Source organism: Dermacentor silvarum, chromosome 4 (assembly GCF_013339745.2).
Source record: "Dermacentor silvarum isolate Dsil-2018 chromosome 4, BIME_Dsil_1.4, whole genome shotgun sequence".
Lineage (NCBI taxonomy): Eukaryota > Metazoa > Arthropoda > Arachnida > Ixodida > Ixodidae > Dermacentor > Dermacentor silvarum.
In genome coordinates, this window is record NC_051157.2 from 148,794,016 (window position 1) to 148,866,104 (window position 72,089).

Sequence of the window (72,089 nt, forward strand, 5' to 3'; positions counted from 1 at the left end):
CCGACGCTTCCCGCCGGCCTTCTTCAGCCTACCGATGTCCCAGTAGAGCCGTTCTTCCGCGTCGGCCTCGATTTGCTCGGACCCTTCCCTACATCAGCATCAGGGAACAAATGGGTCGCTGTCGCGACAGACTATGCTACGCGTTACGCTATTACGCGCGCACTTCCAACCAGCTGTGCCACCGGTATTGCCGACTTCCTCCTTCACGATGTTATTCTGCATCACGGAGCGCCTCGTCAAACTGCTCACCGATCACGGTCCTTACTTCTTGTCGCGTGTCATCGATGACCTTCTACGCTCATGTTCCACGAAACGCAAAGTCACCACCGCCTACCACCCTCAGACGAATGGCCTCACCGAACGTCTGAATCGCACTATAACCGACATGCTGTCTATGTACGTTTCCGCCGACCACCGCGACTGGGATGCTACATTACCCTTTGTCACATTTGCCTATAATTCGTCACGCCACGATACGGCAGGTTGTTTACCGTTTTACCTTCTTTTTGGCCGGGAACCGACACTACCTATGGATACTGTACTATCAGCCGCCCCACAACAACCATCGGAGTACGCACAGGATGCCATCGAAAGGGCGCATGCTGCGCGTCATATCACGCGTGACCGCCTTCAGATGTCGCAGGTGTCACAGAAGAACCGTTACGATTGCCGTCACAAGGATGTATGTTACGCTCCTGGATCCTTAGTGCTCCTCTGGTCGCCAACTCGACACGTTGGTCTCTCCGCGAAGCTGCTACCACGCTACCATGGTCCTTATCGCGTTCTGCGCCAAGTTACCGACGTGACTTATGAGATTGCACCGGCACAACCAATGTTATCTTCTCCGCCGATCAAGACTGACGTAGTTCATGTTGCCCGGCTGCGTATTTCTATTTGCGCCCCCGTACAGCACTCGACCGCTGGCGCCGCGCTGCACCGCTCGCGCGTACCACGTTTCTAGCCGCCGCCGTTGGAATGGAGGAGGCGTTGACGGAGAACACGCTGGGTTGGGGGTGACTAGCCTGCTGTTAGGAGATCGGTGGTATTCCTAAATAAACGCATCACTGTTTTGATGATCCAAATATAATCTCACTATCAGGGAGGGAGCAGTCTACCTGACTGGAGCAGTATTTTTTTATTTGGGGTGTTGCTACGCTGCGCTCCGCAACACCCCAACGACCGCCGCTTCGCGTCGGCGCCCGGCACCACGGCTTCCGCCGTGGCGCCGGGGTTCAAACGACCGCGCTGGCAAACAGAGAGGAAAACAAAAAGAAAAGTGTGATATTAAAAAAAGGAAAAAGAAAAAAACACACCAAGGCAGGATTCGAACCCGCGTACACACAATTCTGAAGCGAGCGCCGTAACCACTCGGCCATACAGCCACACTTCCAAAGTCGGCAAGCATGCGATTCATATGATTGCGTTCGAGTGCCCTCGGCGAAAGCAACCACCTAAAAACGCGGTACGCGCGAGCGGCGCAGCGTGGCGCCAGCGGTCGAGCGCGGTACGGGGGCGCAAATAGTAATACGCTGCCCGGCTGAAGCCGTATCACCCGTCCGCTGATGCTGCACTCTGACCTGCCCGGATGGTGCGCGTGTTTTCGCCCGGGGGGTAATGACGCGAGACAGAAGAAGACCGGCACCGAAGCAGAGGTCAGCATTAGACCGGCACGGAGGAAGAGGAAGTAGAGGTTGCTCCTCGCCATCTTGGCTGGTTGCCTGTGCTACTCGCCTATTTTGTAAATACTTGTAAATGTACGTTTTCGCGCAACAATATTTTTGTGCAGTTACTGCGGCAGTATGACCGCATCCGAAAGCAAATGCAGTAATATGCCTAATTAGCTTATATTTATGTTTGGCACGGTTACTCTACGATGCTTTAAAGGCACGTGACGCGTAAATAATACGGCGGGCTATGTGGCTAGAATATTCCACTGCAAAAAATATTTGCGAACAGTAGAGCTTTGTTGTTAGTAAATATATTGTCACGGGGATTCACAAGTGCACTGGAGAGACAATATATACAGGCTGCTGCTACCAGGGAATGGCCGACAGCATCTCACGAGGCTTGTCCCGTCTTCTTCCTCTTCGCCTAGCACAGTGGTCCTTTAATGGCAGGCTCATACACAATGCCTAGTAACATAACCCCCGGCGGACTGAGCGCCGTCACGGCGCCTTCTAAAGGTAGTCTGCACTGCTGGTGTAGTAGGGTTTTAGCCGCGACACATGGACAACATCAGCAGCAGACGTAAAAGAAGAAGACGGGCGATGTTGGAGCGGAGTGATGCGGTAGTCAACGTCGTTGAGCTTGCGGAGAACTTTGTAGGGTCCTGTGTAGCGAGGGAGGAGCTTCTCGCACAGGCCTTGGAGTCGAGACGGCGTCCAGAGTAGGACCAGAGATTCAGGAGGGTACTCCACTTCGCGGTGCCGGCTATCATAGCGCTCTTTTTGGGAGGCCTGCGACGCACATGGCCTAGTGTGAGCAACCTGGCTCGAGAGACGACGTCCTGAGCATATGCGGTTGGTACGGATGAATCAGCAGGAAGGAGCGTCTCGAAGGGCAACGCAGGGTTGCGGCCGTACAGGAGAAAGAACGGCGAATAGCCGGCAGTGTCATGTCGGGACGAGTTGTAGGCAAAAGTAACGTATGGTAGGGCGGCGTCCCAATCGCGGTGATCAGTAGAGAGGTACATGGACAGCATATCCGTGAGAGTTCGGTTGAGCCGCTCGGTAAGACCGTTGGTCTGTGGATGGTAGGCTGTCGTAAGGCGATGTTCAGTAGAGCAGCTACGCAGAATTTCGTCAATGACCTTTGCAAGGAAACAGCGTCCACGATCCGTAAGAAGCTGACGCGGAGCCCCGTGTCGAAGAATGACATCATTGAGCAGAAAGTCTGCACCGTCGGTATGCGCAGCTACTGGGCATGGCGCGCGTGATGGCATATCTGGTGGCGTAGTCAGTTGTGACGGCAATTCATTTGTTGCCTGATACGGACGTAGGGAAAGGTCCTATCAAGTCAAAGCCGATGCGGAAGAAGGGCTCCGGTGGAATGTCGACAGGTTGAAGCAGGCCAGCCTGATGAAGAGCAGGACGTTTGCGTCGTTGACAGCGCTCGCAGGCAGCAGCGTATCGGCGCACCGAACGATATAAGCTAGGCCAAAAGAACCGCTGTCGCCCGCGGGCGTAGGTGTGTGAAACGCCCAGGTGGCCGGCAGTCACGGCATCATGCAGATGTTGAAGAATGGTGGTGCGCAGGTGTCGGGGAATAACTAGCAAGAGTTCTGGCCCGTCAGGTTTCATGTTGCGATGGTAAAGGACGTCATCGTGTAGGACATACTGGCGTAGAGCAGGGGGTCGGAACAGGCAGAAGAAAGTCGCTGAATGGTGAGCTTGAGGGCTGCATCCCGACGATGTTCGTTGCCGATGTCGCGTAAATCAGAGATGGCCAGTACACAGGAATCTTCCTCGTGGTCAGCGGCGCTAGCAGGGTCCACCGGATGGCGCGAAAGACAATCGGCATCGTGATGTAGCCTGCCCGATTTATAAATTACCTCAAAGGTATATTCCTGAAGTCTCAGAGCCCAGCGACCAAGGCGACCAGTTGGATCCTTGGGCGAAGACAGCCAACAAAGAGCGTGGTGGTCGGTAAGAACCGTGAATGTGCGGCCGTACAAATACGGGCGAAATTTTGCGACAGCCCAAACCAATGCAAGGCACTCGCGCTCTGTGATCGAATAGTTCCGTTCAGATGGGAAGAGCAGGCGGCTGGCGTATGCAATAACACGTGTGTGGCCATGCTGGTGCTGAGCGAGGACGGCGCCGATTCCATGCCCACTAGCATCTGTGCGAACCTCAGTAGGCGTGGATGGGTCAAAGTCAAATATAGGCGGTGAAGTGAGCAAGTTGGTCAGCGCCGAGAATGCAGTCGCTGAGAAGGTCAGTGAGGGGTCGTGCTTTTATATGCGAAATTGCGTATAAAACGGCGGAAGTACGAGCATAATCCAACAAAACTCCGAGCAGCTGTAGTAGACGAGGGCACAGGGAAGTTCTTGACAGCGCTAACCTTGGCAGGGTCAGGTCGGACACCTGTAGCACTTACAAGATGCCCAAGCACACTGATTTGTTGTATGCCAAAAGTACACTTTTTGGAGTTTGGCTGGAGTCCTGCTCGACGAAAGACAGCTAGAATTGTCGCCAAACGGGTAAGGTGACTTTCAAACGTTGGGGAAAACACAATGACGTCGTCTAGGTAAAAGAGGCAGATAGACCATTTGTAGCCACAATGGAGAGAGTCCATCATGCGTTCAAACGTTGAAGGGGCGTTGCACAGTCCAAAGGGCATAACTTTGAACTGATAGAGGTCATCCAGTGTGATAAAGGCAGTTTTTTCTCGATCCGAGTCATCAACAGAAATCTGCCACTAACCCGAGCAGAGGTCTATGGATGAGAAGTACTTCGCACCGTGAAGACAGTCCAGGGCGTCATCGATCCGTGGCAGCGGATATGCGTCTTTGCGCGTTATTTTGTTTAAGTCACGATAGTTGACGCAAAATCTCCAGCTGTCATCCTTCTTTTTGACCAATACGACAGGTGACGCCCACGGACTTGAGGAAGCCTCTATGACGTCTTTGGAGAGCATTTTGTCGACTTCTCGTTGTATGACCTGGCGTTCGGAATGGGACACACGATAGGGTCGCCGTCTTATAGGAATAGCATCTCCGTTATGTATTCGATGGCTTACTAGAGATGTTTGACCGAGAAGGCGGTCATCGAAGTCGAAGATAGCCCTATAGGTCGCTAGGAGGTGTTGGAGTTCCGCGGCTTGACAAGTCGGAAGATCAGGGGCAATCATCGTGGTAATTTCGTCGGGGAGTGGACTTGCCGGACCGCTTGCGAGAAAGGACAAACAAGTGTCGGCGTCTAGTGCCGCGTCGTCACATTCATCAAGCGCAGACACGTTGGCCACTGAGATGCCTTGCGGGAGAGCTTGGGTCGAGTTGCTGAAGCTTAGAAGTGGGAGCTGGACGTGGTTGTCGACCACGGTCACGACGGGTGTGCGGCACAGCAGTATTTCTGGTCAACAGTACTTCAACTAGTGGAGACACTATGTAGTCACCGTCTAGAACTAGTGATGCCGTCGTCATGGCAACACACGTGGCGGCTTGTGGTGACAACCGAACATAATCGACAGAGCATAAGCGGTGTGACGGTAAATCCGGAACATCTGCCAGCTGAGGAAGCTCGAGTTCAAGGACGCCGGTTGCACAGTCAATGAGAGCTTCATGGGCCGACAAAAATCGAGTCCGAGAATGACGTCGTTGGGGCAATGCTCGAGAACAGTAAACAAAACAGATATATGGTGACCGGCGATGGTGATGCGAGCTGTGCACATTCCGATTACTGCGGGACTTCTTCCATCAGCGACGCGAATAATACCGGTAGCGGCGGGGGTAAGTACTTTCTTGAGGCGGCGATGAAGGTGAGAACTCATCACGGATATTTGTGCCCCAGTATCGACGAGTGCGGGAACAGTTAAGCCGTCAACGTCAACGTCGATCAAGTTTCGTCGCGTCGGCAATACGAGGAGAGGATTTGAGATGGAAGTCGAAGATGCAGCGTCACCTCTAAGAGCTGCATCCGTTAATTTCCCTGTTGAAGGTTGAGCGGCGATGTCGGACGTCGTCGTAGAGGCGAAGGAGACGACGGCCGACGCGCTAGCGCCGAAGGGGACTGGTGACCTCGGGGCGACGGGGAACGGCTGTGCGGCGTAGGGGTGGCATCGACGTTGTACGGCTCAGAAGGCTGGAAGCGGCGGTAGCTGTCAGTGTTGTATGGCTGGTATGGCTGAGCGGGCTGAAAACGGCGGTAGTTGTCAGTGCGGCTAGCAGTGTCATCCCGGGTTAACGACGTCACCCAACGGTTGTTGCAATGGCGCGCGACGTGACCGATATGGCGGCAGTGGAAGCAAATCGGCCGATCATCTGCCGTCCGCCATTCAGCGGGATTACGAGAGCGCGGATAAAACCGTTGTTTCTGGGGCGGTGATCTCGGGCGAGGCGGTGACCTAGGGCGAAAGTCAGTTGTCCGAGACTGAGCAACGGTGCAGAGAGCGAAACCCAAGTTGCCAAGTTCCTCCCGCACAATGGACTGGACCAGGGGAACGGCCGGCACGTGAAAATCGCCGTGGCCGTTGTTGGGGAAGAGCAGGAGCAATTGCTTCGATTTCCCGACGAATGATTCGTGTAATTTGCGATGGTGGCGACGACTGCAGACGAGAGGCCTGTCCGTCTTGGCATGATGACGTCGGGGCTGGTGTTCGGTAGCCGAGCGAATGACCTCGCAATACGCCGACTTTTGGCCTGCTCAAAACGCCGGCATTCTTCAATAATTGCATCGACGGTCGCACAATTTCGGCACAGTAATAGGTTGAACGCATCGTCCGCGATTCCCTTTAGTACGTCACTAACCTTGTCCGACTCCGTCATGTCCATGTCCACTTTACGGCAAAGAGCCAAGACGTCCTGAATGTAGGATATGTATGGTTCCGTGGACGTCTGAGCGCGGATAGATAGCTCTTGCGTAGCGGCCGCCTTTCGACCCATAGGCTTCCCAAACAAGGCACTAAGTTTTGTTTTGAAAGTGTCCCAACTTCCAATCTCTGCCTCATGGTTATCGAACCATACCTTTGCCGTTCCTTTGAGGTAAAACAGCACGTTCGCCAGCATCATCGTCCGGTCCCAACGATTGACCTCACTGATGCGTTCATAATTGGCAATCCAATCTTCGACGTCAACTTCATCCGTACCGCAGAACGTTCCCGGGTCTTTAGGATGCGTAACGACGATAGTTGACGTTGTGATCGGCGCTGGTGCAGGTGTCGCACTGGCCGGCGCAGGCGACGTGATCGTGGTCTTGTCTGTCATAATGATGACCCCGACTCGACGACCACTGCGGAGCTCCGTTGTACAGCGCTTCTTCCGGTACCCCGCACTTCCACCAAATTGTCACGGGGATTCACGAGTACACTGGAGAGACAATATATATACAGGCTGCTGCTACCAGAGAATGGCTGACAGCATCTCACGAGGCTTGTCCCGTCTTCTTCCTCTTCGCCTAGCACAGGGGTCCTTTAATGGCAGGCTCATACACAATGCCTCGTAACAATATGAACTATAGCTTCGCCCTCAAACTATGACTCGGAATTTCTCCAGGCACAGATTAGCCTTCAGTCCTTTCATTTGATCGGGAAAACATTATGTCCGATCGAGACGACAGTGACATGATAATTGAGATCCGTTTTAGATGCGAAGCATCTTATGCTCGGGGCTATGCCACTCCCTCCCTCCGCCGTGCGGCGTCCACTTCCGGTTCCACTTCCGGTTCTGGAAGTCAACTTCCGGTTCCGGAAGTTAACTTCCGGAGAGCGCTTCCGGCGTTTTGCCCGAATGATCCCCAGGTGCTTCGCCCACTCATCATCATTCACTTCGTCCTCTCATTCTCCTCCCACAACGCCGCAATGAGTGCCACGGACAGCGCCAGCGTCAACGCCAGTGTCAGCGCCATGGACAGCGCCGCGGAGAAGAGGGCTCGAGCCGCTGCCACGAAACGGCAGCGGCGACATGCCGATCTGAAAACTAATGGGAACTTAAGTCGACCCCGTGGATGCTTCGCTTACTACTCAGGGTTCCCCTACGGGAAGATGGTGTAATTTTTTTATTTATATTTTTTTTTCCTTTGAGACAGCGATAGAAAGGGCGCGAAGATTATCTAGGGCGACGCGGCGAGGTCCGCATGCGCATTGAGCACAAAAGCTCCTCTTTGTTGCTCGCCCCGGTAGCTCGGTAGCTATATTCTGCTGTGCTGCTGAGCTCGAGGTCACTGGTTCGATTCCGTTCGCGACGGCCGCATTTTGATGAGGGCGAAACGCAAAAACGCTCGAGTGCTTAAATTTAGGTGAGCGACAAAGTACCCAAGGTTGTCAAAATTATTCCGGAGCCACACACTACGGCGTGCCTCACAATCATATCGTGGTTCCGGCGTGTAAAAAGCCCAGAAATAATGCGACTTTGAACTTTTTTTACATTTGTTTTCATTAATTCTTTTACCATTGTTGTTGACCGGTACTGCTTGTGCCTTAGTAAACCAGGTGTTTTCCGAGCACCTGTCCTCGCTCGTTCATATTGTGTTACCGTTTTTTTTTTTTGGCGCTGTATATACGTCATAATACTGAAACAAACTAGCTCTGCTATTTCTCTTAGCAAAGCACAGAGCTAGTCGCGTTGCTTAGAAACAGAGCGAGTGACTTCGGAGCAGTGTCAAACGCACTTGCTTGAACTATCCCCGCAGGCGTTACCTCTATATTACATCGGCCACGAATCGTGCTCTCAAATAAAGGATCGACCGTATTGTGCGCTCTTATATCTCGTCACCAACTACTGGTTGAATGCAGCTAAGGCTTGCGCAAGCTGTATTCGCCGCGACCTGAAGCGAGGTTGAACGCACGTCTCATGTTTTCATTGTACAATGTGCTACACAAAGCACCGATTCCCCCGCGCTTTCTAGGCACATTGCTGCAATTTTATTGTGAAGAAGAAAAGAAAGGTAGCGAAGAGAGATTGCTTAGAGCTCCTAGACCTTGTAATCGTTGCTGATATTGAGGACAGACGCCAAATTTAATCGAGATGGTATCATTTCCTGTGTTATGCGTATTCTGCCTTGTGTCAGGCATTATCGGTGAGTGCAAGCTATGTATTTGAAGGTGAAAAGGCCACGAACATTATCTTGCATGAGTGGTGAAAGCTGCGCAGAGATGTGACGATTCTAACCCAGTTATTTCTCTAAACTAATCCGCTTCCTCATTGGTCAAATTGGCCTTCTAGCTTGTTTTGACCTGAATTGGACAGTTCTGAGTTGTAAGTGGTGTAAAAGTAATATAATTGAACGAACGGAATCGTCACATTATACTGTTCCTAAATGCCGCGTTTGCTTGAGTGTGCAATACTTTATTCTTGTGGATCATGCAGGACATATGTGTGTTTGCCGTGCTAAAGGAAACATCTGACAGCATTTAGTAAGCGCTAGTGAAAGCATTTGATATATGGTCTACATTGTCTAATACTTTATTTAGCAAATAACACAGCATAAAACACTTTTTTGTGTGTTTGTTTACTTTTTTTTGTCTACATAAAATTTTTGTTCTCAATGCATAGAGAGCCATACCTTAACACGGATGGATATTTCACGCTTCTAAACGTAATATGTTAGTCATTTGCAACTTCTCTGCTTGATCAAAGCTGGATGTCCAGCATGCTGCAGCCGAGTATACCATTTGATATCAGTATTGCTAGAATTTTTTTCCCTCGCACTTGAGAGATTTTTACTAAAAACAAACTACGGCAATGCAAAAGAAAATATCATTTGCTGCGCTGAGACTACAATACCGCTTGAAGTCAATTCCTGCTTTCGATAGGGGCGTAGGAAGTTTCACCTATGGTGAGCCTCAACGTTCATTGTAGAGAGTGACTTAAATAGAGCAACATTGTAGAGAATCGTTCAGTAAGAAGCACGCAAGCACCGTCATAGAGGTGGCAGCACACACGACAGAGACAACGACTCATGACGGGAATATCTGCAGCGACGGATCGATAACATGATGGAAATCGCATTGATGAACATGGCGTGAGCAAAACGGCAGCAGGAATAGCAGTGCGACAGTGACCGCGTGACAAAGGGCGAAAGCTTCTCGATGACGACGACGATAGCGCTGACTACTGAGCGATGGCTCATTGGTAGTGGACTCGTAACATTACACTAGATACATTCACTAGATACATTCCACAAAAAAGGAGCGAGTCGATTCACACAGGACGCTGAAAAGTCACATGCCTGCGTGGCAAACGCAGCTCTCTCACAGCGAAAGCTGGAAGAGCGGCTCTATAGAAACTCCATTTTCAGCATCACGCACTTGAGGGTCTTCGCGGCGAAGTCTCTTTGCATTGTTTTCAAGAGAATGAAATGAACTGTGCGTCCAGCGTCGACGGCCAGCTGCGACTTCTGCTGCTCTCTGCACAGTGATTTGCTGAGCCCGATGTTGCCTGGCTGCAGCCACGCGCGTAGCTCTATGATTAGCTTCTTCAACAGTGGTTCGTACCTTGCGAGGAGGCGCCGTAACGTGCACCGAAGAGTTAACGCAGGTATCGAGACTACGCCGCGCATATGTAACATCCCTTGACACGATGCACGATACGGTGCTACTGCTACATGTCGGGACACCAGGTGGAATGCAACGCAACTGCAATGCAAAGTTTGCACGTATCGACGCTACGCGGCGAGCATCTCACATCGCGTTTAGAATAACTGTATAGGCTTCCTTTATGGAGCCAGAGTGGCGCCACTGTGTTCTGCGTGCCGCTCGCGCCGCCTGCAGCGATTTTAGCGCCGCTATTCGTCGAGCGCCATCATGTAGTCAAATCGGGCTGCACTGGATGCGAAGAAGCCAACACCTTACAGGGGACGTCAACACTCGACACGAACCGGCCGACCAAGCGCAATTGACAGCGGCACTGATTTAATGCAAAAGCATTATTTGCCCCATGAAGCGGGAAATCCGGCGAGCATCCGGCGTTAGCATCCGATGGTACTAAAGCCCACGTGAAGAAGTGATGACGTCACGTTCCCGGCGCTGGACCTGCTGCGGCTCGTACGGCCAAATCTCACGGTAAACAGCAACGGCTACGGACGGACGCTGTGGCCCACACCCCCAAAAATTGACTCTCCCCAATTCGAAAATTGAGTTGACTCACGTTCAAAACCGACTTCGCCCACTACCAAAATTGACTTGGCCCACCCCCAATACTTTATGGCACACACCCAAGAAATTTACTTGGCCCAATTTGAAAATTCAGTTGACCGACGTTCAAAACCAACCTGGCCTCCTCCCAAAATTTACTTGGCCCCCACCCACAATTTCGGTGGCCCAACTCCCATATTAACTTTGGGTAATTGAAGACTTCAGTTTACCCACATTCAAGGCCAATCTGGCCCACTCCCAAAGTTGACTTGAGCTACCTCCAAAATTGGGGTTGCCCACCCCCAAAATCGACTTTGCCCAATTCGAGCACATGACCAGTTGAATGTATCGCGCGGAAGATTCAGAATGGTTTCGCATTCCATGCACGTAAGGAGACTTAAATGCATCTGTAACTTTTGTTCCTGTTGTTTGTTCCTCGATGCTGCTGGCTGAAATATCGTACGTAGTTCCCAGCTTTTATTCTTTTTCTTTTTTTTCTTCACGATTAAATTGCGGAATCAATATTACCGACGCGCTGGCAGTTCTTGCAATATGACGGCATGCAAGAAAAGAGCTTTTTTGTCTTAATACGGCGCAGTAGAAGTTGCACAATTCAGTGCACCCATGAGAACTTTACTAAGACAATAAACACGTAGCACATCTAGGGCCTGTCAGCGCGCGTGTTTGCTACATTGAGACCCATAACGCGGCTAAATTTGCCCTTGACTTGTAAAATGTGACAACGATATACTGGAATTGCTAGAATCAACATATAGTGGTGTTGGAGGCGGAGGGGGGGGGGGGGGGGGGGTTAATGCAAACAATATAGGAGTCCATGCAATTCCTCGCGTCATTCACCAGAATCGTAATTAGTGTTCATGCGTGAAACACAAGAAATGTGAGACGTGGAAGCCATATTTCTTAAAAACGAGCATTCACGTTTTCAGCTGTCACAAGCCGTGATCAGGCGCATGCCTGTTAAGAATTATAAGTAAACTATGCAAGCTTAGCATTAAATTTGACGCTTTGCGCAGAAATTAGAAAGACTCCCAGACGCTGCCACAGTGCGCCGGCATATGTGCTCGTCAGACGCTGCATATTCAGTAATCATTAAATAATTAGGCCCAGCCCAACTCGAGAAAATACCAGGGATCAGACATGCCTTGTACGCATACGACATCACGATATGGACGGTCGGAAGGTCCATAGGAGAACAACAAGAGGCATTACAGGAGGCAGTAATCGTCGTAGCAAGCTATGCGGAGACATGCAGACTGCAATGCGCGCCGGAGAAGTCGGAGCTCCTCATAATCGAGAAGTGCTCACGAGGACTATCAAAAGCCCCAGCACCAACCATCCACCTGCGAATAGGTCCTAGAAAAATTACCAAGGTACACAGACTTCGCATCCTTTGCTTACACTTACAAAAGGAGGGGGGTGGAGGATATGCCATACAGAAGCTACAACACACGACCACGCAGATCTTGCGCATGATTCAACAAATTACCAGCAGGAAGAGGGGACTCAAGGAATAGGACCTTGTCCGACTAGTACAGGCTCTGATTCTTAGCCGCATTGCGTATTCGGCACCATATCTAAATTTCAGTAACGCGGAAGTGGAGGTACTTGACCGGCTGATACGCAAGACGTATAAGCAAGCGCTCGGACTCCTACCCGGAACGGCTACTTTTCGCTTCGAGTAGACAGGGGTGTACAACAACGCACGGGAAACCATAGAGGCCCACCTGGTAAGCCAGAAGGAAAGACTACTACGCACAATAGCGGGACTCTGCATCTTGGAGCGTCTTGGATATTCCGTACGGAAGACCAGCGCACTGACCAAAATCTCAACACGAATACAGGAAGCGATGCACGTCTCACCGATTCCCAGGAGCATGCACCCGAACTTCCACATCGGACGGAGGCAAGCCCGAGCGCAGGCGCTCGCGAGAAAGTATGGAAACCACCCCAATGTCTTGTACGTAGACGCGGCCAGCACCGCAAGAAGCACCGCATTCGTCACCAGCGTAGTCGACAATCACGGGATTGAAATAAATACGTCGTCGGTTTCCAGAGTGAGCGCTGCGGAGGCAGAGGAACTAGCGATAGCGTTAGCCATCACGACGAGACCGCACTGGGATTGCTTCATAGCTCGGACGGACTCTCAGACGGCATGCAGAAATTGTTCCAGGGCTAAAATTTCCAGGGCCACACATCGCATTCTGAATGGAGTGCACCAGCTGCCACCATACATACAAATCGTGTGGACTCCGGGGCATGAGTCCTTACGCGGAAATCAGCAGGCACACGCCTACGCCCGAGCGCATGCACACCGGGAGCCGCTAGATGACCGCGCCGAGCAGTTCCAACCAGAGCCCATACCATTAAACTACACGGACATCCTACAGCACTATCGCCTTTCACGAAGAACACTACCCCCACCGCATAATGCTCAGACGCCAGAGGAAGCCGTAATATGCCGAAAACTCCAAACAAACACATATCCACATTTGAGTCTTTACAACGCCATACACCCTGCGCTGTATTCTTATAAATGTCCACACTGCGATCAATGTGCAACGCTTTACCACATGGTATGGGCTTGCGCAAACATACCACCGCTCACACCCATAACACACCCCACCACACGGCAATGGCAGGCAGCGCTGTCCAGCTCCGACTCGACGGACCAGCTCAACCTGGTCAATCGAGCGAGAAGGGCAGCTAAGGCCGCTGGACTCCTGGACTGAGGGGACCACCCACTGCAGAGCGGAGGAGCTACCTACGCTCGCGTGCTCTTTTGATTAAAGTTTATTCTCTCTCTCTCTCTCTCTCTCGCTTCCGAAAGACTGAAGCCAGGGCTACGGAAGATGAAACTAAGCGTCGCAGAAGAGAACATCTTGGCAATCTCAATCTGCACTGGCATGTAAAAAAATTATGCGTGGCTTTGCTATCACGAACACCGGAGACCAGCGGAGATGGGAGAATCCCAGCAAAAGTTAGACTAAGTTTGTGGTTTGCCACTATTTTAATAGGCTACTTCCCCAGCTCCGCTGGTTTCTGGTGTTTGTGATAGCAGAGCCACGCATTATTTTTTTTATCTCATTCCTGGAGATAGCTGTGATGAACACCGGCGGTGGCGGATAAGATCGCCAACCGGAACGGCTATTGCATAGAGCCCATAACAGCTTACGCTGTAAAAGATAATAGACAGTTTTAGTTTCACGTACGTAGAAGCGCTACATACGTGAAGATCTTGCGGGATTGAAATGCGCATGCGCAGAGCGTAGGGAGCCCCGTCGCGTCTTACGTACGTACGCTAAATCGACGCCTTTGCGTTGCGCGCCCCACGTACATGACCGGCTCTGCGAGCTGCTCACGCGATATATCGAAACAGCCGAGAGCTGTTTCAAGATCGCATCCGACTGTGCCGACGGTGCGTGTGGTTAGTGTGGCAGCGCAACAGTACTCCGTAGTGTTGTGCTGCGTGTTTGCGCTTTTCGAAGTCCACAAATAAACAGATAATTAATTATGATCACAAGAAAGCTGGGAGGCATTTTCCAGCTCAGGACCAGGCAGAGGACGCTACACAAGTTAGCACGGAGGTGCAAGAATCGCGCAATGGCTCCGATTTCGGCTCGTCTTGAACGAACTTGGCTGAAATAGCGTTCATGTGTGCCAGCAGAGGGCGCAAGTAGACATACGGAAACAACGATCTGTACGTTTTCAAGGCCTCCTACAACCGACTGTTGCGTACGCGAAACTATTAGCGTCCCACGCATGCGGAGCGTAGCGCACGTAGAGCTCTCACGTTTGCGTGCGCAAAGCTCCTGCATACGTGAAACTAAAACTCTCTAATAACACTTCCGACCAGTACAATGAAAACTTAGTGAGCAGGCGCGAGGTCATCGCTGTAAAATCGAACTCCCCAGAATTAGTACACAACTCAAATGCTCTCGCAGTTGCTTTCGGACATAGCTGCCGATGAATTAGCCGTATGCAACAAGTAAAATCTAGAATAAAAAATTCGAAGCACACTTTGGACCTTAAGAAGGACGGTAAGCCTCATTTTCGACGACATCGACACGGCGCTCAGTGAGGCCACAACGGCTCAACTGCACCTCATGAGCAGCCGTGTCGATATCGTCGAAAATGAGGCTTACCGTCCTTCTGATAAGTGCCCTATACATAATCAGCTCAGCCTCCTTGTAGCTGGCGGCTGTCGCTGGATGGATGAGGGCCGTCGGTAGCGTTGACTCCGCTCTTCCCGGTGAATCCATGCATGGGCTTGTCGTCAGTCAGTCCTGGGGGCTGTTCGGTCGTTGATTAATACAGCTCCCGGGTTTCGGCACCATTTTGTAGAAACCCGCAAAGGACCACACAGGATGAGCGGTCGATGAGCAAACATCGCGTTTTTATGGAACAACAATCACAATGACGATGATGATAGCAGGTGAGCGAGGAAGAAGTTTTTACAGAAGCTGTAGCTTTTGGGCTCCTATATAAATCCATGGGAAAGTCGAAATCCTACGGGAAAGGAGAAATCCTTTTTCTCCGCAACCACTGCACCATTTTGATGAGGTCTATCGCATTCAAAAGAATAGTTTAAAGTCTTCAGACTGTAACAAGCGACTGTTTTATATTGGCCATCAATTTTTATACAAATTCTTCAAACTTGCAAAATTTTGAAAATCAAATTAGGAAGCTTGTTTACAACTCTGTAACTCGGCAACAAAAACGATATCACAATTCTATTAACTGCACCTAATAATGCATCTAAAGCGCACAAAATTGACTTATACCGCTCTGAAACATACCACTAAATTGTGAGAACGAATTTAGCGATACCTTCGTAAACATTCTAATCGTTTTAATTAATCTGGAAACTCATATATCTGATTTGTCCGCTTCGATCTAACGAATGCAGTGTCACGAAGTGTGATATGTCTCTGTGCTGAGATAGGGATTCGTAAACCTTGTGCTTCAATGTATTTTGACACTTAGCAATTTTCTACAGCTTTTTTAAAGGTTTCAAGCCCTAAATATGCTTCCTACAGTCACTAGAATATACCGTTTTCTCTTAAATGCCACAAATTTCTGTGCCGTTAGCCCAGCCGTTGTGTCATAAAATGTCGCAGTTTCGGCCGAAAGGAAAAGCGTCGATTGCAATAATAAATTATTGGAGGGATATAAGAAGTAAGGATAGTGGTTTTATCGACCGTGTAAACTTGCAAACATTCGCTTACTATCAGCAAGCATGGTATCACGCGCGCTAGTCAAATATGGACCACGCCTCACTCGATGACAACGGACACTCACCGTCAGAACGCTGGCGTGAGCAAGAGCGGGTGCAGCAACGATCAAATAGCCCTTTGCGCTGCCTCTCGCTTCAACGCGTACTAAGCGGCGACAACACAGCGCACACAAAACTATGGGCCCTCGAGACGCCTAGGCACCGTACTCACCGCAGATCGCTTTCAAACTAGGGCGTAAGTGGCCCCGCTCCGCCGCACCACACGCAGCCACCCGCGCAGTAAAACGACCCCCTCCCTCTCCCCCTGCTGCCTTGCGTGTGATGGAGGGCGGCGCACTTGCTCGGCGCTTTCCCCCTTGCGCGCGCGAGATCAAGCCACTATCCTTCACGGCTCACCCTCACAGGCATACACTCGGACCCACTGCATACGGCGCGGGACCGCAATGTTATCGCACTTGGAATTATACGAAATATCATGGCGACGACGATGACAACGACGAAAATGCGCCTAGAGTGGCCATATAATTGCGGTCGCTATAAAAGCAGTTGTGTGTTCAACATGTATTATATGGATTCGGAGTTGGCCCCGAGCTAAAGTTTCATCAAGAAACACATACTAGCTTTCGCTCTGATAATTGTGATTCTAACAGACCGTTTTTGCAGTTGGGACATATTTACTTACAGCGACCGCTCATTCTTTGCTTTCGCAGCTCACAATGCGTCCTCCAGCTGCAAGTCTAGCGGCTATGAATGCAAGCTGAAGCTTTTCTGCCCGAAGCAAGACAGGGTACATCTAAAAGGCTGTTGGTTTTGGAGTACGTGCTGCAAAACAAGTAAGTCTGCATTGCTATTTCGTTTGAACAAATTTTATAGTGTCAACGCTAAATATATCCTTACAATATTTTTGAGTAGGCATTGACATATTTTGATTAATGTTGATTATCTTATTGAAACTGCATTGTGAATTTCTTGAGATATCATTGGGTGATGTGTTAAGAGCTCTTGAATATTGGCCACTGAAGTTCATTGGAACACTATTGCGCAAGAAATGCTGAATGATTGTTGAGTTACGGTTGAAAGTAAATTGTGCTTAGACATTTTGTTCAGTAATTTTTGTTTAATCGCTCTTGGGTTACCACTGATGCAGCATTGCAATAGTGTTTTGATAGTTCTGCACATTGAATGTACATTGTGCCACACTTAAGATAGCATTGAGATTTCATAACTCGCCACTGAAGTATGATTGATATTTTGTTGAGCTAGTGCAGTATTGTTCATTTAATTTTGACATTGCTTTGTTATTCGCACTAGCACGCCCCGGTTCCTGCTGCTGATAGCAACCTTTCCTAACACGAACAAAATCAAAGGAGAGACTTACCTGTTTCAGCTGCCTTTCTTTACACTAGAGATGCGTGCACATGAAACATTATTACGGTATATAATGCACAACTGCACGGAATCTAAATATATAGGCTAGTACCTACAGCACTCTTAACAGTGTAAATACATCTGAAATACTACACATTCGAACTCAAACTTCTCTTGTGGTCTTCTCTTGTGACTTAAGTTTATGACTAGAAGACAAAGTGACTGGTAACAAGTAACTTTGAACATATTAACCCTTGAATCTGGCTTGCATGTGCACAAAAAAGACCCCTGAATACCTTACAGGAAAATGTTTCACACACCACTACATCACATATTGATTTACGGCTGTCTGTGAAAAGACAAAATAACAAATGAACGAAAAACACATGAATCATGTATTCTTACGAGCTAGGTTTGCCTTCTTCCAAGGTAAACTTCTTGAGCTATTGTGTTCTAAGAGCAGTTTACCTCACTGGCACAATTCAAGAACTGCAGAGCACTTCTTTGGACCTTTTTCGCCCTACCCAGCAACTAAGTGGTACCTCGTTCAATAAAGAGCTAATGGAAAGCGAGGTCATACTCTCAATTATATATTAAAGTTACAAAAATATTTATTTAGCACAGACAAATAGTAGTGACAGACAGCTAACACAATCACCAACTGCGAAATAAATGGTCACCTGCACTTGCAGCATCAAAGAGCCCAGAACTACTCATTATAAAGCACGAGAAAAGGTTCCAATTACTGGACAGCCAGATTCGTTAGCTAGTGAAAAACGCAAATAAATGCACATACAAAACACCATTTACCTCACTTGCGCAGGTAAAATATAGATTAAATTCCATCAGCGTTTCGCTGCATAAAATATATATAACTTGCATAAATATTGACACAAAGCAGTAACTGAAAGACAGGTAGCAACAGCACCCGTGTTAAAAAAAATCAAATGAAAGTGAGATACATGCATACTTAAACTCACGAAAAAGCTTCTCTCCAAGATATAAACTACAAAGATGTACAGCAATGTTAAAAACAAACAATGTCAGAACCTATATCATTCTTGAAGAAATAAACAGTGCAAATAGCTTCATGCATCACACTTTTATGGACAATTCAGCAATTTGGTATACTTACATACTTGACAAACAACAGCTCAAACAGAGACGAGAGCGATGAAATAAGGTAGGGACACATACGAACACTGACTCAACTACAAGTTTATTCGTGAAGACAAAGATATTAAGCACACTGGCCAACTTAACAAAGAAATAGCCGTGCATGCGCGGCAGAAACAGCCGGGTGCGACAAGAAAAAGTGTAACTAAAGACATATCCTGTAGAATAAACATGTGGGTCAAAAACAAACAAAAGAAACATGTGTCCTATAAGCGATACCACCTAACGAGAAATGCTCTTTTATAAACAGCAACTCTTTCCCACTAAGGGCAACACATAGCTTGCTTATGCATTTGTCTTCTTCGCGATCAATAAATGTGGCTTACATAATTCCTCTAGTGTTCTGGTCGCTGTGACGAAACAATCATTTTTTCTGCCCCTTACTGCAGAAAAAAACAGTTTTGTTTTATCATAAAGACCAGAACGCCAGAGTAATTATGGAAGCGTTATTTAATAATCACGAGGGAAACAAATGCATAAGCAAGTCACCTGTTGCCCTAAGAGGGAAAGAGTTGCGGTTCTTAAAAGAGCATTTCTCGTTAAGTTGTATCCTGGCTTTATCCTGTCCTGGGTTTCTGCGTACTTAACGCGTAGAAAACAGTACGTAGTGATTGATGGGCAGTAGTCCAATTCTCTTTCAGTAACCTCTCACGTGCCTCAAGACAGCGTGCTTGGCCCACTACTATCTCTTATTTATTGTAACGACGTAGTTGATGTAATAGAGGCCTCTGCCAATATTCGTCTGTTTGCAGACGACTGTATCATTTTAATTATATTAATACAGGTAATGATCAAGGCCGGTATCTTGTAGCGATTCCTTTCCAGTAATAATGCTTTTCGCGCTTATCGCGCTTTGTCAGTGGTCGCAGCGATGGTCCTCTCACGTTATCAACGAGATCAGCCGGCCGTGAGCGGTGGATGATAAGACTAGTATAGAATAAGTCATAATGCATCACTACAAAATCGCGGCCCAATCATTTAGCGTCAAACAACATTCTTGAGTGGAGCAACAAGTGGGAGATGAAACTCAGGTCTGGTCAATCTGTGCTTCTACGTGTAACAAACAAAAAATCTACCCCTGAAGTTTTCTGATTCTATTGGCCGAGACCGCTTGGCCAAATTGAGCGAGTACAAGTATCTTGGAATTACAATTACTAACAACCTAAATTGGAATAGCGACATTGCTGCTACCGCCTCTTCTGCGTTTAGAAAGCTATGTCTACTTCGCCATAAGCTTAAACATGCATCCCATGAAGTGACATCATTAGCCTATACCACTTTTATTCGACCCAAATTATGAATATTCTTGCGTTATTTGGGACCTGTTTACGAATATCAGCATTTACGCCCTTGAAAGCATACAGAGAAAAGCCATACGTTTTATTTTTTCCAAATACGGCCGAAAGGAGTCTATAACCGAATTATTGCGGACAAATGGTTTTCACACCCTTCAAACGAGGCGAAAAATAATACGCCTGAAGTTCCTTTACTCCTTCATAAACCGTAAATTTTCTTTAGATCCTAGTCCATACATAACTCTTTCTGCATCCAGGAAAACCCGTCATTCCCACCCCCTCGCTCTCTCCCCTTACGTTGCCAGGACAAACCTCTTTAAATTTTCTCTCTTTCCTCGAACTATAGAAGAATGGAACCTCATCCCTTTCCAAAATCTGAACTCAACTGAATCAATTCAAACTCATATTATTAGTATTTCCTAAATAACATTGCTGTTTTTTGCTATTTTGTTTAACTTCCTAAGTTTTATATTTTGCAAGTCTGCCTATTGTACGCGTATTTTTTATGTGTTACCTTGCCCCTCCTGCTTGGGCCACGCGGCCTGCAGTATGACGTAAGTAAATAAAAATAAATAAATAAATCCCTTCAGGAGAAGTCTTTCAGTTTTCGTTTTTGACGCACATGATTATTCCACATAACATGGCTTTTCTTCCAAGTTTTCTTTTTTTTCTTCTCACACCTGGCTGTTTCTGCCACGCATGCATGGCTTCTTTGTCAAGTTTACCAGTGTGCTTAATACCTCTGTCTTAAAGAATAAACTTTGAGTTGAATCAGCGCTCGTGTGTGTTCCTACCTATTTCATCGCCCTCGTCTGTTTACTCTGCTGATTCAAGTGTGCATGTATCACTTGGATAGGCTGATAAGCATTCTCAAAAGAAAACGAAAATACCTCCACTTAAAAGGTAACCCATTCTATACCGCTAAAAGGCAGAGCAAGTCGAAAGTAAGCCTTCACAGCGTCCATGCGGCAGCTGTTACACCACAGAGCAGCCGAAAAATAGTTTAAAATCCCACTTGACGGAGAGTGCCAACAGAGATGTTAGCTCCCTGGTGAATCAGCCGGATGTCAATGGATGTCTCATGCAAGAAACAATGTCAAGCTGGTCTTGACATACGACATGTTAGCACCCGGGTATTTGCTGCATGTGTTACCTGTGAGAAGGGAATGCGGGCACTAAGTGCGATTATACAGATTAAGAATGTGCCACATACTACGCATAACTGCGCACCAAATAGTAGTACACACTATACATGGCAAGTAAAAATTTGCGACTCCTTACAAGGGCTGTCGCGAAAAGAAATGGGTTGCTACAGTAAATGCTATCAAAGATACGCACAACGATCTTTATGTTTCACAGCGGTGAAAAATATTACCGGCTCTCTCTCAAAACCAAAGACCATGCGATAGTACACAGCCGATACCAAACAGTTATCCGAATCTGCGTAGAAGTCCAGCAGCAGAGAAGACCTCAAAGTACGCCGAGAGCGATGCGCGCGTGAGCGTGCTTGTACGACGAGTGAGAACCAGCACCGCTTCTTTGAAGCTTAGTATCCGCTGCCTCGTGGCTGTCATCATTCCGCGCGGTTTGTGTGCAGCGCGTCAGGTACACGTCATTGTGCGCGTTGCGCGGTATCGTCTGTGCAGTGAGCTGTCTGCATGCACGCGCAATTCCTCGACACGTAAACGGTGCTAGAGCGCGGCGCGTGGCTTGAGGAGCCGACGCGCCCACTGGCGCTCCTTTCATTTCTGCAAGCAACGCACATTCGAATCGGTCCAGCTCAAAGAGGCAGCAGAGAACGGCGGTGCGGTTATCGACTACTAAAAGCGTACAGTATACGCGTTCAACGGCAATACGATGCGCCAGATGAAGATGATACTGTGCTAGGGTTGGCGGCGATAGGTTATAAGACGAGCCCGGCGGCGGTTGTTCTTTTCCGACGTCGCCACCACGCCTCTGTTCGTTTGTGATGAGTATCCGTGTAGCGTATCCGCGCCGAAGCAGGACTTATCGGTAGGCCCTTCTCCACACATCCCGAAAAGGCTAAATATCTTTTCTTTCTTTATTGTTTTCATGCATCGGAATTTGCCAATATCTGGAACGAAGATCGGGGCGGGAGAAATACTCTACACCATGTATAAAATGAAGCGCGTTGTCAATGTGAGGCACAGGGCACAGGTCCTTGCGAGTTGCCTTATTGAGCGATCGGTAGTCAACGCCGAAGCCTACGGCACCATATTTTTCCCAGACCAAAACAACGGGGGCGACCGAGGGCTAGCTGATGGGCGGTTAACCTTTCGTTGCAGCATGTCAGCGACATTTTCTTCTACTCAAGGAATCTTCATGCGTTTTTCAACAAAGCAAGTAACTGTTGCTGCTGCGAAGGTGTCAGGTCACAGTTGATATGACTGCTGAAAAGGTGGGGGAAGACTCAGAATGACCAGCAGAAGGTGTATTCAAATAGGCAGGTTGAAGGGGGACCACAAATACTGGATTTAGAGCGCAAACGCAAGCCATTGTAGTGTCTTGCGGAAGAGAATTTTTTTGGTGTTGCATTGGCAGCTGAGATGGGAGAAGATCCATTGTGAAATTGCACTACACTAGACGCTATACCTTTCGTAAGGCAGCTGAGAGAAGGGGACACTAAAACGTCACCATGGTCGATGTCGTTGGACCTAAGGGCAACTATTCGCTCGCATTCTAGAGGTAGTTCTGTATCTTCCACAGTGAGCAGAAGCGGCTTGTAATTCTCATTGCCAAGCAAATAGTTGGTGAGAACGCAAGGGCAGCACAGCAAACTGTGTGTACTTGCGGTACCTTTAATTAATACGCGCACATTGCAGAGCGTTGAAGGTTTATAGTTTTCCCTTGAGCTGCAACTAGTGTCGGTCCATCGTAATCCGCTGTAACACAAAACACTATGAATAACAAAGCCGCACCAGTGTGCACTAACGCTTCGACCGGCATGCCTTCAACGACCACGGACGTCAGATTGGAAGGGTGCTCTGTAGGAAATTTAGTCCCTTCGGTGAATGTAGTTTTTCCTGCGAAAATTGCATTGCTTAGTTTCCGGGACGACAGTCAGATTAGAGTGAGATAGGCCGAAGTGATGACATGGAGCGGCGCGAAAGGGCGGAAGTGAGCGGCATCATGTGGAACAGTAGCCATTTTCTGTCTTGGTTATGCGGGTGGTGATGTGAAACGGTGCTGAGGGGCGGCGTAATGCCGAGCTTGGTAAGATGCCCAATCAGAGAACTTATTGCATTCACACCCGTGACGCTCGTCTTGCTGGCGCCTGCTGCAGAAACTTGATATATGGCCGCGATAGCGACAGCAATAGCACACAGGCCACGGTGGATGCCAGTGCGGCTAGTATATTGAGGCTTTGTGCGCCGGGAGATAGTGCGTTCAGATGAGATGATGATGTCTGGGACGGCATCGCGTGCACGTTGGGTGTAGGCACGGCAGCTACGCGTACAATAGACGAGGGTGAGGGGGCAGGAAGGTTCGCATGCGCAGAACAGGGGCGCTATAACGGAATGCTATTCAAAACTTTTCTATTCCAATTCTGCAATCAGCCCACCACGACTGGTCAAAGCATTTTCGGGCCACTCCCAACTTCGCCTGTCTGTCACGCGACGTCCCGAAAACTGCGATAGCTCCCCATCTGATATAACGTGTACGCACTGATTATGCACGATTAAACCGCACAAAAGAAAAATAATTATTCCTTATTCGACGCCTTTTCGTCATTAGCCCTCTTCTATTGGCCCAATGTTCTCGGGCTGCGCCCACTTCACCTGTCTGCCACGCGATCTCACAAAACGGTGAGAAATCACCCCGTCAAAGTGACCTGTACGCGAAAAAAAAATGCATTAAGATGCCGAACAAAACTGAAAATTTTTCTAAATAGCCAGAGACTGCCCCGTTCCAAAAATAATAGAAGACGGTTGCCCGCCGATCGCTCAGGCCCTCGCTACTCGCACCTGCCGGTGAGCATATATTTATTTGCGCATGATAAACCTTTTTGCGTGGCAGTAAAACGTTATCGAGCCCTTTCGGCAAGTATATGACATCGCTCTGCCAACTCTTACTTGCTGAGGATCCGTTTATCGGCTTTCTTATCCTTCCGTCGCACGCCGCCGCGCTTTTTGACCAGCCACCGCAAGCTAAGTAAGGCGAAGCGGACCAATCGGAGAAATCCGCACCACCCTCTTGATGCGGTTATCTATTTTCACTGTGCTGGCTCGGCCCCATTGAAACCCTCTCCACTAGTGGTGGTTCCTCGCCTCTTGTCAGCCAATTAGATAACAAACACTTCTCAGTGCAGGCAATGTTATTCGTTTTGAAAGCGTACAAATTTGACCTCCTATAAACGAGGAGAGTGTTTGATTGGGTTGTTCAGACAACGCTGCGGGTCACCGCCCGATGCTTGCGTCGGTGGTTACGTAAATTTGACGTCTGGAGATTGGAATAAAAACAGCTTGGAATAGCTTTGCGTTATATCGCCCCAGGTCATTCATTCCAGCGCCTCCTTGTGATGTTGCGCAAAACTGTACCAGAAGGCTGATTTGCAGACACCTAAGGAAATGTCAAGCTAAGAGATCGTAGTTCTTCGCGTATGATCGCCCGGATCATGACCCACAGCCGGGGGTCCACAATAGAATGGTTTTCGAAATAGTGCGGCTGACATGTCAGCGACGGTAGCGGAGTATTTGATGGTGAGCGTGTTGAAGGTGATATTGCAAATACCTTTAAGGATGGTAATGTACCCTGCCCGACTCAGGCATTGCAGAATTTGTGCGGCGACATAGTGCAAGAACGTCGTCGATGTACAATGTGTAGGTCTTGTTTGCGTCGCAACGAGACGGAATGAAGTGTGCCTCCTTCACCTTCAACAAGCAACAACCAAAAGACCTTTATTATTATCAGGAAGCAGCTGCTTTTATAGACCGCATCGCTAGTGCCCCAGCGGCGCTACAACTGCTCACGCTGTCTAAGCGGGCGAGCTATCTTATCAAATATCTTGCTCTCTCTCTCTGTTTTTTTTTTTAATGAATGAAGCCACTCTTGTTACGAACCTTGAAATCGTTCTGGAAGAACCACACACATTCCCCTTTGTGTGTGATTGTGATAGGAATCCTTACTGTTGCGCGCTGCTTCTTTCATCACTTCATATTTCTGGCCATTCCGCTGTCAGTTGCGTTGTTCCTCGGCCGTCTTCTAAACTATTCGGAGGCAGCGGGACGAGATATGTGCGATTTCTGCGTAGAGAAGGTTCCCCGTAGTCGACCCAGTACGATCTGGGCTCGTCGGTGCTTCCTCGAACGACTCCTCTTTGGAGGTCTACGATCCATACGTCTGTTCCTTTGGAGAGCCCGGGCAGATCACGCACTCGGTGGCGTCGGTCGTAGTCTCCCTTCTGGCACTGACGGTGCCACCTCTCGAAAGCTGCCAGTTCTTGGAAGTCTGGCATCCGAGGCTGGAGGCTTTCGCTAGACGTGACTAGGGCGGTGCGCCGTCGTCGCACCATGAGCAGCTCGGCGGGGCTGTATCCGTTCTTCAGTGGGCTTGTCCTGTAGGCCAGAAGAGTTTTATAAGCGTCAGCAGTTTTCTTTAAGGACCCCTTGATAATTTTCACAGCGGACTCTGCCATCCTGTTGCTCTCTTAGTAATGAGAGCTAGACGTCACGTGTTGAAAGTTGTACTCTGTTGCAAACTCTGAAAATTCAGCGCCGAGGGCCCTTGAGAATTGCAGCCCAATTTCGGAACAACTACTTCCGGAATCCCTTGTCTGGCGAAAATGGATTTGCAGTGGGTTATTACGGCTGATGAAGTCAGGTTATTCAGTGGTATGAGCTCCGGGTATCGTGAAAAATAATCCATGACGACCAGCCACCTCTTTCCCTCAAGAAAAAATTAATCCATCGCAACGCGCTGCCATGGCATATCTGGAAACTTGGTCTGTTGCAGAGGCATCTTTCGGTTGGTGCTCTGCTTGAGGCAGCTGTGGCAGTCCTTAACAAGTCGTTCATTGTCCGCGTCGAGACTTGGCCACCAAACTGAGGTCATGGAACGTGCCCGGCACTTCTCGATTCCGAAGTGTCCTTCGTGAATTATTTTAAGGACGGGCTGCCGTAGTGTCGATGGGTGGGATCACTATCCGAGAGCCGCACATGAGCAGGTTTTCAACAAGGGCAGTGCTTTGCCTCTCATTCCAGTAAGGCTTCAGTTCAAACCCAACGTCTCGACGGCTTGGCCAACCTTTTGTACACAGGTTGATAACAGCTTGACATACCGGGTCTTGCTCTTGCTGCCTGGGCGATAAGCTGTAAACTCGGCGCTGTTACCCGGACTGACGAAGCCACCAATCTAAGATAGCCCTGGATCGCATCATCCAGTTCCATGGATTCCGTTTGTGGAAGAGGTGACCGAAAAGCGCGTGCGCCACCATCAGGTCCCGGCCTGGAACATACACAATGTCATACGTGTAGCACATCAGACGCATGCGCATTCTTTGTAGTCTCGGTGTTAGTTCGTCAATTCCTTTTCACCCAAACAAAGATACGAGTAGTTTGTGATCCTTCACGACGCTGAAACGCTTACCTACGAGATAATCACGGAACTTTTCACTAGCCCACATCCGAGGGCAAGTCCTTCTTTTTCAATTTGGGCGTATCGCTGCTCAGTGGTTGTAAGAGTTCTAGAAGCATAAGAAATCACTTTGAACTGACCGCCTTATTGCCTTTGGCGCAGGACAGCTCATACAAAATCCTGTCTTGAGCTCATCATGAAAGAAAGAGGCTGACGGACTTCCGCCATGCGGGGAACAAAACGGGCCAGATAATTTGCCATGCCCATCACGCGCCATAACTTTGTCTTGGACGTCGGGTGTGGCATTTCTGTCACCGCGTCAAGCTTTTGCTTATCAGGACACACTGCTTTGTTCCCGATTGTATGTCCCAAAAAATGAAATCTGGGTGACACTGAACTCGCACTTATCTCTGTTCAAAGCAATGGCCGCTGTGCGGAGCCGGTCCATCACTGCCCGAAGCCGCTCGTCATGCTGCGCCTGCGTGGCACCCCAAATAAGCACATCGTCCATGCGGCAGACGACTCCCTCCTGTCCTGAAAGAACCTGTCCCATTCGTCTTTGAATATGTTCGTGGGCCGACGAAATTCCGAACGGAAGTCGGTTGAAATAAAATCGTCCGAACGGCGTGATAGAAGTGTATTCTTTGCTCCCTTCACTCAGCGGTATCTGCCAGAAACCTGAGTTCGCGTCGAGTTTCGAAAACGTGCTGGCTCCCGGTAGCATTCCGATGGTGTAATCGACGGGCGGGATGGGATGCCATTCTCGTTGAACGTACCTGTTGAGTTCCGTGAAGTCAACACAGATTCGAACAGCACCAGAGGTCTTAAGAACGACAACCATAGGTACGCACCATGTAGTAGACTCGGTGACAGGAGAAATGACGCCTAGTGCTTGCATCCGCTCGAGCTCTTGTCTTGTTTTTTTACAAAGGCGGGGGGACCCTACATGGGGACGACAGCGCGAAAATCTTTGCTTCCGGGTTCAACTTGAGGTCATACTCTTCTTTGAAAGTCCCCATTCCCTGGAACACTTATGGAAAGTCAGATTCGGTGTCCAGTTTCTTCACTACGTTAATTTGTGGTAGTACGCAGAGCGTTTCTATCGCTGGTTTCCCAAGAAGAGGGGTTCGGAGGCCTTGAAGTACGTACACGTCTTCACGGCTGCTCGTTCCTGCAAACGTCATATTTATGGCAGCCATACCAGATATGACAAGGGATTTACCATCGGAAACAACTAAGTCAGGCGAAGCGGACCAATCGGAGAAGTCCGCACCACCCTCTTGATGCGGTTATCTATTTTCACTGTGCTGGCTCGGCCCCATTGAAACCCTCTCCACTAGAGTGGAGAGGGTTTCAAGACCATTATTACCCTGAAGCCGGCACCTTCACTCACAAAGATGCGAGTGAAGGAGCTCCGCCGGGAAGACCGTTTCGTCCACGCCAGTATCTATTTTAAATACCACGTTCAAGGATTCAACAGGAAGTGGAACTTCCCACCTGTAAGCGGATGAATGGGATGCGACTCCGAGGAAGCATGGGGGGGGGGGGGGGGGGGGGCAGGCGGGGAATGTATGCGTTGTGTTTTGACTATGTTTAACTCCCTTCCACTTTCCTCTTATTTTATAAATGTTCCAATCAATCAATCGGAAGTCCGAGATAAATCTTGTTACATGGCACCTACGCTTTCTTCAGTCGCTCCAGACTCCAATAAACATACAGGGTGTTCTGCTTAGGTAAGTGCAACGTAATAGATATCCAGGCTGCGCATGTTCAAAATATGTCAATCATTGCTCAGCCCAACGCTTCTGTGCATTACAATTTCTCCCACTATTTCTGAACGTGTTTCTTATTTTTTTATTGAACTACCCGGACTTTGTAGTTATTCGTCGTGCTTTCTTGCGTAATTTAAGAATGAAAGCACGTGAAACAAAAAAGCGAACATTTATTTATGTAGGTTCAAGACACTCATCCGAGAGCACAACAGGGTTGTGATGCGGATACAAATTGCTTGATGTCTAAAATCTTTTAAAAACAGCTTGAATGGGCTGAAAGCGTTCTAAATACATCAGTGTCAATAAGCTATTCCAGCAAACGCAGTAAGATATAAATTAAAAATTAGCACAATTGCTCTTGTAAAAAAAATGAAAATTTATATAGTACATCGTACAGTACACACGCATAAAAAATCAGTATTAAGTAATGAAAAAAACAGGTACCCAGCTGCAACAAAATAACATCAGTTACTACGATCACAATATAGGTTCACAAGAGTAATTTCACCGCAGGAGAGAGAACACCACTAAGCAATGTGCATATCAATTCCAACTTTGGTGAAGACGCGCCAGATTAGAAAAAAAAATTGAACACCCTTGTGGCGCCCGGCTGGTGATTCTAAACGCTGGAAATAAGAAAATATTAACAAGGAGATATACGGGAAAATAATAACAAAAGCAAATAGAAGAGAGGAGAGAACTGCAAACATAGAGGACGCTTTAGGCATGTCAGTCAGTGTCAATTTTGGTCATACAGTCCAGCAGGTTTCACAAACGCAAATATTAGCACTATTCACCACACTACCTAAGGCACAGACGTCGCCTCGGACAGCACTCTATGGAGTGTCTTTCAAAGCGATGACAGGGACAGATGAAGCGCTCGAAGGTTTCGGCATAACCACATATGTCAGTGCCTGCGCTGAGACAGTAGAAGACAAAACATAGCCGGAATTTATTCGTTGGCGAAGCGGGTGTTCTGATACCGATATAGGTTTGGGTCCTACGCCCATGCCCGCACAATTTTCCCGCAAAAGGCGCCGTAGAGATACGATGGGTTACCATTATACCGGCATACTAGTGCAGACGTGTACGTCGATTACTGTGCGCAGCATCAAACAGTCGAGAAGACGCTGAATAGACATATTATTGGCAAGAGATCGTTCGACCGCAAGCCCAGCTAGGTCGCTCAGACGGTTATTCGTCATCTTGCTGCGAAGATAAGTCTTCAATCTTCGAAGGCACCAAAACGTGCGCTCGCAAGATGACGACGATTCCGGTATCGTCACGGCGAAAACACCTAGCTTGTGCAGTTCGTGGACGGCTAGTTTATGCACTTCAGCGATGTGACTGGGATCTCCGCATGGTCAAGGTTCAACTCTGCCCAGTAGCCGAGCGGAGTTCGCATGAAAAGGTATTGAAACCATCTCCATATGTGAACATCTATGGCTTCGAGACGACACTGTTTGCTGTGTTCTGCCGCTTATGCGCCGCATAAGGACGACACGTGTATCCTGCGTGGTATACGTGCGCTGCCTTCGCGGTTACGCTACCGTTACAAAGCACTCGCGGTTATGCGACCTCAGCAGGGCGAAGCTTATTCTCTGCCGAATAGGCCTGTGAACGGAAGGCGCCTGAAAAAGAGCGTATTGCATCCGAGGCACGAACTTGCCAGTTCACGCAAGCAGACCGAACAACGAAGAAGGGTAGCCTATTTTTAAATCTATTTAGAACCGTTGGAACCATTTTTATTTTATTGCGGCAGTTCGCACTGTATTTCAAGCGCCTATTCTATCACAATCGAGAGGGTAATTGCTTATGATCAGAAATTTTCTATAATAAATTGTTATGCTTAAACAAGACCGTCCTTTGTAAGCAGCGCTGCACTCAGGCATCTGCCTCCAAGTTGTAAGGCATCAAAAGTGACATTTTGTCTCATACCGCCTACCTTGGGTCAGCTTTTCGGCGCTCTTGGGGAGGCAGGCGAAACTTTTTTTTTTTGGGGGGGGGGGGGGGGGGGCAGCAGCCCACCCGTTCCCCTCTTTGGCGCAGTCCCTGTCTGGGACTGTATTTGGTGCACTTCCTGTTCTCGCACGCGGTGACGCTCTGCCTGCTGTTTGTTGACGGTCTTGTGCTGTCGTGCCACCAACAATGCTTTCTGTAGTTTTAGGTCCGCATCGAGTTGCAGAGCTCTCGAGATCTTACGGTCTTGGAGACCCACCACGAGACGATGTCGAATTAAATCACTCGCAGCTCCGCGTAGTCGAACGTGCAAGCAAGCGCGTGCAGCGCGGTAACAAAATTCTCGACGGTTTCGCCGTTTTGTTGGGGTCGGGTGTTAAACTTGACCCTTTCATAAATGATGTTCCGTCGAGGAACAAAGTAGGCCTTCTTCTAAACTTCTTCTGGTAGCAAGCCTCAAGTTTGAACGTTTTGAAGATCTCCTCGGCCTGAAATCCCATTAGATACACCAATGCATCTACTTGACTCTTTTCTAGCTTCCCGTCTAGTCCCGACGCAGTTCGGAAGCGAAGAAATCGCTGTTTCCAGGGAGGCCAGTCGTTGGGTGTTGCGAAGCTCAAGGGCTCGGGTAGAGCAATTTGAAACAAAGCCATATTACTTTGTCTTTCCTTGTAAGGTACCTGGTGGCTTGTCCGATGTCTGGCACTTGTTGAGTGGGCCCGCGGTGTCCTCGTTTCAGGGCTAGTCTGACGTTCCGAGAGCCGTGGTGCCTCAGATCGGCGGGCGTCACCTTCTGACACCATGTTTGCGTCGCGACGAGACGGAAAGAAGTGTGCGTCCTTCACCTTCAACAAGCAACAACCAAAAGACCTTTATTATCAGGAACCACCTGCTTTGATAGACCGCATCGCTAGTGCCACAGCAGCGCTATAACTGCTCATGCTGCCTAGGCTGGCGAGCTATTTTATCACACAGGCATCGCCAAGGTATTGCTTGCGAGCGTCGAGCTTTCAGCAAGGGTGGGACTAACCGCCAGCGTGCCTAAATGTTGCTGAAGCTGTTGCTTGAAGCTGGTTAAATCAGTGAAATTGACCTCATTGTTAAAGAACTAGGTGTTTGCCACACCCATCACATAATCAGAGACATGGCGGAGCTTGAGGAGGTCGCCCCACGGATTTGCAGAACTTACCGCGAAAACCAGTGAACAGATGCTGATCACGCTCGTGGCCGCTGATTATCAGAGACGGTGCGGCTTGCGACGCCGGCATGGTGAGGATAGCATGATGAGAATATTTGCAGATCCCGTCGCTCTTTACAGCGAAGCTTTTTATGGCTAGGGTTCCGTGGATTTTTCATGTGCGTAAGCAAAAAGACGGCTCCCGAATGTAATCCAAATTCGCTTCATTCTATGCAAAATCTTAATGTCTCATCACTTGTATATGCTTTTTCACTAGATTAGTTATCAATAGGCACCATTTTCAAGATCAGTGGACTCAGGTAGATAATAAAGGTTTCTCAAACATTTACCACTGTGCGACCAGCGGCAACCATGTCTACGCTCGCACCGCCCTCTCTTTGTCTTCGTTCCAAGCGCTTGTGAGCCTAGATTTCTTTCCTCCCGCTCTCCCGTGGTGGCGGGTACGTCGAAACGTCACGCGTGTCTAGTTTCATCCAGCTCATCGGGGCAGCGGAAGCGCGTATATAGCCAGCTATTTCGTCACGGTGACCACCGATCAAAACGATAAATGTGTTCGTACCATTCCTTGAAATTCTATGTATTGTCATGTCTCGCGTGCTAAACAGCTTCGCTGGTGCATCCACCTTCAGAGAGTGGAATGGCTCATTGCTTTTTTTTTAATTCTGAGGTTTTTCGTAACAAACCAACGATGTGATTATTAGGCACGCCGTAGTGAGGGAATGCGGAACAATTTTCACTACCTGGGATTTTTTCACGCACACCTAAGTCTAAGTACACAAGCATTTCTGCGTTTTATCGCATTGAAATGCGGCCGACGTGGCTTGGATTTAACCCGTGACCTCGACCTTAGTATCGCAATGCCATAGCCACCAAGCTACCATGGTGGGTTTGTCTGTTCTCTCTTTTCTCTCGATTATCGACCCACTCTGTAACTAATTATTGGTAAGTTGCACAATTTATTTATATAGTACAAAGTTTTCCTAGCGAAATATTTATTAATCACGGCCACCAGGGCTTTCTCTGTGGAAGGACCCACAAAAAGAACGAACACAGAGAGATGATGATGACGAGAGAGAGAGAGTGATGAGAAAACACGTACACCCGTGGTTGTGCTGATACCTCCAGAGTGTTTCACTTGGATAGTGGCATCGAACCGTTCAACATTCGGGAACCTCAAGATCAACTCCGCTTTAACTGGGGCCGAAGCACGCATAATATTTCGTGGGAGTAAACCTATTCGGTGGGGGACCGGGGTCGATTTACTCGGCAGCTGTGACAGCCAAATATTCCGGAGTGTAGGTATGTCCAGGTCAGTTAAGGAATGTTTTCTGCTGCAAAAAGCGTACAGGTTCTGACATTGGTTATTTTATACCATAGGTGACTGAATGAACAGAACATAGGCTTATGAACAGAATTATCTGAACTTTGTGTGTAAGCTGTCATTCGCAACTTTAGTCATGGCGCGCCCATCTCTACTATTTATCGACTACCGTTTCCGTAAGCAGTACGATTGGGCAAATGTGCACGAAAATTATATACCGAGGAATAAAACCCAATGTATTGAAGGGAGGGAGAGAAAATGATATCGGAAGCCCGAGACATTGCGGGTGTCCCAGCGCTCCTCTACCTAATCATGAATGTTTTCCTTCGCAGAGAAATCGAAAACCTGTTCGTCGATTCACGGCAAATGCCAACATCACTCTGAAAAATGCGCCGGACTTGTGAACGGGAACATAAAATGCGAAAAAGGCCAGAAGTGTTGTGTCCCCGTTTTGCACTAGTGACCTTTGGAAACTGCAAATACGCCGTTTTTTCTGCTGGCTTCATGGAAGCGACTTACCCGGCGTTTTCCTCATGGTATTATTAACAGAATATTTCAGAAATAAAGCTTCCCATATTCGGTAAATTGGAACGAAACTTTGTATTCAATAAAATGCAAATGTTGTACATTTTGTGCATATGATGCACAGTTGGTTACATTATAAATTCGTGTATCATCATGCGACATTAGGATTATACGTATGCTGCCGACAAAACACTTTCGTCACAAGCCATGTTGGTGACCTCTCCGCTCTCTCTTTCGCCCTGTAAAAGAAATGTAGGGATGACAAGACATGCCACACGCCTTTGCGCCATCCTTATAACCTTATAACATGCTTGCACGGATCAAACGCGAAGACGTATTTGCAATCACATAGTAGACGTCGTTAAAGAAACGAAGTTCAGTAGCCCTCAGACTGTAAAATACCAAAATCGTTGCTGCGGTTTAACAGCGGAGCTGTTTAAGGCCGAGGTTGAACCATGCCGAGCGTTGATCAGTTTTGCGAAGCGGGAGATGGGGAAGCAAGGAGAGAGGGAGGCCTAGCATAGCAGAGCAAGGCAATAGCTAAGAGAGAGAGAGAGAGAGGAGAGAGTTAATATAAGTACACACAGCGCACGGGGCGCGGCGATGATTTTATCACCGTTGGACTTTACACAGAACCTCACGCTCACAGCGACGGCGACGACAACGGCGACGGCTGAAATACGCTTGGAGTGTCCATATAATTGTTACCGCTATAAAACAGCGCAGCTTCACTGACTTAACGTCGCGAAGACTGATGAAACAGGGGAGCTGGTGGATTCAACTACCATCACCCCACACTATGAAGCTAAATACAAGTTAAAGCTAAGCAAAAGCCAAGTTAAAAGCTAAGAAAAGAGTCAGGTTAAAGCTAAGTAAAAGCTAAGTTGAAGCCACCAGCTCCACTGTTTTATCAGTCATCGCGACGTTAAGTCAGTGAAGCTGCGCTGATTTTTTTTTTTGTTTGTTTGTTTGTTTTTGTTTTTTGCAATAAACATCTCACACATAGGAATCTGTACTCCTCAAAGGCAGTTTTACTTCATATTTTGTTTTGTTGCATCACATGAGCTAAAATTCAACTGAATTGTAAGATAATATTATACTCAACTGTAACTAAGTATAGTTTACGGAGCAATAAAACAAGAAATATTATACGAAATCATGAGCGAAACAAAAGGGCTTTGTGGCATGTGTCTCTAGGTTTGTTTTTTTTTTCGTTGGTATGATCGTCGCTAGAAATTAAAGGGAAGCGACTAGACTCAAGACAGACAGACAGACAATGAACTTTATTGAAAGTCCTGAGGAGCACCGCTGCCGTTCAGGGCGGCAGCGCAGCTGGCCGCTCCCACGTGGGGACGGGGAGGCCGAGCCTCACCGCCGCGTCGTGGGCCCTTTGGACGGCCCTTAGGTGGTGCAGTAGATCGGGGCTCCTTAGCTCGGAGCTCCACTCTTTCTCAGTGTTGCGTGAAGGGCCGCGTAATGAGGGACACCGCCAGAGCATGTGCTCTAAATTGCAACGGTCGCCACAATCGGGGCATTCCGGTTCAAAAGTGTCCGTGTAAGAGGTGAGAGTGGATAGACTAGGATAAGACCTGGTTTGCAACATTTGGAGCGTTGCTGCCTGCGGTCTGGAGAGTTTCTCGTGCGGAAGGGGAAACGTTCGCCTGCCCAGCTGATAGTGCTTACTAACCTCGTTGAATGTGAATAAAGTGTCTCTAAAGACCTCCCGACCAGTCTCCGAGGTACCACCTCCGTCCCACCCGGCGCGGTGGGTTAGCTCGCGCACGCAGGTGTGGGCGATCTCGTTGAGGTTAGTTACAGAGGACAAGTGCGATCCGAGGTGAGCCGGAAACCAGGTGATGGTGTTTGAGGAAATGAGCCTATCGCCTAGGATGCGAGCGACCTCGGGCGAAACGGAACCTGATGCAAAGGCCCTGATGGCCGCGCGAGAATCGGTGTAAATTCAATGTCTACTGTCGTCAAATAAAGCGAGAGCCACCGCCGCCTGCTCGGCTCTAGCCGGGGTGGCATACTTGAAAGATGCAGAGTTGAGTAACTGCGTCACTGTGATACACCATGGCGGCCGAGAAGTTTGCTGATCGGCCGTACTGCGCGGCGTCCACAAAGCACGCGGAGTGCGGGGCGTCGCGAACTTGTTTTAGTAGGGCCTCGCCTCTGGCCCTTCGCCTGCCCGCATTGTGCTGCGGATGCACGTTGAGGGGAAACGGGGAGACAGTTATACCGGCTCTCTGCTCCTTAGTAAGGCAAAACTTGCGGTCTTCCTCGAGCGATGGATTACAGCCCAGAAGCGCCAGAATCTCGCATCCAGCGGCCGAAGAAGACAGCCTGGCAGTCTGAGCCGTGTGCTGCGCCTCGATGATTTCCTCTAACGTGTTTTGAACCCCGAGCTGCATGAGCGTCTCTGTGCTGGCATTCATCGGAATACCCAGCACGCGCTTTATGCTTTTGCGATTAAGCTTCGTCTTTTCGTGATTCTGCCAGTAATGCATGGCCGCCACGTACGTGATGTGACTCATCAAGAACACGTGGAAGAGCTTCAAGATATTGTCCTCCCTGATGCCGCCGCGACTGTTCGAGACCCGAGTAATTAACCGTATCATGCTATCCGTCTTTGCGGTAATTTTGGCGATGGTGTGCCGGTTACAACCGTTCGACTCGATGAGCATTCCGAGAACCCTAATGACCTCAACTCTGGGAATGGGGTCTCCATCGCTCGTGCGGAGTGCAAGGTTAACCTCTGACAGGGGGACCCAGCCCTTGGGCTTAACCCCCCTCCTACTAGGTCTGTAAAGAAGTAGCTCCGACTTGCTCGAGGAGAGGCGAAGTCCCGCCCCAGCGAGGAAAGCCTCTGTGCGATCCAGCGCTTCCTGAAGTGCTTCCTCCACCCTACCCTCGCAGCCTCCGATGCACCATATGGTGATGTCGTCCACGTATAGAGTGTGGTTGATGCCCTCGACTTCCGAGAGCTTCTGAGACAATTTACACATGGCAGTGTTGAACAGGAGCGGAGATACTACCGAACCCTGCGGCGTACCCCTCTAACCGAGCTCTATGGGATCTGGCTTGAGGTGCCCAATCTTTAGCGTGGCCTTTCTGTGTCTGAGAAACGAGCCGACAAATGCGTGATAGTTCTGGCCTAGGCCCAGATCCGAGGTGGAATCAAGTATGTGGGCGTGCGAGACGTTATCGAAGGCCTTCTCTAGATCTAAACCCAGGATGGCCCTGACGTCCTTCGTATTCCTATCGATGATTTCATACTTAATAAGCTTCATGACGTCCTGAGTGGAAAGGGACGGCCGAAAGCCAATCAGGTTATACGGAAAGACACCGCGGTCATCAATGTGCTTGGAGACATGGTTGTTAATCACATGTTCCGCCACTTTCTATGCACGACGTGAGCGAGATCGGCCTGAGATTGGTCAGGTCGGGAGCGCGCCCCGGCTTCGGGATCAGGACGACCGACGCCAGCTTCCACGATTGCGGAACCGCGCCCCGTTCCCAGACCCGATTTATCTCCTCGGTTAGGAATGCGATTGACTCGTCGTCCAAGTTGCGAAGAAGTCTGTTTGAAATGCCGTCCGTACCCGAAGCAGAACGCCCGTTGAGGCCCGCGAGGGCCTCCCTCACTTCAGGGACGCTAAAGGGCTCGTCCAAAAAGGCCATCGGAGGACCTTTGTAAGGCGGGTAGTCGGCATCATCCGAAGTGTCTATGGGTAGATATCTGTTGGCGAGCGACTCTAGTATTGCCGTATCGGAATCAGCCTGGCGTGCCGCGTGTAGAACCTTATCATTGGTGCACCTCTGATTAGTACTGGAATTGGATTCACTTAGCAACTGCTTGAGCAGGTTCCATTTACCGCCCATTCGCATCTGCCCGTCAACGGAGTTACAGACCTCGTCCCATTGTTGCTTGGAAAGCGTCTGATAGTGTAGCTCTATGGTACGGTTTAGCTCCGCACTTAAGAAGCTGGTGTAAGACGCTGTGGCCTCTCCACCTTACCTCCAACGCGTTTCGAACGCGCTGCCCAAAGCGGTGGCAAGTCAAGTTCAAGTCGAGGAGCGTTTATGAATAAGGGGGGTATACTCTCTCAGCAGTCATGTGATGGCGTCGGCAAACGCGGTGAACGTTCCGGCATGTGTAAATGGCTGCGTAAGACGCTGTGGCCGCTCCCCCTTACTAGAGAGTACTGCACGTTTCTAACGCGTTTGTGCTAGCGTCCCCTTAAGCGGGAGATCCGATGATTCCCTCCGGAGCTTCGCCCACTCATCATCATTCACCTCGTGGATCTGCTGTCATTTTTTTTTCGGAGTCGGCGGTTCAGGCGTTGGCTCATCCATCTATCGAGGAGGGCCCTTTTCGCCTCCAGAAGGTGCGCCAATCGGCTGTCCATTCTGTCCATATTCAAGTCGGTGGTAACGGACTTGGTGGCAGATTCTACATTCCCCTTAAGCTGCGCTACCCAACTATCTAGGGACGTAGGGGTTTCGGCTCCTCTCTCCTCCCTGATTTTACGAAAAAGATCTCAGTCCGTAATCCTAAACTCCTTCGGCGGCATATTACGCACCACCAAAGACGTGGCCAGCACGCAGTGATCAATGCCCAAGTTCTCATTGAGATTGCACCACTGCAGTGGGCCCGACGTTCGCCACGAACGCAAGGTCCGGCGTGGTGTCCCTGATGCACGAGTTTCCCGTCCTACTTGTAAGGACGGGTCCGTGACCAGGGTGAGACCGTAGTCGGACGCCGCCCGCCAGAGGTCCGCTTCCTTGCCCGCAACGCGGTGGTATCCCCACTCCTGATGTGGAGCGTTGAAATCACCAGCCACTACAAGCGGAGATCCTGCCGCCTTGCTAGCCGCCTTCGAAATGAGAGACGTAAAACGCTGCCCCATGTCTCGTGGAGAGCTGTAGATGTCAAGAAAAGACTATCCCTGAGCTGGCCGCTCGGAATGAGCTCGATTAGCGAGTGCTCCGTTTTACTGTAATTCATAAAGAGATTGTGGACGATGAAGGTGAACTTTTTCGAGACGAGAGTACAAATACCTCTCTTGCCCTGTCCGTATACCGAATGAGATTCGTATCCTGAAAGCGAGACCGACTCAGCCAGTGTCTCTTGGAGTAAAATGACGTGCGGTTTGTTAGGATGGGATCTGACAAACTGCTGCAGGACTGCCTTTTTTACGTTGGGAGCCGCAGCAGTTCCACTGCCAAACAACTCACTTTCGTGTCCCGCCATGGTTGGGAACCTCAATTAGCCGGTCGCCCGAAATGCTGGGCGCAGGCACCGGCTGCGCAGCATTCTGGACCGCCTGGACTGTAGAGCTACCCGTCGATCGAGATGCGTTTGGCACTGAGGAACCAGACAGCTTAGCCGTTATCTTAACCTTATATTCGACCGAATCGACTCTCGCGTTCAGGGCAGAGACTGCTTCGCTGAGGGCTTTGAGCGCGTCCCTCAAATCGGACTGGAATTCTCTTAACTCAGCTCTGAGCTCTTCGAAGCCCTCGTCTCGTATGGGTTTAGATAGCGCTCTCTTTTTTGCGGGACGCCCGGTCGCGGACGTCTCGGTAGGGATTTCCATTGGCGTTTCCACCGTCTCGGTTACAGGTAGTAGAGGCCGTTGAGCCAGTAGGGCCTTTCCAGCCGTCTTCATCTCGGCTATTTCAGCCCTCAGCTGCTCCAAAGCATTCCTGAGCGAAGCAGTCTCGCGTTCTAACTGTACGATCCTAGCCGCGCTATGCTCTGGCGGTGGTGACCAAGCCCCCATTACCCTTGGTGCAATTCCCTTGACTCGATCGGCCCACTCCGTCTGCCCGGCCGCAGGTGGCTCCTGGATGCGCACAGCTGGCGGCCCCCCTGGAACGGGAGCGCCGGCGTCTGGAGCGACAGCGTGGCGTCTCGTAGCGTCCCCTCGAGGGTGGCCTGCTCTGGCCGCGTTCTCTGACGGGCGACGCAGGTGGCTTGGCTCGCTGGCGCTCCCTTCTTCTGCGGACGACGTACGGTATTTGAAACCGCTGCTTACACGGCTTGTCCGCAGTGAGATGAGGGCCCCCACACAGGGCGCACTCTGGCGTACAAACGTGGTCTTCGGCCGGGGGATGCAATGGCGACCCCCTGCAGATCGTCTTTTCGGGCGTCCGGCAGACGTCGGCTCGGTGCCCCAGCCTTCCGCAGGCGTAGCACACGTCCGTTTGCCTGCGGTAGCGAAGCATGCTGGGTCCACACATGACGTAATTGGGTACCTTTAGGCCATCAAAGAGGACGACGACGGTAGTGGTGTTCTTGATACGCTTGAACTCCAGGGCCCTGGGATTCCTGGGCTGCACAATCATGTCTCTGAGCTGTTCTCCGTCGAAGTCGAGATCGACACCTCTGACGACCCCCTTGCACGTGTTGTCCGGCGCTGCCAAGTAGGAGCTCACCTCGTAGTTTGCCACTCCAACCGTCATTGTTTCCACTCTCGAGTATGCCCGTGCGTTCTTCTCCGCCGGCGTACTCGCGACCAAAATGTTTTGCATGACATTGGGACCGGCGATATCGTCGGTGATCTCGGCTGCAGCGAGCTGCGCCGCCGATGCGAGAGCATGGGCCACCTTGATTTGACTCATGTTTTTGACGTTGAGGCCTACCCTGGGCCTAACAATGTCCTGTAGTGCTCCCTCGGCAGACGGAGGAGCCTCGACGCAGCGACGATAGGCTTTTCACGCCGGTGGTAGTGCGGGCTCCGCCGGTGCCGCCGCCGCGTTGTGTCGAACTCGTCTGCCCGCCCGACGCGGGCGTTCCTTGCGTCTTGCGCTTTGAAATAGCCGTACTCCACCCGGACTCATGGCACTCTTCGAGGGTGATAGTCTTCCCCCTCCCCTGTGATTTGCAAGGACATCTTGGGAATAACAGGCACGGCCGTGCGGGGAGACGCTCCTCCGCCGCGTCTACGCCGGAGAAGTAGGCCTAGCGGCGTTGTCCGGACAAAAAGTCTTGAAAAATCAGCAAAGGGACCACTCACCGACAAACATTTGGTATCGGCGTGATCCTCGTAACTTGCCGCGTCAGGAACCACAAAAGTTAGCAGCATGCCACAACAATTTTCGGACCGAAATTATTTAAAGAAGCGGGAGCCGATGTTTGTACGTCCGCACTACTCGGCGCCCCCTGGTGTCCTCCTAGACTGAAGAGCTATCAAAAAATTATGGCTGATCCCTCTTTCATAGGAATTGGTAGAACACGAAAGTGAAACGTGTCTTCACAGAAGCTGTTGCATGTTTGCTTCGTGAACCTTCCGTCCGCTGCAGCGAAAGGCGCGGGACGGCGACCTGTGTTGCATGTTTGCTTCGCGCGCAGGCGTCCTGTTGGCGAGCGGCATTGAAACGCGCAACTCGTCTCAACGCGCTGGTGGTGGTGGTGAAAACTTTATTGAGTTGTTCAGCCTTATGCGCTTACACCTTAGGAATGGGTTGGCTCTTTTGGCTGCGTGCAGTGGCTGGGAGCTGGTGCTTCTCAGCGACGACTAAAGCCCAGTACGTTAGATGTTTTTGCACAGCCGGATCAGAGCTGGACACAGCAGCCTCCCATCGCTCGAGGTCAGTGAGTTGCCAATCGGCAGGTGGTCGGAGCTCAGAGCATAATTATAGAATGTGGTGGAAATCCGCTTTAGGCGCACCGCAGAGTGTGCACGCAGGCGAGAAAAGTCCCGGGTGTATTAGTGCTAGAAGGGCGGGGAAGAGGAAAATGCGGGATTGTAGCTGGCGCCACGTCACCTGCTGCAGTTTGGTGAGAGATTTGTGTGGTGGTGGGTACCGGAGTCTTTCCTCTCTCTAATGAAGGGAAATTTCATGATATGAGACCATGCGCTCGCGAGCGTCTCCCCGGTTGGTGGCCTGCCCTGCTCGACTGACGAATCCTCGAGCTAGAGAATGGCCGGCCTCGTTTCCGGGGTAACCCGCGTGGGCAGGGACCCATAAAATTTGTATCGGCCTCATAAGGGGGGGGGGGGGGAGGATCCGAGCTAGAAGTCGGGTGAAGCCGCGCCCGATATGCGTCCGCGGGTGCAGTTGCGGACCGCGTACTTGGAATCACTAAAGATGTGAGTGGCAGAGGTGGAGGAGATAGCCAGGGCAATGGCTGCCTCCTCGGCCTCCATAGAGGAGGTGGCGAGGACCGAGCCAGTGACCTGCGGGATCAGGGAGTTGGAGACGACGCTTAGGCGAAGGCTGGCGATGAGGGGTAGAGGCGGCGTCGACATAGACGGTATCTGTTCGCGTGCCGTAATGCTTGTGAAGAGCCTCCGCACCGGCCGCTCTGCGAGCCGTGTGGTCCTCCGGATGCATGTTTTTGGGGAGGGGGTGTACCGTGAGTAGACGGTGGATGTGGGGTGGAAGAGTGTTCTGCGAGAGGCAGTATCCAGGGGCGTTGAGGCCAATGCGGGTCAAAATGCGTCGGCCAGCAGTGGTGGAAGAGAGCCCCTCGAGTTGGGCCGAGTGGTGAGCTTCATGAAGTTCTGCGAGGGTGTTGTGGAACCCCCATGTGGAAGCAGCCTTTCGTTTGATGTGTGTCGGGGTAGGTTGAGGGCCGCTTTTTAAGCCTGTCGAATAAGGGCGTTGAGTTTATCTTCTACCCGGGAGTAGGAAAAAGTAGGGCAATGAGTCCACTACCCTACTGACAACGAAGGCTTGTACTAGCCATCTGAGATCATGTTCGCGCATGCCTCGGTGTCGGTTAGCTATGCGGCGGATGAGTCGTACAGTCTGGTGAACGGTGGCCGTGAGTTTGGAAATAGTGGCAGTGTTCTTGCCATTGTTTTGAAGCAGGATACCAAGGATGCGAACCTTCTCAACCTCGGGAATGGGAGTGCCGTCAATGGTCACTGTCAATGTGGGTGGATGTCCGATATCCAGTCGTCCCTTGGGGGGCGGAGGACGAGGAGTTCCGATTTGTTGGGGGAACAGGCTAAACCGACTTGGGCTGCACAGGCTGCCACTATGTCAGCTCCTGCCTGCAGTGTCTATTCCATAGCGCCAACACTACCTGTGGTGGTCCACAGTGTGATGTCCGCAGTAGAAAGAGTGCGAGAGAGTGGGAATGGAGGCCAGGGCGCGTGCCATGGGGATTAGGGTGATGTTGAAAAGGAGAGGAGAACGGACTGATCCTTGGGGGGGTGCCTCGGCTGCCTAGGAGGAATGTAGGTGAGGAAAGAGATCCGAAGGTTATCTCAGCTGTGCGGTGGTGAACGAAGGCCGCAATGTACTGATGTGTGCGTTTGCCGACCTGGAGTGAGGAGAGCGCTTCCAGGATGGCCGCATGGTGTACATTGGCAAATGCTTTGGTTAGGTCAAGAGCTAGGATGGCACGAGTGCGTTTAGCGTGTCGGGCGTGTAGGACATCTTCTCAAAGTTGTAGCATTACGTCTTGGGTGGAGAGGTGCGGGCGAAAGCCGATCATGGTGTCGGGGAAAATGTTGTTGTCGTCCATATGGTTCTGGAGTCTGCCAAGGACGACGTGTTCGAAGAGCTTGCCTAAGCATGAGGTGAGGGAGATAGGTCTGAGGTTCTTGATTTCGAGAAGTTTGCCTGGTCTGAGAATGAAAGTGATGCGGGCGTCTGTCCACTGCGCTGGGAGTGTGCCATTACGCCAGCATTGGTTGAAAAGGTCATTAACTGATTTGATTGATAGGTCATCTAGGTTGCGGAGCATTTTGTTTGTAATTCGGTCAGCTCCCGGAGCCGATGTTGTTCGAAGACGGTGCATTGCCGCTCGGACCTCGGATGTGGAGATTTCCTCATCCAGGGCCGGGTTAGGAGCACCGGTGTAAGAGGGTAGGGGGATGGTCGTGCTGGTGGTAAGGTGGTCTTTCGAGAGCCTGAAGGCGGGTGTCGTCCTCCAAAGGTAGCTGGTGTAGTATGCGGGTAACGTTCTTGCGTTGAGTGGCCTTTGTGTGACCTGGATCTAAGAGAAAACGCAGGAAGGACCAGGTGTCTTTGAGACCAAGATTGCCACTCATGCGCTCACACACCTGCCCCCATTGCTGGAGAGCTAGATTGCTGGCATGGGCCTCAATCTCAGCAACGAGGTGGGCTATGCGCCGTTTGAGGGATCGGTTGTGTTTTTGAGCTAGCCAGCGCTTTTGAAGGCTGGCATGGGCTTCCCACATGTGAAGGAGCCGGCTATCCGCTGCCGCTACGTCTTCCGGCTCGGGAATGGTGGATGTTGCTTGTTCTACATGTTGCGTTAGCGAGGGTGCCCAAGCGTCGAGATCCGCGATTGTGTCCGGGGCCGTCTGCCGGAGTAGGCGAAACTTATCCCACTCGACCACGCGGACTGCAGGTCGCTTGGGCGGTGCGAGAGAGGAGATACTAAACTAGGTGCAGAGGATGTAGTGATCGCTACCAGAGGAAATGTATGGTGTTGGTCCAGCGACCGTCTCTGATGTGTTTCGAGAGTGTGAGGTCGGGGCTGGTGTTGTGTTGGAGGCTAGATCCAATGCGGGTGGGGAAGGAAATGCCATTGAAGAGTGAGAAGCCTTCATGTTGGACAAAAGTCCAAACGGCTGTGCCTTTACGACAGTTTTTGCGGTAGCCCCAACTGATATGGTTTGCGTTGAAGTCACCCACAACCAGAAGGGGACTGCCTGAACTGAGGACAAGGGCTTTGCGCATAGCCTCAATGAGGGGGGCTGGAGGGCTTTTAGGTGGGCTGTAGAGGTTGAGAATGCAGAGGCTGGTGGTCTTGCGTGTGCGGGGGAGGAGTTCCAGTAGGATACCGTCAATGTCGGCTACCTCTAGGGGGTGCTCAACGGCGGTAACATTACGGTGGATTAGGGTTGCTATTCTAGTTTGGGGTTGGTTGGTGGGTTCGTATACGGTGTAATTCCTGAGTTTGACAGAGACCAGAGTTTCCTGTAAGGCAATGATCGTTGGGGAAGGTTCTCCGAGGGGAAGGTTCTGAAGTTGGAGTTGCAGGTTGTCCCGTTTAGCACGGAAATCCCTCCAATTCCACTGCCATACTCTAATGCTGTGATGTTTCGCAGCCATGTTGAGCGATTACGGAGGGATCGGAGGGCGTGGGGCGCTGAATGCGACCTCTGGAGAAAAGCTCGTTTACCTGAGTTTGTAATTGAGAGTATGAAGCTTCTTGTGCGCATTGGCGCTTTTCAACGGCTTCGAAGCGGGTCGATATATTAGTCATCCAGCTAGCTGTGTCTGAGCGGAGAGAGTGCAGAGCACGTTCGAGCGTCTGTAGTGACGTCGTTACGAGTGCGAGCTGCTCGGCAACCGGCTGAGGCGCCAGTTCATTCTCAGTATCGGATTTCCTTTTGGCAGGAGGACTGCGTGTGGGTGACGTGGCGCGCGAGGGTGAGGCGGAGGGGCGAAAGGCGGATGAGGATCCAGGAACGTCGGGACGTGTCCGGGGCTGCACCACTGGCGGGAACATTACCGGGGAGTGATCTCGCTTTAAAAAGGCCGGTAATTGCTGTTTTAGTTCGGAAATTTCACGGCTTTGGTGCGCTAACTGTGCTCTGAGCTCCGCGTCTTCTTTCTCGAGCGAAGAAAGTTGCGGACGCCAGCTCACCTGTTTGCCGATGCTCTGGTCTTTTTGCCCTGGGAGTGGCGGGAACGACACCGAACGGCTTCGATGGCGGCCTTGTCGGGAGCTTGTTCTCGAAGGGATTCTGGACCTTGAAGGGGATCGGTGGTGACTTCTTGAGTTTCTGGAACTCTCGGGTGAAGACACTGGGGGTGGACTCACTGGTGGTGTTGTCCGGGTGGTGGATTTGGCAGTGCTGTTGCTTGAGTTGCCGGAGCGGTCGAAGCGGACCTTACAGCGCCTGGTCCCCGTGAAGTGCGCTCCACCGCAAAGTACGCACTTGGGGGTGCAGTCCGGCGTTGGATTTACTGGATGGGCTATGCCGCAGCGTGGACAAAGACTGGTGCGCTCTTTTAGGCAGACGTCGGCACGATGTCCTGGCTTGCGACAGTTGAAGCAGGCCTCAACTTTAGCCTTGAATGGGTGGCAGGAGTAGACGGCGCCGTAGAAGTTGAGCTACCGTGGGACTTCAGTGGTGTCGATGAAAGTCACCAAGATGGACTTGGTGCGACCGAGCTCGCGTGCGTCGGCGATGGTGAAGGTGAGGCTTGGGTTAAGATGCACTAGGTCTTCGAATATCTCCTCTTGAGACTGGTTGTACACGGCGTTGTACAGGACTCCCTTGATTGCGTTGTCGGGGGCAGCGACATACGCCTTCATCGGGGACTGTTGGTCGTTGAGTTGTAGGCCTTGGAGCTGATTGTATCGCTTCATGCGGGGTTCGGAGGGCGGACTCACAGTGAGAGAGTTGTGTGGGTTAATCCGGAGCTTGTCTTGGCTCCTCGCTTGATTGTAGTCAATCTCTGCTCCAGCGCAGAGGATCGGGAGGAGAGCACCTCCGTTGATGGGTCGAAGATTGAGGCCCCCGCCCGGTCGGAAAACAATCTTGAAGTCCGTGGCCGGTAGCCGGGGTAGAGGAGGGTGTTTCTTCAACTTCGGCGAAGCAGACTTGCCATGCGGTGGGGCGGCAGGCTTGCCTGGACCTGCCGGGGATCCGGATAGCACTGACGTGTCACTCGCCGGCGCTTGCTTCAGGGCGGGGTATAGATCTTGTTGCGGGCCCGAATGGCTCGGGCCCAGCGTGGGTCATCCTCAAATTCTTGTGGCGAAAACTCTTCTCCCTCGACGTGGTACGGCACCTTGCGACGCGTACCCGGAGGTGAGACGGGGCGATGAGCAGCCGGCGGCGTTCGTTAGGCCTGGCGGCCCGAGCCAGCCCGGCGTCGGAGGAAAATTGATGAAAAATAGGGAAATCTTGACGGAAATGAACGAAAAACGGAGCAGACCGGTGCCGGGCACCTTCACAGACCGATTCTGGTAGAGTTCAGGCCATTCCCAGTCGATTATCCGCCACGAAGAGTGAAAAATGACGGAGCCGATGTGGAGCACGTCCGTACCCTCCGGAGGCAAGCGGCATTCCATCTCAACGCACTGGCTTACCTGCGAGAAATTGATCAGGGCGTCCTAAGCACCCTGTCGGTGCATGCACCCGTGGCACAATGCTTTCAATGTCGGGCTTCTGTACTAGAGGTCTAGGGCTCGAATCCTGCCATCGGACACTTTTAATAATGTATATATATTTTCTTATTTATTACACCGTACTTCTTTAAAAATGACGAGTTTACAAAGTCACGGAGCCGTTTACACTTGGTTCATTATTGTGTCGCTACAACGCGTTGTAGCCTCCACTGCGCTGTGACTACCGAAGCGCTCTCTGTCGGCGCTCGTTAGTCTCACGATGCAGTGGTGGTGGTGGTGGTGGCGAAGCTTTATTAATAAAGAAAGCTATGCGCGGTTTATTCCTGGGTGGTTCCCTCTGACAGGGCTCCACTGGCAATCGCGGCTCGCCGGGCCTGGTCGAGGGTCGCCAGTTGGCTTCACAGGTCCAGTTCGGAGAGCCTTGCTTCCCAAGACCATATAGTGAGTGTGTGTGATGTTCTGACTCATGGCGAGATTGCCTCGTCCGGTCTGTCTGTTGTGCATTGGTGTGTTATGTGCGCGAATGTCGCTGTGTGTGTGCTACACCAGGGACATGTCCGGGACGTATATCTGTCTGGGGAGATGGCGTGTAGGAGGGACAAGTGTGGGTATCTGTTTGTTTGCAAGCGGCGCCAGTCCCTAGCCTGGAGTCTATTGAGAGCTTTGTGCGGGGGAGCGTATTGTCTTCTTGCGAGACGTTGGTGCTCCAGTATTTGTTGACTCGTGGTTAACTCATGGGTCGCTACTCGGTTTGTCGGGGGCTGAAGGACGGTGTGGTCTGCCCCTCGGCTAGTGAGACCTCGAGCTGCGCAGTTCGCCTCTTCGTTGCCCCGCAGGCCTTCGTGCCCGGGGCACCAGATGATCCCGTGAGTCCCCTTTAGTGAGGGGCCCAGGATTCGAATGGCTTGTATAGGGAGTGTTCCATTCAGGTATAAACGACACGCCGCTCGTGAGTCCGTAAGGACGTGAGCGGATCTTTGCTTGCTCTCGGCGTCACGAAGTGCGATAGCGATCGCGGCTGCTTCTGCTGCTGCGCTGCATGTGGCGCGGATGGAGGCAGAGACAACGACGTTCCCCTGATTGACAACGGTGATGGTGTATTTCGTCTCGCGTTATGGCGACGAGGGATACTGGCTAGCGTTCGTGTAGTATGCATGCATCTGGGTCATTGAAACAGCGTTCGTGCAACATGCGGGACGCGCTGCTCTCCTGCCTTGATTGTGAATTGCGTGCATATTCTTGGGGATAGAGTCTACTATAATGTTTTCTCTAATTTGGTTAGGGAGGAGATGTGTTTTTTCTTCGCAGTACTGGGGTGTTAGTGGGTACCCTAGGCGTTGAAGAAGGTGCCTTCCCTGTGTCGTCTTGTTGAGACGCTCCCTCTGCGCTATGAGTGTGGCGTTTGCCAGCTCCTCGAAGGTTGTATACTCCTAGCGCTTGTAATTTCTTTGTGCTTGTGCCTGACGGTAGCTGTAAAGCCGTCTTGTACGCCGTTCTTATAAGCGTGTCCATGCGCTTGGTCTCAGTCGTGCGCTTAACTTGATACGGGAGTGCGTACGTGACACGACCGATAACGAGGGCTTGTACCAATCTCATGGTTTCATCCTCTGTGAAGCAATTTTTTCTGCACGCTACTCTGGCGATCAGTGATGCGATGCTTCTTACTACGTGATTTATTTTTTCTGAGGCTTGCTTTATGCGATTGTTCTCCTGGATGTGCATACCCAGTAAGCGTGTTGTCGGGACTCGCTTTATAGGTTGCCCTGCAATCTCGAGATGTATCGCCGGTGCTCGATGTTTCTTAGCTTGCTTGGGCCGGATTTGTAAGTACTCCGACTTGTGTGGGCCACATCTCATTCCTGCTGCTGTTAGATATGACTCGATGTGTTCGATAGCAGTAAGTAATGTGTTCTCTCTGTCACCGTATGAGCCTTTGGTGGCCCATAGGGTGTTATTGTCGGCATAGAAGGCACGTCCAAGTTCTGGGATGTTTTCCAGTTGTAGTGCAAGTTTCCTAAGACCGATCTTGAAGAGGAAAGGAGATAGTCTAGATCCTTGCGGAGTACCCTTCTGTGGTAGATCATATATGTGTGATTGTGTGCCTGCTATGCCGATGCGGGCTTTGCGGTGACTGAGAAAGGCGACGGTATACTGATATACTCGCTCCCCGCATCCTGTGGCGGCAAGGCCATCTAGGAATGGTCTCGTGTGCTATGTTATCAAAAGCTTTTCCACGTCGAGGGCTAGGAGTATGTTGTTGTTGCTGCCCGTTTGTGGGTTGAGTACTTCTTATTTCAGGAGGAGGAAGACGTCCTGTGCTGACATCCCTTTCCGAAATCCGTACATGGAATTTGACTGTAGTTCATGTTCCTCCATGTGTTGTTCAATTCGAGTGAGTACGATTCGTTCAAAGAGTTTGCCCAGGCAGGACGTTAGCGAGATCGGTCGTAGTTGATCGAGCCTGCGTGGTTTGCCCTGCGTGGTTTGCCCCCTATCTGAGCGGTAGTCCATTCCTCAGGTAATGTTCCCCCCCGGTGTCCATATGTCTTCGTTCAGCTGCTGTGTAAAGGCTCGGAGGGTTTCATCACTTAGGTTCCTTAAGATGGCGTTGGTGATCCCGTCGGGGCCCGGTGCCGTGTTTTTCTTGAAGCTATGTGCTGCCGCGTATAGATCTGCATACGTGATGGGTGCATTGAGCCTCTCGTTCGGGGGTCCCTTATAGTGAGGGTATGGCTTCGGATGCCCGGTCCGGATTCCCGTGTATCTTTGCTGGAGTTCTATATGAGTTGGTCCTGGGTTCCCGGATATTCGCCAACAAGTTTTTTATGGTTGTGTTTGTTTCTGTTTTTGTACTTGAAGGATTGAGGATGCTGCGGAGTATGTTCCACGTCTTTTGGGTGCTGAGCGTGCATTTAAGCGAATCACAAAACGTGCGCCAATTCTCCATTTGTACCTTCAGAGCATAAGCATATTTGCTGGCCTTTATAGTGATGTTTGCAATCCGAAGTCTAAGTTTCCGGTTTAGTTTCTGTTTGTGCCATCTTTTGGTGAGACCTCTGCATGCTTCCCATGAGTGTATTAGATGGTTGTCGATTGCTGGCGTGTCGGTATCGGTTTCGTAGACTTTGGTGTTGTCGTCATATAATTATTTAATGCGCAGAGCCCACTCCTTGATCGTGGCATAGCGGCCGTTGGTATTCTGGTAAGGGTGGATTTATATTTAAGTCTGACTGTTGCCTCTCCCTGAACGTAGGCCAGTTGGTAACTTTGGCCTCCCTAGGGGTCGGCGTTGTTTAGGCCGAGGCGCTGGTGATATCAATAATGTAGTGATCGCTACCCAGCGAGTCCTTTAGGACCCTCCAGCTTGTTCCTACGGTATAGTTGGTTATGGTGAGATCAGGAGTCGTGTCCCTGCTCGCGCTGTTTAGTATTCTTGTAGGCGTACCTGGTGTAGCCATGGCGTGTGTGTAGTGTGTAATTAGTGTGTAGCCATGGCGTTCTATGGTTTCAAGGAGCTTAGTGCCCTTGGCGTCTGCATTTGGGTATCCCCGCGTGTTGTGCTTTGCACTGAAATCTCCGGTTATGAATAGGCGATCGCGGTGTTCCAGCATTCCTGTAGATGCCGGAATAGTGACGCGAAATCAGCCTTCTTGTCGCGGGGGGGGGCTATATACGTTGCATATGACCTGTTTTGGCCTCCCCTTCTTGACGGGCCATATTGTGATGATGAGATGTGGGATTTCCTCACCGGGAAGCACTGTTAGTGTTGTTGCCAAATCTTTGCGAACGAGCGTGGCCACCCTGGAGTGATTGGGGTCGTAGTGTACTTTATATCCCGTAATTGGTTTTGGTTGCTCTCCCGCCTCTTGCAGGCAGATAATGTCCGGGGGGAATAGAGCCGCCTTTACGTAAAGCGAGAGAGATGCGAGTTTGCTTTTAATGCACCTGCAGTTCTAGGTCGAGATCGTGATGCTTTCGCCTTCCATTTGGGTTTTACGGGCCATGATGGGACTTAGACGGTATTGTGCTGTATGTGTCGAAGTTCAGCATGCGTTCAGCATCCTCTGTTTGAGAGCGTATTATACTATTTTTCCGTTTACGTTTGGGTTCCTTGGTGAGGGACTCGTTAACGTATTTCTTTAATTCTTGGAATTCAGCAAAAAACTGCTGAAATTGTTGCTGTATCTGTTGTACTATTTGTTCTTGTAATTGTTGTAGTGATTGTTGTAATTGGTGCTGGGTTACCAGGTTGCTGTCTGACAGTGTGGGCACCTGGGGCTACTTTGGTGTTGATGCTTGGGAGGTGGGGGAAATTTGTGCTTGCAGTGGTGAATGCGCGGTGAGAGTGCTTAGCTGCGGCAATTGCGATTGTGGCGATTGTTCGCGAATCCCAGCCTGTGCCGATTCGAGCATGGCCATTCGTTTCATCAAAGTTTCGATTTTGAGCTCGTAGTTGGTTAGACGCTGTTTTTGCTGCCTATTTTCCTCAATGACTCTCTAGGTATTCCGGATTTTGTGTGATCGGAGTGGATATGTTTCGTGGCTTGGGAAACACTACTTCCGCCCAGCTTACCTCGTGTGATGGCTTCTGCTTCCTGGCTGGTGGCGGTGGGTTCCTTTTGGGTGTCGGTGGTGCCCGGTGATCGCAGCTCGGTGACCGAAAGCGGGATCGATGCTCGGTATTGTCCGGCCGGCCGCGAGTGTCCGCCCTGTAGGTATCTTCTTCGTCTTCCGAGGCGAACCATCGTGGGGCTTTCGGTTTCATCGAGGCCGACGATGGTGCGGGTCTGAGTCGAACTGGCTTGCGTCGCTGCTTGCACGAGTGGTCGCCGGTAGGGTGAGCCTCCCCGCACGAGGCGCAGTTTATCTCGCACTTGTGTCCGACGGTTGGGTTAAGCAGTCCGCACAGCCTGCAGATGGGTCTGTCCGGGCTTAGGGAACACGTCTGTACGGTGGCCCTTTTTTCTGCAGATCTTGCAGACCTGGAGCGTCGGTCTAAATGGGTAGCAGCGGAAGTTCACCTCCGTAGTAGTACACAAATCGTGGTAGAATGGGCGCAATGCAGGTCAGCGCTGCACTTTGGGTGGCGCCGATCATCCTGGCTGTAATGATTTCTACCCCTTGTGTTCTCACTCTGAGGTGGGCCATGAGGGTTTCAGCGATTGTGTGCAAGGGTATTCCATATACCACTCCCCTGAGGGTACCTTCTCCGTGCGCGGCGTATGCGCGCACTGCGTGACTTCGGCCGCTTAGTGTTAAGGTGTGGATGTGTCGTGCTTTTTCGGCGACCTCTTCATACTGGCTCGATAGGATGGCTATGTTGGATCCCGGGTTCATTCTCAGGATAAATTTGTCATCCGTGAACTCGTTCTGGCACGCTTCAAAGATTGCTCGTGCGAGTGTATGAGTGAGCACGTTTCTTAATGGTAGTCCTTGGTTTGGACGAATGATTATCTTGTAGTCATTTTTTTGGGAGTGGTGGAGGTCTAGGGACTCTCCGCGTTGTTGAAGATTTCTTAGTGGGGGTTGCAGGGCCTTGGGGCTTTACGCGACCGCGTAGCCTCTCCAAGGCTTCTTGCTTGCGTTGCTTTTGTGTTCGGACTGATTGCCAGTTAATATCTTCTCGCACGGTTTTATGGTATTGAGTTTGTTGTCTCACCGGTTCGGTTGTCTGGTCCATGCGCTCTTCTTCGGGCCCTCCGGAGGTTGCACGGAGGGGCTCGACGGTCGTAGTCGCTTCGTTCACCATGGTTAGACCAAGAGCCGACGCTGGGAATCCCCGCCGGCGAGGCGAGCGGCTGCCGCTACCGGTTAGGGTTAGCGGCTCACGGGTGGCGACGAAACTTCCAAGAATCCTCATGGGGTCCCTGGTTAGCAGATTTCCACGCGGTTGGTGTCGGTACGTTCCTTAGAACGTTAGGCAACTGATGAAAGCGCTTCCGGGCGTTTTCTGTCGAAAATAGCATCGAAAACTTGTGAAACTGCGGAGCCTGATGCGAGCCGGTGTTCACTCGACGCGGCCTTAGCTATATCTTCCTGTTCTAATCTTGTCGAAGAAACCTCACGATGCAGTACTTCGCTTCAGCGCTCCTAAATCATCATTTATTTACCCTTAAGGACCCTGTGGCACATCACATCGTTGCAGGAAGTCATTCCTGAAAGCCGGCATAAAACACTTTCGTGTTAAAATAACTCAGTTGTTCCGTTTACCTTAAATAACCAACAGCGTAAAACTGTGTGAGCAACAAAAATTATAGCATTATTTTTGCTCTACGCACTTCGGTGTCTCTGACTATACAACAGACTCACTAATGCGCTTTCAGAAAAAAAATATGTCACTGCGAATGGGTATCGCCCAACGAATATCTAAACCAAGAACATAATAAACCCGTTGGTGCCTGAGGAGCAGGTTTCATAATCAAGCAGCGCTAAAATTTATATGAACGGCTCAGCGAATCAACGTCAAGCACATTGCACCCGAGAATGACTGGTAAAAACTGTCAACTTTTTTAACATAAGTCTATAAGTCTCTGTGTCGGGGAAACAGTCTAGTCTCATGTGTGTGGGCAACTTCTTCTTTATGGCCTAAATATTTGCGTCTGTAGAAGATGGTGCTCCTACGTCACTGCTGGTGGTCCAGATTTTATTGCGATAGCAATTATATGGACACTCCAAAGCGGATTTATGCCGTCGGCGTCGTCGTCGCCATCGCCGTGAGTTTCAGTATGACGTCAATGGCGATGAAATCGTCGCCGCGCTCCGGACGCTGTATGTGCGAGTGAAAGGGCGCGAGGGACGCGCGCTTTCACGAGGAGCGAACGCACGTCGGAGAGCAAACGCGCGTTCTGCGCCGTGCTTCCTGAAGGGCTGCACAATTAAGCGTCTCTTTCCTCCTTTCCATATATAGAGAGCAAACGCGACTTTTTCCGTCGCGCGAAAGGCTGTGGGGGGACGGCAGGGAGGGAGGGTAGGCGACGTTTAGCTGCGGCACCAAATGCGTATCTATATATCTACTTTTTCCCCTTCCCCTGACGCTGCGCCGTGCTCCCTATTGGGCAGCAGAAATAAGCGTCATCTTCTTCAATAGAATCACTACTACTATATATAAAAACGCTGCGCGCGTTCGGTGCGAACGCGGGCAAAACGCCGATGGCGTCGACAACAGTTCTGCGTGTTGCTGGTGCTGCTGCGTGTCCAAGTTTATAGAGCTGATAAAAATACTATCCTTACTCCGTATAGCTCTGTACTAATTTGCTATCGCAATTGATGCTTCGCCTTTCGGGTGAAACTGCGACAATTTTTGGTCCCCTGACTGTCGTAAGTTTTCTTCCAGTGTTGACGCAATGAGCTCCCCTGCCCAGCCTAGCTAGATGATCAGCTGCCTTCCTTGGTGGATGTCGAGATTCTGTTTTCCTTTTTTTTTTTTTGGAGGGGGGGGGCGGAGACGGGTTCCATCTTGACCTTCTGGACAGCGTTGATCATCAATCCGCATCGCAGACGGACTGCGTGTTGACAAAGTGCCAGTTTGGGGCTCCGGTGGGGGTAATGGTTCAGCCATGCTCGGGGGCTCCCAACTGGCGAAAGGCACAATATGATGGCGGTTACGCTGTAGCACTGTGCATTTCCCCTTCTCCACCATGTAGGGTTTCAGGCAATCAGCTGGGCCCAATACTGTGGCCCTTGCATTATCCGGGCGTATCAAGACATCAGTTGCCTGTTTCCAGAGGCGGCTGCTGCGAGCCTGATGACGTTCATTGAAGTAAATTTCCTGGCGTTTTTTGCAAACAGTATCCCTCTTGCCCACTTGATCTGAGGCCGACCATGCAGATGGAAGTAACTTTTCTCTCTACGATAGCCTTGTCCTCAATTCCCTCCCCATTAGAAACTGAGCAAGTCTGTGTCCACTGACAGAGCGTATTTCGATGAATGGAGAGCAAGATATGGGTCAATGGCTTTGCAGAAAAATTTGTTCACAGTTTGAACCATTATCTCTCCCTCATCATTGGACTGAGGCTAGTCAGGGCTACTTGTCACGAGCTTGAAAACATGGAACTTTTCAAAAGCAGTTATTTCATGTGAGGCAAGCAAACAAGCTCTTGGGGGCTTGGATGACAGTTGGACCATCTCGCCCAATTTTCTATCGTTTTGCATTACATCTCTTGAGTACATTTGTCCCAAGGCTAGTGGTAGTACTAGTCAAAGACAACTAAAAAAGCCTGACCGTTCCATTGTAAAACGTTCATAACCAAGATTTCCCACGGAATTCCAGTAAGTGGAACCGAGATCGGCAGGTTCGGCAGAGTTTGCTCGCAGTGAGGCAAATTGTTCGCACTTAGAGAATAGCTCCGTGATACCTGCAGGGATACGTGGCCACAAAACACACTCATGGGTCTTGGCTTTACAACGTTTGACACCTTGTCGCCCCTTATGAAGGAGCGTCAGCACAGATGATCGCACCGAAAGAGAGACAATTGATGCAGGTGCCTTTGAGAAGGCTATCACGTACGGGGTTTTCGATGACAGATTGGTCATACTTTGAAATGTTGACTGCCATCTAGTTTTTCTGAGGCTTCCCTCGTTGTACATAATTGGTCAGGATCTTGCACTCACCATCAGAACTTTGCGCCTTCCTCAAGTCCTCCACATTTACCGGTAGTACCTGGGAACTGCAAGTGGCAGCAGTTGCTGCAAAGAGTTGCAATATGTCTCCCAGGTACGGCGTCTTCGGTAATATCCGAGGCAATGTCTCGGCAGTGGCGTGCAGCTTTCCCGAAAAGTAAAACATGGAGAACTGGCAGCGCATCTGTTTTAAAAGTAGCCTTTCAGCTCGGAGAGCAAGCATGTCCAGTGCCGCGATATTGAAGCGATGCCGTTTGACGTATTCTATACTAGTCTTATCATCCATCACTCACGCCCGGCTGATCCCGTTGATAGCGTGAGTGGACCCTCGCTCTGACCACTGACAAAGTGCGATTACCGGAAAGGCATCGCTACAAAATACCGGCCCTGTTCTATTTTTTCCAAACAGCGAGACAAGAGGCTGGTGGTCTGTTTCTACATCAAAGTTGATGCCTCGCAAAAACTCGTCAAAACGTTGCACAATCCATGCTATGGCCAGCGCCTCCTATTCAATTTGACTTTAGCGTGGTCGGTGGATGTCATGGACCTGGAAGTAAAATCCACTGGTCGGCGTTTCCGTAGAGATGAAAGTTAATAGCGTAACACCCAACCTAAAAAACATGAATCAAACGGTAGTTGAGAAATCAGGGTGGTAATTTGTCATACACCTGTCGGATGCAATGAGTTCTTTGTCCTTCTGAAAGGCGGCTTCCTGCTCGTGCTGCCGTGTCGAAGCAGTGTTCTTGTTGAGAAGGACTCGTATGGCAGCCATAGTATCTCACATGTGGGGAAGAAACCAAGCCAGTTAATTGACCATGCCAAGAATATGTCGTACAGCCGCGGTAGTATCTATTGGCTTCACTGAGTGTATAGCTTCAAGCTTTGGCAGGATCCGGTCTCCCACCTTCGGCTATAGTGAACTAGATAGGGGTAGTGGGGCGAGAGCGATCCCCGCGCCAAGGCCGTTTGCACGGAAACCGGCAGGCAGCGATGCGGCTCCTTTCACCTGAACCGCAGCCCTTACTCGCCGCTAACTCATCGAAAGAGTACGATAGGTCTGAAGCTTATGCTCGACTCCCGAATGCTTACATTGCTCACAGTGTCAACAAAGGGAGAACAAAAAGTTTTGCCAATAGTGAATAGACAGTTTTCACTCGAAAGCTCCCAGCCATAGGATTTCAGGTATAAATCCACCTACGAGAAAGTTTGCGGAACTACAGGTGGCTACTCGGAATGAACGTGTGTGCCAGTACATTGAAATGCGACCGCCGAGGCCGTGATTGAAAAAAAAAAAGCAAAAAGGAAAGGAATCTCTGAGAGAATACATGAAACTATTTTAATCAGGGAAAAGGCACTCTGTTCACAAAAGAGGCGTCAAAACAAAACCAGGCACCTAGATCGTCCTACTCAGCTTAATGTGCTTAGCTTTCTATCACTTTGCGCTTATCGAACTGTTAATACCTTTGACTAAGAAGTGCAGTCACCTGTGGACATAAAAAGAAACAATTCTCATGCTTACTTCTTTCTTGTGAGCGTCGCATCCAACACCATTGGAGCAGAGGAAATCACTCTTTAGAAGAGTCACAACATCGGAGATGCTGTTCGTCTGCAGCTCTGAAACTCCGAAGCATTCTGTAAATACGTTCTCGAGAGCTTTAATGAATGAGTACAAAACTTGTGAAGGAAACAGATTTGCTTTGACTTCTGTTCGCCGGACTAGGAGGATGTGCTCATATGAACAACAGTCAAGTTTCAGGACGCACTTTCTTGCTACGTAGTCTGCTGCGTAATGCATTAGCTGCGAGTAACTCCTCTCCATTACTAATGATGAGTGGCTAACACGGGGAGCTTCTGTTGTTGCTAGAGTGTCTTCCACTTAATTCTTCTAACCTTCTTTAGGCGAACAGCTCATCAACACTATTTGGAGAAATGTTGGGAGTTTTGTCGTCCATGAAAACTTGCAAAGAATATACTCCCTCCCGCACCTGTATATCCACGTCTGTGATACACTTTCAAATACGAGTGTATTTCGTATGTACGTAAGGCAAATCACTGCACTAGGGCTCTCGCCGTGATTCTTCAGCAGTCTTCTCAACGCTGACAGCGTTTCTCTCACTATCCAACGAAGTCAAAACATACCCAACGCCGTCATAGTTCGGAAACGCGTGCAGTGCCCATTGCTCAGTGGGTTTGGTAATGTCACTCAGCTAAAAAGGCGCGATTTTCAGCATCGTCACTTAGGTCCCCAGTGTCACTGCTCTGCAGGTCGTCTTCTTGTAGGCACCGCCTTTATGTCTGGTCGCCATGTCCATGTAAGGCAGCCCTTCTCCTCGTCGGCCGTTCGCGCGACCGTACATGGGGAGATTAGGCAAATCTAAAGCCAGAGAGCGCCGCGACTTGTCTTATCATTTTGTACAATTATAGTGTAAAAACAGTGATATAAAATACAGGCGTACGCGTTCTATATATATATATATATATATATATATATATATATATATATATATATATAAAGAAATGATAAATTAATGGAAATAAAAGCGGATGAAAAAAACAACTGTCCGCAGGTGGGGAACGAACCCACGTCTTCCCATTACGCGTGCGATGCTCTCACCATTGAGCTACCGCGGAGCCGTTTTCCCATTCTCTTTCTGGGGTATTTATGTTTTACAACTACAACTAACCCTGGGAGTGTTAGCCAGCGCCACCACTCACAAACCTAGGGGCGGATGTGGAACATCCTTTCTGCCGTAGGTGTCACGAGCACGTGATCTTTTTGGGTGATGGCTTCAAAGGGTTAACATTTAGTTGCAGTTTATTCAAACTAAGATAAGCGGACAACTTTTGTAGATAGTTATTAACCTGGTGTTCAAGCTCTAGAATGGATGTGCCGCAGAAGAATATGTTAGTGTCATCTGAATACATTATTAACTTGGGAGAACATGGGATATCACACAGGTCGTTTATATAAATTATGAACAATACAGGGCCAAGAATTGACCCTTGTGGTACTCCCCTTGTTATGTTTAAGTAAGTGGATGCACTGTTGTTTATGCAAACATATTGATGGCGGTTTGTTAGATAGTCTTTCATTAACTCAAGAACCACACCACGTACTCCATATTAGCTAAGTTTGGCCGTTAGTACTTCATGACATACCGAATCAAACGCCTTCCTAAAGTCTGTGAACAAACCAAGTGAGTACAGTCTATGTTCGATGTTCGTGATTAGTTCCTGTTTAATATTAAGGAGAGCTGCTTCACAAGATTTTTTTTTGAAAACCATACTGAGTTTCACTAATCACATTATACTTGTCAAAGAATTTGTACAAGCGTACGTTAATTGCATTCTCAAATACCTTAGATAAAACAGGAAGAACGGATATTGGCCTGTAGTTTGTGAATTGCCTTTTATCACCACCCTTGAAGACAGGGCATACTCTCGCTATTTTTAGGCGGTCTGGAAAAATGCCAGTTTCGAACATTCTATTTATTATATAAACGATCACTGCAGCTATAATATCAGCTACGTATTTTAACGGAGTTGCCTTGATCTCATCAAAGCCAGCGGCTACGTTATTCTTAATCTGGTTTATTAATTGTATTACTTCCTCTGATATCACTGGGGATAGTGACACGGAGTTTATAAGCCCACACTCTTTTAATGTAATACAGGGAGCTATATTGCTATCGTTTTTGTATTCTGCACTGGTCATAAAGTAATCATTCATCTTATTCGCTGCGTCACTATCAGATAAGGTGCCTGCATTAGTATGAAAGCATAGCGGTGGTGCTTCTTTTTTCTTCGACATTAGATTCTTAACCTCGTCCCACACCTTTCCTTGAGTCATTTTTTTATTTTCGTAAACAACTTTTCATTATATGTTTCCCTCGCACGCTTTAAGTCGGTGTTCAACCTATTTCGGTATTTTTTAAACTCTGACAACGCCTCTAGGTTCCGTGACCGAACAAAAGTGTGGTACATTTTATTTTTCGTTTTAATCATTTTCAGTAGCTTTTCATCAATCCACGGCTTCCTTGCACGTTTGGGTTTTGGGTTTCGCAAGGTCATTGGAAATGCTTGATTATAACGTACTCTAAGTTTTTCAAAAAATGCCTCGTATGCTGCATTTGGGTTTATTTGCTCAAACACGCATGTCCAATCGACTGATTCAACATGTGAGCGAAACACTTCCAAGCCTGCAGCACTAATGCTGCGAGATAAGGCTTCCACTGTGGTTTCGCGTTTGACTTGCATATTTGGCAGTACGCAAAAAATTGGTAGATGGTCGCTTACGTCAGCCGTTAGCAGTCCAGAAAAACAGCCTCGAGAATGAATGTTTGTTACACATATGTCGAGCGAAGTTGCACTTTTTTCAGTTAATCTTGTGGCTTCCGTAATAAGATTGGTGCATGCAAAGGAGTGTATGATTTCAATAAACTTTTTAGCTGCAGTGTTACTCGATAACATATCTATGTTGACATCCACCATTATTACAAAAGGCATCGAAAATCGGCATAAAAAAGAAAGCATACGCTCCAAATACTCAAAAAAATCTAGTTTGTTGCCCATTGGTGGTCGATACATTACTAAAACTATTAATTTCTGTAAACGAACCGACATACATTCAATGTTGTTGTTTATTACTGAAAACTCAGAAATAATTGCATGCCTTAATGACGTTTTAACATAAATTGCTATGCCACCACCTCTACCACTTGACCCCACGAGACCATTATATGAGTAACCGTGGAAATGTGGCGGTTTTTCCGTTTCTGTTAGCCACGTTTCCGTGTACATCAGAATATCAAAGCTGTGGATGATCGATGCATACAAGTCACTAAGTTGTTGCTCTTTATTTGTAATGCTACGCGTGTTTAGGTGTAGTATTTTAAACGGTTTAGAATCACATGAAAAAGTTTCGTTAAAAGTGGCAACATCGTAATAGCTACACGCTTCAGGACTGTCCATTGCGTATGCAGTTCTAGTTGTAAAACATAAATACCCAAGAAAGCGGATGGGAAAACGGCTCCGCGGTAGCTCAATGGTGAGAGCATCGCACGCGTAATGCGAAGACGTGGGTTCGTTCCCCACCTGCGGACAGTTGTTTTTTCATCCGTTTTCATTTCCATTAACTTGGCATTTCTTTAATTCAATTAGCATGTACAAGTAATTTCCCCTATGTTGTTCTTGGTGTCATTGTTTGTTTGTCACAATATATATATATATATATATATATATATATATATATATATATTGTGACAACAGTATTCGGCAGGTAGACTTGACGAAGCTTGACGGTTAAAACAAGCTGGCTCGTTGAAAACGGACCTAGCGCGAACCACACGATCGTCAACGCCTTCTTCCACCTTGGCTGGCACAGAGCTGGTGCCGATATGCTCCGGTACAATCACTCCCCACGCAGAAAGGAGCCAACGTGGCGACTTAGGGGAATGACAGCACAGGAGGGTCGTAGCACGGTTTCAGCCGTGCGACGTGAACTGTTGCACACCCTCGGCAGCGGTGGACGGAAGATGGCTCGAGCGGCTCAATGATGTAGTTCACGGGAGACGTTTGCTCTACTTCTCGGTAGGGACCATGGTAATTAGAGAGAAGCTTGGTCGAAAGGCCGGGAGTAGTGGACGGCAACAAGACGGCAAGTTGGGCCAGTTGGTTGGAATTCAGTGGACGGGACCCAGAGCCAAACTAGCATTCCTGGGGAATAGTGAGCACTAGATGCGGACTCGTCATGGCGAGATTTTTGGCGACATTGGTCTTGCGCGGTAAACGAGCGAGCCAGTTCACGACACTTTTCAGCATAAGCAGCCGCTTCGGAAACAGGCGTGGCTTCAGAAACATCGGGTCGGTAGGGGAGAATGGTGTCCATGGAACATTATGGTTCACGTCCATATAGTATAAAGAAAGGATGGAAGCCGGTGGTAGTTTGTGGCGCAGAGTTATAGGCGTACGTGACGAAGAGGAGCACCTCGTCCCAATTGGAGTGATCAGCGGACACGTGCATCGCAAGCATATCTGGGTACGGTTTAAACGCTCCGTCATGTCATTGGTTTGAGGATGGTATGCAGAGGTGGTGCAATGAACAATGCGGCATTCTTGGAGCAGTGCTTCGATGGCGCTTGAGAGAAAGGCGCGGCCACGATCGCTTAATAATTCACGGGGCGCACCGTGTCGCAAAATGAGGTGGCGAAGAAGGAAGCGAGCGACGTCTATCGCAGTGGCAGCTGGCAGCGCAGATGTTTCAGCGTACGGTATGAGATGATCGACGGTGACAATGATCCACCGGTTGCCTGCAGGAGTGTTCGTGAAGGGACCGTCAAGATCAATGCCAACACGGTCAAACGGTCATACAGGGCACGGTAAAGGTTGAAGAGGTCCCGCGGTGCTATGAGGGGGAGTCTTGCGGCATTGGCACGAAAGGCATGACCGAACGTATACTGTCGAATGTATCGATACATGCCGCGCCAGTAATACCTCAGGCGTAAGCGGGAGTAGGTCTTGAATACGCCAGCGTGGCCACATTTAGGATCCTCGTGGAAGGTGTTGCATATGTCCGAGCGTAGATGACGCGGAATAACAAGCAGCCACCTGCGGCCATCGGTTTGGTAATTGCGGCGGTACAACAAGCCTTCACGAACGACAAAGTTTTGCGCTTGGCGACGAATGGTGTGTGAAAGAGATTCAAGCGAACGGTGAGAGAGAACGTCAAGGAGAGAAGCGATCCAGGGATCCTTGCGCTGCTCGGCCGGCATGTCGGTGATGCTGAGGGACGACGAATCGCAGGTGGAAGTTTGTAAGCAAAGTAGGTCAGGAGGCAGTGGAGAACGGGATAGGGCATCGGCGTCTGAATGTTTGCTTCCCGAGCGATAAATGACTCGTATGTCATACTTATGAAGGGGAAGAAGAACAACGCTGACTTGCCGCCCAAGCGGTTGAATAGCTCGGCCTGAAACTTTTGGCTGATTAAATGTCTACTACTACTACTACTACTACTACTACTACTACTACTACTACTACTACTACTACTACTACTACTACTACTACTACTACTACTACTACTACTACTACTACTACTACTACTACTACTACTACTACTTGAAGGCGTATAGCTCAACGAAGAAGTTGGCCAGTGGGGCCAGCATAAGGCATGGTGGTCAGTCACAACGTCAAACTGGCGTCCGTAAAGGTAAGTACGGAATTTGCCGATCGCCCAAATAATTGCCAAACATTCTTTTTCCGTTACAGAATAGTTTGACTCTGCTTTTGTTAGGGTACGGCTGGCATACGCAACGACATACTCGTCATAGCCGTCTTTGCGTTGGGCGAGAATGGCACCAAGAGCGACACCGCTAGCGTCCGTGTGAATTTCAGTAGGCGCATTGGGATCGAAGTGGCGCAGTACTGGAGGGGACGTAAGGAGCCGGCGGAGCGTCGTAAATGACTCGTCACAATCGGGAGCCCACGCCGAGGGGTCAGCGCTGCAGGGAAGTAGCTGAGTCAAGGGGGCGATAATAGAGGCGAAGTTACGGATGAAACGCCGAAAACAAGAGCACAAGCCGATGAAGCTACGGAGCTCTTTAGGAGTGGTTGACTTGGGAAACTCGGCAACGGCACGCAGTTTGGCAGGGTCTGGCAGGATTCCCTCTTGTGAAACGACGTCGCCTAGAATCGTAAGCTGTCTGGTACCAAAATGGCATTTTTGTTTCAAGTTTCATTGCAAACCGGCGGCCGGGGTGATCGAGGTGATCAACATGAGATTCAAAATTGGGAGAAAAGAAAACTATGTCGTCTAAGTAGCACAGACAGGTACGCCACTTAAGTCCCCTGAGGATAGTATCCATCATCCGCACGAAAGTCGCAGGCGCGTTGCACAGGCCGAAGGGCATCACATTAAATTCGTATAACTCGTCAGGGGGTAACAAAAGCCGTTTTCGGACGGTCCGCTTCAGCCATCGGCACTTGCCAGTTTCCAGATCAAAGATCTAGGGAAGAGAAAAATTCGGCGCCTTGTAGACAATCGAGGGCATCGTCTATTCGTGGTAGAGGATAAACATCCTTACGTGTGATCTTGTTTAGTCGGCGGTAATCCACGCAAAATCTGATTGAGCCGTCCTTTTTCCGCTCCAGTACGACCGGAGAAACCCAAGGACTGTGTGATTGCTTGATCACGCCGCGCTGCAGCATGTCATCAACTTGTTCACTAATGACGCAGCGTTCGGCTTGGGACACTCGGTAGGGACGCTGACGCAGTGGAGCATGGCGACCGGTGTCAATACGGTGAACAACCGCTGACGTGCACCCCAAACAAGGTTGGCCGAGGTCGAAAGAGGCCCGAAAATGGTCAAGCAGTTGAACGAGCTGATTGCGCTTAGTTTGGGGGAGCGCGTTATCGACGCTGCGCAACAAGACGTCATGGTCGGGTGAGGCGGGGGAGGCGGGAGCGGTGGCAGAAGTGACGGCACCGATAGGCAGTGGGATCGGATCGCAAAGCGCATCAAACGGAAAGATGGCATCAAAAGTGTCGAGACGCCCAACAGATTCGCCATGTAATAGAGTTTAAGGGCAGGGAAACAGGTTGCACGCGTAAACGGCACCGGAATCATCATCAAGTGTGACGACTGCAAACGGTAGGACAAGGTTCCGGCGACGCGCACATTCCTCAGATGGCGCAAAAACTGCAGTGGAATTGGGGACAGCGTCACAGGTGACGGACACGACAGAGAAAGCAAGGATGACGACGTCAGCAGCGACAACCACTTTAGCAGACGGGCGAGGGTCATCGGCGGTTGTGGCACAGAACGGAGACAAGGCGAGTTGTGCACGAGCGCAGTCGACTGCATGATGCGCGGAAAGGAAGTCCCAGCCCAGGATAACGTCATGCGACGCATGAGAAAGCACGACAAATTCGACAACGCATCTTGAATTAAAACACGAGCGGTGCAAGTGGCCGAAGGCTTGACGTGCTGCGAGCTCGCTGTGCGTAGCGAAATATCAAAAAGCGTAGTCGTCACTTTGTGCAGTTTGCGGTATAGAAACTCACTAATCAAACAAACATCTGCTCCTGTGTCGACAAGAGCGTTCGTCGCGACACCGTCTAGAAACACTACAACCTCGTTGGGCGGCGAAAGAAGAGGTCCTTGCAAATTTCGACGACGGGGCAGTTCTTTCCTCAGGAACTGCGGCTGTTAGTTTTCCTCCTGAGCATGGGTGGAACAGCGAATCGTGGGGAATAGGGAGCGGCGGCGGGGAGAAGGAGATCGGGGTGAATTGAAGGCGGGGCGACGGGAATACGAGTCCGTTGCGTCACATGTAAGACGGTGTTTAGCTTGTTGAGGGACATGGCCAAGGTTGGGAGCGCCATCGCGAAAATAGAGGCGCGCAACATGTCCCGGAATACCGCAAGCGTAGCACACTGGCCGGTTGTCTGGAGTGCGCCAGGTGTTGATAGGTGGTCTCGGATGCGATAACGGTACGTAAACCAGCCGTACAGGACTTGGCGGCGTGTAGAAGTTGGTGGCTCGGCTGAATGGGAATGGCGTCGGTTGGGCATGAGATCGTGTAAGGGCCCCAGCATAAGTGAGCGGCGCCGTAACCTGTAACGGCGCCATAGGCGTAACTTGTAGCGGTGCCGTAACTTGCGGCGGCGAAGCAGGGGACGGCAGGGCCTCAGTAACTTGCGTCTGGATAACCCGACGAAGCGACTGGTCCAGTGTGGGGAGAGGCTCGGTGACCGATGCCACAAGAGAGCTGACGTGCAACTTCCTCGCGTACGTATTGCTGAATTTGAGGCAGCAAGGAGGTGTAGTCAATACAAGCGCTGCTGGGAGCCAAAGCTGAAAGGTCAGCTGGTTGCATTCCAGGGCGACGTGCGGTGATGTGCTGTTTACGCAGCTCGTCAAAACTTTGGCAAAGTTCAATAACCTGAGTAACGCTCTGTGGGTTTTATTGCGATAGCAATTATATGGACACTTCAACCGGATTTCTGCCGTCGGCGTCGCCGTCGTCGTCGCCGTCACCGTGAGGTTCCCTATAGATAAAATCTTCGCCGCGCGCCGGATGCCCGAGCGGAAGTGTGCGGGGACGCGCGCTATCACGGAGAGCGAACGCACTCAATCTCCCGCGCGCAAGCAAGGAAGCGGGAAGCCAGCGCCGGAGGGAGCGGGAGGGGGGCACTTCTACTCTGCTAACAACCGCGCTCGTCGCTCGCTCGCACCGTCTCTTATCTCCACACGGCTCTGACCTTTATGCGCCGTGTCATTCGCCGCTCAGTTTCCGTTGAAGCGATAGACCGCACGTACCTTCGCCGCTGCGGCGTACGCGCTTGCTGCCACCGTTTTGACAGTCGTTGTCTGCAGTCACTCAGTGTGATCTATTCGTGTTTGTTTGTGCGCGCTCACACCACGCTTGTTCATTCAGTTAGTAATAGTCTCTCCACATTTTCCAACGCACTCTACACATGCAATGCTGCCCGGATCGGCAGTGCAGCGCTACAGGTGTGTCCCTTCGCACGCGCTGCCCACGGGAAGCGCTTCTCATCAACACCACCATTTCACACGCGCCTTCTCGTGGTCATCGAGTGTCTCTTCATGTCGGTCTACTTACACCGCAGCACACCTGCTTACTTAATCAGCTCATGTTTACTACAATTCATATTGCTACTAAAGCCGCTCACCTTACTTCGTATGACATTGCTGTGTTGCTATCGCATTCATTGCTTCGCACTTAGGGCGAAACTGTGACATTTTTTTGGCTACGAGCATATGAAAGGCGTCATAGTATATGCCTTTCATTATGTGTTTGATTCTCTCAGGTTCCGACATGGACGCATTCACCCGCCTTCAGAGGCCGATGCTATCCTCGATGTAGCTTGTGAAGGCCTCACCAATTCATTGAGATCGTCCGCGGAGGCTGTGTTCAGCGCGAAGCTTGCGCACCACTGGCCGCCAGAAAAACGACACGAGGGCCTCTTTGACCGCTGACCAGGTGGTAAAATCAGCTTCGTGGTTCTTGAACCACAGGTTGGCCACTGTCGGCAAGGTAAAAGATGGCGTAAGTCAGCTTGTCGCGGTCATCCCACTTTTTGTGTGCGCTAACACGTTCATACTCGGCCAGCCAGTCTTCCACGTCGTGACCGACAGTGCCACTGAAGACTGGAGGATCACGCTGACGAAGCACCCCAGAGCACACCACAGGTATGGGAGCAGGGGCAGCTCGCGAGGGGCCGGCGTCCTCGGTCATGGTAAATGCAGATAGCAGCGTACGGCTGCGGAGTTCCAGGACGCTGAAAGGGCAGCGGAGGCGGCAAACAGTACGAACTCTGAATGCTTCTGCTTATTTCTTCAGGCCTTCTCGGAGCTATCGCTGGTCATCGCCTCGGGCTTTCGTCACGGGGATCTTTGGCGCCTGCGTCCTGAACGCAGCAGCACTGACAGTGCAATAACGAGTCAACGTGCCACCACGTGACCCTGTCGTCACCGCCTGGATCCCGTTAAAAGGACCCCCAGACGACTACGGCAGTCACTTGGCAGCGGAGGCGGCAAACAGTACGAACTCTGAACGCTTCTGCTTATTTCTTCAGGTTTGAAATCTTCCGATTCTTTTCAGAGTGCCTTTGCTGCCTCTGCTGCCTCGTTGTGTTGCCTGTTTTCGGTTCTGATTTTGGCGTTTTGGCATTATGGCCACTGAAATTGCTGACCTGAAGCGCGAATTTCGCAAAGAATTAAGAGAACTGAAGAACAGCATGGACTTCATAAACAAAGAATTAGAGGTTCTAAAGAAAGAATGTAGTAAATTAAAGAACGAGAATGTGGCACTGAAAGAACCACAACAGGTGCTAGCGCAAAACATTGAGGCGTTGAAAAGGAAAGCGCAGGAAAATGCCATGAAAGTTGTGGCACAAGATCAGTATTCTAGAAACAAAAATATTGAAGCGAAAGGAATTCCGCAGGAGAGGTCCGAGAGCCTCATAGGCGTACTTGGAAAAGTTGGCGGCGTTCTCGGGGAGACAATTAAAAAGATGTGGTTGATCCCTCTTATATAGGAATCGGTATAGAACACGAAAGTGAAACGTGTCTTCACAGAAGTAGTGTAATGTTTATTGCACATTGATATATAATGTGTATTGGTGTTTTGTGGCTAAAGCGCCCTTAGGCGTTGATGCACCCACGCTGACGCCTGGTGGCACGTCTCCTCCATCACGACTACCAACGTCGATGACCATGAGCAACCGTCGTGCATATGGAAGCTGCACTACGCTGCACACGCTAGCACAACGCGAAAGACGAAGCACGTAACTGACACACTAATACAACGCGCAAGACAAAGCACGTAACTGAATCGTCACCGAGTCAAATCAGCGCGTACAGCGCGTCGTAATTGCAGCCTCCGCGATCAACTTCAGAAACATTTTCAGAGCTAATTGCGGAGGCCACGCTCCGCTGTGCTGAGTACGGTGAACGCCACCTAGGTGGCGTTGGTAGTGCTTCTTGATGCCAGCGTCCCTTCGAATGCTGGCATCGAGGCGTCGTAGTGCTGAGACCACCGAAGCGTTCACTGTCGGTGCGCGTTAGTGTCATAACGCAGTACTTCTCTTTTCTGCTCGTAGGCGGCGGCACCGCCCCGAGCAAGAGCGCGGGTACACGGAGGAGTGTTAGATATATAAGGCGCGTCTGTGTAGCTCTCTGCAGATGCGTTTGTGGCGCAATGGGTTGAACGCTCGGCGATCTATCGTCGCGGACCGAGAGGTCGTGGGTTCGATTTCCAAATTTTGCATGTTTGTGGAACTTTTTCTTCTGGTTTCTTTCTTTGTATTATGTTCTATGACGTATTTCCGTGACGGAAATACGTCAGTGAAGTCTTGGTGGACCCCGGCATAAAACACTTTCGTGTTAAAAAGAGGACATTGAAGTCTGCCACCAAATTCTGGCGCGAAACTCTGACTCTGATCCCAACATAGTTGTGGTTTTCCACAGCAGGGCTAAACGCGATGTAGTCCTTAATAAGGCCAGGAAGCACAGGCTCACTACAAGTGAGATCGAATTTTCCGCTAACCAGTCTGTCTACATAAATGAGCACCTCTGCCCGCAGCTGAAGAAGCTGCTAGGCATGGCCATTGCTAAGAAAAAGAAGTAAACTGGCATTTCGCATGGGCTAAAAACGGCAAGGTTTTCGCACGTCAGACAGACACATCACCTGTCCTGCGTATTTCGTGTGAGTCAGACTTGGAAAAAATGCAACGTGCCACCATTGTAAGCTAAACGCGTTTTTTTTTTTTTTTTGTTCGCGGTAATCTTATCTTTATTTCTAAATGGATACACCTGGTGACATTGTAGTGCCGCATGACAGCAACTACTATATGGTTGCTGTCATGCAACCATAAGTACCCATTGCGCATTCAAGTTCGTGCACTTGAATGCGCAATCGGCAAAGAACAAGTGTGATGATCTTTCCATGTTCTCAAGCAAATTTTCTTTTCAATTTAATGTGATCATGGGTGTTAATCATTTTTCTTAAACAGGCCTTCCCGTCGCGGAGGCGGCGTGCTGCAGTTAGTATCGAATGAGTTTTCTTGCACCTTGATCACCGACTTCTCTACTATAACGCCATATTACGAAGTTTTAAGCTTGCAGTAGAAAAAGTACGTTTTAGGGGCGAAACTCCTTAGGGTGTGGGTCTGTCCCTCCTCTGTAGTATGTAGTAGTAGTAGTAGTCGTCATAGTAGTAGGTAGCCACGTCTACTTTTATGAGAAAACAAAATACCGACAGTTGTGTCCGTAGCGCGGAATCGAACCAGGGACCCCTCGCTTCCGAACGCGCGGCGCTAGCCACTACGCCACGAAACTTTTTTTTTATTGCCATTTCAGAAACACAAACAAAAATTATCAGATACACATGTACATATTCTAAATAGACCAGCTTCAACTCGGCCGGTGTATGTGGCTTAAAAATGTTTCACAGAAGCCAATTGATCCAATATAGGTAGCCATTCTGGGGGTTCACACTGGGCTCTGAACAACAAGTCTCGGGTGTATATCACACTCTCAACAAAATAGTGTCTTGCTGAGTGAGTTTGTATATGAGCATGCCCGACATCCATCCTGGTCTCCCATACGCTACGCATGCAAAGCAACATTAGCATATCACTCGGCACTTCCCCTGTATCCGCACATGGAAGAAACCGGAGCCCAAAAGGGCTTAATGGCAATTCTTTTTTAAGAGTTATTTGCAAGACATCCCACAGGAATACGGCATCGTGACAGTCTAGAAAAATATGTTCTATTGTTTCCGGTTTCCTGCAGATTAAACAATTTACTGACCAAGGTACAAACAGACTTTTACCTTGTACCATGGCTTGACAGGGAGAGTGTCGGTATGTATTTGAAAAAAGAATGTTTTAACTGAGGGCCTGATCGGCATTTTTTTAACACGCTTTAACACATCGCGCTCAGGACCTAGCTTGTAGACAGCTCGATAGACAGGTGTTGGTAAGAATACATCAAGAATATCACAATACAAACGCTTTTTCGTAACATCAGATAAGTATTCATATGAAAACCTTGCCTTAAGCAAGCGTATAGACATTACCACTTCACGCAAATAAGAACTAAGCGGTCCTGCTTTCAAAGAAAACGATGATACAACAAAATCAGATAGATAATTCTGTAATCGTGCTTGGATCACAGTTCTCAAAAATACATCAGTTTGATCCCGCACAAAGAAGAATCTGCTCACCAACTGCTTGAAGAACAGATGCGAGAGCCCTAGACCCCCATTTTTCACCTTATGAAACAAATTGCACCGGCTGGTGCGCTCCCACTGCGATCCCCATATAAAAGTCGCGAATACTCGGTGGAATTTTTGAACCGAACTTCTGGCCATGGTCATCACTTGCAACACGTAAAACACTTTGGCAATTTAAAAAATATTGCAAACGGAAGCTCTTGCAAATACTGAAAAGTTATGGCTACCCCATTTATCGGTAGTACTTTTAACACGTTTGTTTTCATCAGACCAATATTCTTCTGCATTTCGGTAATAATTTAGTGGAACTCCAAGGTACTTTCCTGGGGAAGCTGTCCAATTCATATTGCAGTACACATCGGGTGCGCTCTGCCAGATGCCATGCCAAAATCCAAGGCATTTCGGCCAACTGATCGCGCTACCTGTTGCTGTGCAGAAAGCTATAGCTATTTTGACAACTTCTTCCACGCTTTTCTTATCAGTACAAAACACAGCTATGTCGGCCGCATACGCTAGAACCCTAATTTCACTGCTCAAAAATTTATAGCCTCGAATACGCGGTGTTGCAAGTAAACCTAAACAAAAGGGTTCCAGATAAATCGCAAAAAGAAGAGGAGACAAAGGACATCCTTGTTTCACGCTTGACCGCACAGGAATTGAATCACTTAATTCTTTGTTAATCACTAATTTGGCTGTACAATCATGATACACCATTTTCACACCTTCAGTAATCACAGATCCAACATTTACATGCTCCAGCAGTAAAAACAAAACTTCATGTACAACTTTATCGAACGCTTTATGTAAGTCTAACTGAATCATGGCTACGCGGTCATGCATTGCGTCACAACATTCCAGAATATTTCTAGCTATGTGTATGTTTGTAAAAATTGTTCTACCTTTAATACCACACGTTTGATGCGGGCCAACAAGGGACTGAATAACACATTGGAGCCGTCTAGCTAACACCTTCATGTATATTTTGTAGTCTGTATTGGTCAAACTAATGGTACGGTAAGACTCAACTGAAAGTAACTTTGCAGGGTCATCAGTTTTGGGGATCAGTACTACATGCGCTGTCCTAAAAGAGAGCGGTGCTTGCTTTTTTTTCATAACATTCAGTGATCACTCGATGTAAAGCCATTGCCATTTCTGTCTTCAGAAACTTGTATATGGCTGCACCCAATCCATCCGGCCCGGGTGACTTGCCGTTACTTAATTCATCTATTGCCGCTTCAATTTCTGCCACGGTAATTTCAGATTCCAGTGACTCTCTAACCGTGTCTTGTAATCTTGGCATAAGGGACAGAAAGTCAACTCGGAAGCGCTTGGGGTCATCAATTTTTTGGCCAAGAAGCTCTGTGTAAAATTCAACGAATGCAAGTGTTATCTCTTTGCTTTCTTGGGTAATTTTGTTACGATATCGAATTTCATTTATCGCTTTATTTGCTGCATGCTTCTTTTCTTCACTAAGCACACGCTTAGTGGGCGCTTCGCCCAGCCACAATCTTTCAGTACGCGCCCTTATCATTGCGCCGCGGTACTTATCTTTATCGATCAACTCGAGCTTTGCTTTCACCTCTTTTATTTCTTTTTTTAAACGCTCCAGGCATTTCATTTTCTACGCCTAACATATACTCCAGCTCAGTGCGTAACTGTTTCTCTTGTTGCCTTTCCTTGTGACGTAATACACACGCTCTATCAATTGCAGCAATTTTTATATCACATTTAAACTGTTCCCACACTGCTATGAAGCTGTTAGTTTCAGTATGCAGGGCATTTGAAAGACATGCTTTGCTCTTGTGACAAATACTTCATCTTGCAGCAGTTTCTCATTAAACTTCAATAGGAACCAGTTAAACTTCACAACCTTTCGTTTTTCGCCAATGGTAACCGTGACCAAACAATGGTCACTAAAACTAAGGTGTTGTGTTTCATAAGAGGAGCATAGTGGGACAAACTTCGCCGGTATGTATATTCTATCTAGCCTCGCATGGGAGTCACCTTGAAAATGTGTATACCGTGCTTGGCCATCTCGTGTCATGACATAACCAATGTCCTCAAGCTCTCTCTCAATCACTATTGCACTCACAAGCTCAGCGCTTCTATCGCACACATTGAGACCCGTTGTTTTGTCCTCAGCTCTACAGACGCAATTAAAGTCCCCTAGAACCACAATATTTCGTTCTGTTTTCAAAAACCCTTCAGCATACCTGAAAAAAATCTCACGTTCATGCATTTTGTTTGGTGCGTAAATGCACACAGCACGCCACTGTAATCCAGAAAAAACAAAATCGCATGCAACCAGTCTCCCACTATCGCAGGCGGACACTTTTTCAACAACCGCGATGCTATTGCGAATAAAAATGACGCAGCCTCCTGACCGCC

General features: G+C 49.6%; 1 long non-coding RNA gene across 1 annotated transcript; it reads left to right on the top strand.

Annotated features, from left to right (window-relative positions):
- The first annotated feature begins 8,479 nt into the window (after window positions 1-8,479).
- Window positions 8,480-33,321, top strand: LOC119450735 (uncharacterized). Its single transcript, XR_005191475.2, has 3 exons — window positions 8,480-8,732; window positions 16,753-16,875; window positions 33,058-33,321. It is a non-coding gene; the product is annotated as an uncharacterized LOC119450735 (long non-coding RNA).
- The last annotated feature ends 38,768 nt before the right edge of the window (window positions 33,322-72,089 follow it).